The 72,089-nt window shown below is 38.5% G+C and overlaps 1 protein-coding gene across 1 annotated transcript; it reads left to right on the top strand.

Moving 5' to 3' along the window:
* Positions 1–47,861: 47,861 nt before the first annotated feature.
* RPS15 (ribosomal protein S15) lies at positions 47,862–71,311 on the top strand. Its single transcript, XM_044053998.1, has 4 exons — positions 47,862–47,949; positions 58,031–58,116; positions 65,404–65,638; positions 71,149–71,311. The coding sequence occupies exons 1-4, from the start codon at positions 47,947–47,949 to the stop codon at positions 71,260–71,262; spliced, it is 438 nt and encodes a 145-aa protein (XP_043909933.1). The 5' UTR covers positions 47,862–47,946; the 3' UTR covers positions 71,263–71,311.
* Positions 71,312–72,089: the final 778 nt, after the last annotated feature.

Below are 72,089 nucleotides of genomic sequence, written 5' to 3'. Positions count from 1 at the left end.
TGTGATTACCAGAGCTAGGATATTTGTTCCCTTACTTGGGAGTGCAGACTAGCTGCTCCAGGGCATTTGACTTTGCAAAGTCAAGAAAGTTTTGGGCCTGCATTTTAGTAGTCATGTATGCCTCCCAATTAATGGAAGGGTAGTTAAAATCACCCATGAGAATGGTATTGGGGTTGATAGCTAGTGATTCTAGTAACTTCAGGTATGACATATGGGTTTCCTGATTCATAGTGGGGGACCTGTAGCTAGCAAGAATATGGCAAAGGATTTTTTTCCACAGTTAGTTGGACATGGAGTAGCTCAAGCATGTCATATTTTTACCAGCCTTGAAGTGTGGCTTATCCTTTATGTAGATAGATACACCTCCATCTTTTGCTCTTTCATGTTCAGTGGGTGGTCAGAATGTATGAAAGGCATTGTAGCCATGCACTGCCAGAATACTTTCCATGGCTTTGAACCATGTTTCAGTAACTGTACAGATGTCAGCATTCCCAGGGTGAGGAGAGCTTCTAGGGAGTACAGTTTCTTGTTGAGGCTCCTAGCACTGAGCAGTAACACCTTTAGCTTGTCCTCAGTAGCTTTTGTTATGTTGGAAGGTTTGTCTCTTGGCAATGCCTAAAAAAGACACTGTAGGGGTCGATAATGTTTTGTCCAGTATCTAAAAGTCTAGAGGTGACAGGTGAAGACCATGCCTCACAAAGCAGCATGGCCTATCAACCAAGTCCTCCAAGGCTGACAAGTATTGGACCTCTTTGAATGACACCAGTAACTAAGACAATTGTTAAAGTCGATCATTTTCTGCTGGTATTGTGGAATCATCCTTTGGGATGGTAGAATGTTGCTCAGTGCTAGGCTCATATCATACTGCCTGTGACACACATTCTGAAAGTTCAATCATCTCTCTCTCTGTATAGTCCAAGGAGGTACATCTCAGGTCATTCACACCCATGTGGACTATGATTGAGTCATACTGGGACTTAGGGTAAGTGATCTGAATGCTTGTGTGATCTGGTGAATCCTGGCCCTTGACAGGCAACTAACTGTAACCATCCTGTTATCCAGTCTGATAAGACAGACATAAGTGTGTCTCAAACTGGAGTCTCCTAATACACAGAATATTGGGTCATGGAGTGTTTTGCCTTATGGGCTTGGTAGCTGAGGCACAATGCGATGTGATGGGAATTGTATTGATTGTGTACATGCGGAGTTTCTGAGGACTGCACCTGATAGGTCTTTGAGGTTTGGGTAAGTTACATGTGAGTACTTCCACATATGTGTTCTATGTATGTGGTCTCTTGTGGGTGCAGTGAATGAAGTGTGTGAGTTGCTGACAACCTGTTTGCTGCTTTTTGTGTCTGTATGTGAGAGTCTAGCCTCCAATGTCAATGTGTAACTACATCTCTCACATACTGTATTTGTTTGTTTGAGAATTAAGTCGTTGTCAGTGTACATAAGGCAATTGTTACATTGCCTCAGGATACCCATATCCACCAAGCTGCATGGAGAGATAGCAGGAAAGTGCCCATCCATGGTTGCAGGTCCTAATGTGTACTTGAAAGGACAGGATTGGAGGGTGCTTGTAACTAGATGAAGGAAGTGTGCTTATGTAGTGTAATCTGCAGCTAACCTAACCAGCAATGCTGCCTAGTGCCAAATCAGATGCTCCCGGAGCAGCAATAGTCCTGGGTGCTATAATAAGGTAACTAGTACAGTAAACTTTCACAATGTAATGAAAATAAGCAATGTTTCCAGATGTTTCTGTCTGTACAGGGCACTGGCAAAGCAAAAAGCTCCATGCAAATCAGCCAAATTTATACCAGCACTGGAAATACAGAAAACTGACTAAGCCCTCTGGCCAATACAATAACTACACTTAGAGCTCTTTTGTGGGCTTCCCAGCTCACACAGACCAGGTAAATGACTACTGCCGCTAGATGAATAATAGCAGTCTTCCTAATGTAAAACTACAGCAAAGGAGTGTCCAGAGTGAAATGCTACCACAAACAAACTTAAAGATACAGATACAGCAGTGTACTTTACACAACTTATAAAAGTGTGATTATTCAATAAAAGTGTTTTGCTTTGTAGAAATAAGTCAAGAACCACTCAGTTGAACAGAATTTATAAAGGCACTAAAAACAAGATAAAATGACCACATGCATATATCTCAAGTGTGATCCCCAACCTAAACAGACCAGGCTACCACCAAGTGCCACTAGATGGAAAATGCAGTGACCTCTTGTAAAAACACAGAAAAGTGCTTGCTAGAGTGTAAAAATACACTACTTTAATCAATAGCTAGCTAGCTAGATAATGAATTCAGAGTAAGTAAATCAGTAGAACAGACAATGAGAGGCAGAATGCACTTTTCTCCAAAGTAAGCACAAAGAAAGGCAAATAAATAATTTAAAGATAGCAGCACGTAGAAAGGGAGGAGCTTATAAAGCTCAATTTACAGTAAGAGTGGGCAGCTTAAAATTACCTGGTTTAAAAATCAGATCAAGGAATAGGTGGACATGTGGGAAAATAACTACCAGGGAGTCACCAGCAGAGCTTGTAGTCTATACAGACTTAGAGTCTTATCAGAAAAGAAAAAAAAACAGAAATTCACTGGGTATTTAAGTATCACTCACGAAACAAGTTTACCAGTGGAAAAAAATGTAAAATGTACAGCCTAGATAATTTACGTCTATCTCCAACATAGAAGAAAAACACCAGACCAAGCATATTTCTTAAAACAGAAAGCAAAATGGAGCAGGTAAAACAGAAAGCACTCTCAGTGAAACCGACAACAAAAACTGTACAAACTGGATAACCACAGACACCTCTGTACAAACTGGATAACCACAGACACCTCTGTACAAGCAACTCTATTAGTTTAAGCAACTCAGAGACAAAAAAGTATAAGTTTACTTTCCTCACCCAGCAGGGCATCTCCAGCAATGCTTGCAGTTTATGCAGGCTTGGAGTCTTATCAGAAAAGGCAAAGACCCAGAAATTTACTGTGTATTTAAATATCACTCAAGAAACAAGTTAACCAATGACAAAAACCTGAAATGTGTAGCCTAGATAATTTAAGTGTCTATCTCCCAAATAGACCAAAAACACCAGGCCCATCAGGATTCCCCCAGGACCAGAGGAGTTCCAGGCCTAGGCTGGCAAGATTCAGAGATCACTCTATAAAAATCTTGGATGAGAATTTCCATTGCAGGCCTTAAGGAAGAGAAACAAACATAAAACACAAACTAAAATGATGTAAGGGTGTTAGAGGAAAGAGCCTGAAGCTTAAAAACTCTTCTTGCAGATCTAATAGGTGCTAATAAAGCTGTTTTCCATGATGACAACTTAAAATCAGCTAAATCAACTGATTCAAACAGTCCTGGGCTGCCAATATTAACCTTTCATCTTCTGGCTTAAATGCACCTCTCCTTAACCATTCCTGCATCAGGTCCTGATCGACATGAAGTTGTTCCAGAAGTTTTCAGTACTTATGACTATGTTTATGCCTTTTCCAGATTTCTTCCCTTCTCATCTGTTCCTTCTTCTTATATTCTTTCTTTTGTTTTTTTGGCACATTTAGTTTCTGCCTGATTTTTTATCTACTTCTGGTTTGATTTCTATTCTACTTGACACAGATATGCTTCTGCTACACTAAGCAGGAAAGTCATCTTAGACTTGTTCTTCTCATGTTTTAAAACTTTCACTCTGGATATGGTGAGGTCAGCAGATATGTATGCCATCCTACAATTGCAGATCCATACATGCAATCAGTTTCAAAGAGGCTCATACCTCCAGAACAAGGAATATAAAATGTTGGTATACACTGATTTTTATATATCATTTGATAAGTGTGAAGCATTTTTCTTGTTTTCCCATCCAACTGATCCAATACATTTTGGGGCTGGACAATCACTCTAAAATTGTAAGTTAGAACAGGAAGAGCAAATTGGTTTATAGCTTGGACTTTGTTCCTAGATGTTGGGGCTGATTTGAGTATGTTTAATCTTCTAAAATGTTTCTTACTGAGTTTTGTTTGCATTTGTTCATGTTTTATTATCAGGCATTCATCAATTCCCAAATATTTATACACTCCCTCTTGCTCAAGTCCCTTTATATCACATTTCTGTCCCAGACTGATATTTTTGCACATTTATGAAGACCAAATGACATTCTTATATCATCTGAGAAATTTTTGACCACTTGAAGTTGTGCTTTCAGCTCCTCATCTGATGAACTATACAGTTTTAAATCATTCACAAAAAGAAGATAAGTATTTCCACTTTGTTGTTTTCTGGGAGCCAAATTGTAACCATGACATAATCTGTTAAATAGCTTAATGGGTTAATAGCAAGACAAAAGAGCAGCAGTGACACAGTCACCCTGAAATATCTCCTTTGAATATTTATCTCTGGGATAATAATTTGTCATTTATCATTTAACTGCAAAGTGGTTTGCCACTATTTCATGGTCACTGTAATGTAATTGATCAATGTAGGATGTATCGTATACATTTACAAGCACTCTTTATCCATGAATGTGGGATGCTGTCAAAAGCTTTTTTGTAATCTCTCCATTCCATATGGCTTTAACAACAAATGATCCCTTGTCCCATGTGTCTTTTTTTTTTGCTACCCTTCTGTTTATATTGCCATGATTCAGTTTTCTTCTAAGTGACTATAAAATATGTTGGCATCAATTCCAGTATAGAGTTTATACATCATCAGATTGCAAGTTACTGACCTATAGATTTAGGAGAGCTTGCAGGTTCTTTCTTAAGGAGGAGTACCATTTTCTTCTGTTGTTAACCAGGCTGGAGTCTGTTCAGGGTGTGCATATAAGTAGTTCTTACTGAGGGCTAAATCTTCATGTAAAGATGTTAATACTTTTAGGCAGAAGTTAGGTACTGCATCTGGGTGTGAGGTTTTCCAGTTAAGAGCTTTTCTTAATTATGTTTCAGTTTCTCTGGCCGTTACTTCATCCCATTTCAAATTCTGTACATTTTAACTTTTTACTTCAGCTTTGGTACAAGAGAAGGCTTCCAGTAATTCAGAGGGAAAAAGTCAAATGTACTCAGGGGCGATTAAAATAAATGAAACACTGATTGAATATATCAGTTAAATAAAAGACTAGAACAATATAAGAAACGTTAGGTATTTAAATGAATGGATAAATCTACAAAAATCAGGGGGTGAAATGAAGAAGCTGGCTGAGCATGAGGCTTCTCAAGGAGAGCTGTTTCAAAAAAAGTAGAGTTAGAAGACAGAGCACACATAAAAAAGAGATTTTATTCTGTACTAAGGAAATGGGAAGGAACATTCTGTATTTATTTTATGAAAGCACAAATAAGCAACTTGACTAATGTTCTACAGCAGGATTTGTTAATTCTATGGGTAGATTGAGTGTATAATCCAAACCTGGTCAAGAGAAAGCAGATAAGACATGTATTTGCAAAGATACAATCATACCAGCAGAAACAGTTGATCTTCACAAAACTGTGGAAGAAAGGAAAAGTATTAAAAATTGGAGACAGCAGAGTGTTTGTGGAAAATTATTATTTACTATGCAGTAGATAGAAGACAAGTAAATGTATCCCAGCAATCAGGGACTGTCAACAGGCAGGTGTGAAATTTGAGCTACTTTATCCAGTTGTCTTCAGAATATTTCTTCCTGGAGGATCAAAGATTGTTTTTGTATGCAGAGCAGGTTTAGGAGGAAATAAAATAAAAAAGCTTATCCAATAAAAAGTGAGCCAGCAAGCAGGAAGGAATTCTGCTCCTCGTTCTTTTGACAATAAAGCTAATGGAGAGAATTTGCCAGTGATACCTTTTCCATTCTTCCAAAGGAAAATGCTTGAAAGACAGAAAAAAGCACAGGAGTTGACTAGAAGAATCAAGTGCATCTTGTACTTGAACCAGAGTCTGGTGATAGGTGATGGAGATGATCAGATGACCTGCAACACTGAAAGTGGTGAATAAATGGGAGACTATAAAGCATCAATCACATTTGTGAAATATGGCTTTTCAAAAAAATATGGTTGAAAAAGACTCGAATTTTGCTGACTTTGTTAAAGTTGTGAGTGGACTGCAAACCATATACTCCCACTTATTCATTAGCATTTACAAAGGCACTAAATAGAGTAAAGAAGTAACAGTCAGTAAAACAATTTTTTATTAGTATTTGTATAAAACATTTCATGACCCATAAACTACATGTTATATTGTAAAGAAGTTTTGTATAATGTGCAGTCAGGGGTATTTTAGATGTGTGTGTGTGTGTTGGGGAAGGAATTTTTGGTGACTGCTGTATGTTAAAAATAATAAAGGGACAGTCCCAGAGATTTTTTTTTTGTTTTGATTCTGTTCTTTGTTTTCATTTTCAGTCTGGCTTTCTGAGTGTATGCCAGCTCTGGCTGCAAGGGTTGGGGGAGCGGTTTGAAGTTTCAAATGTCTTAGTCAAATTCCATCTCACATTGCAGTTGTATTCACAACAGCTCTCACTGAGTCATTCATTAGTTTCACTTGTGCTTTTTATCCTCTCTGAAAAGTAGCATTTCAGGAATTTTATGTCCTCACATGCTACTTAATACCTTGCAGAAAAGCATATGAGCAATGCAAAGCCAAAACATTAGTAAAGAGAGTTTCCTGTTCATTTCATTTCATATTTTATTTTGTGCAGATTTCTGAATGCTAGATAAGTGCTATGATGTTATGCATGACTGCCACTTGCTCTGTAGAAAGCATCTAGCCAAGTGTAATGGTTTTGTGACCTTCTGTAAAAAAACGTGTGACACGAGCAATAGATTAATTTTAAATAATGAAGTCCAAAACATACTGTCACAATGGGGCTATACAGTACGGCAACCTGTGACAGTTTTATATACTAATTCTGAGACTGCTTTACTATGAAGTAAGGGGAATATGTCAATAGAGTGCTAAGATTTAGAATGAATTCACTGAACTGTACTGTTGACTATACTGCTCACAGTTACACTATGCAGAATAAATAAAGAGCTGCACAATTAAGATAAGCTTTTTGATGAATTCATAAAAAGTAAACCCTGAGAATCTTGCCTAACCACCCTCAACACAAACAACAATAATGTGATAATAACCTTATTCTTTTCCAGTGATTGGGACAGAAAGCATTGACAGTAACTGAATATTTTAATTATGTTCATCAGAGGGAATGAAAACAGGGCTACATAAGGTAAATTGAAACCAGGAGTAGGGTTGATGATGACCTGGTAAGTGGGTGGTGACAAGTGGGAGGTATCGGGACTAGTTTCTTTCAGTCAGAATGTTAGACTCTGGGATTAGTCCCTTTAAAATTAACAAGTACCTCTTAGAGGACTTGCAAGAAGGCTGCACACTAATTAACAGCTTAATTTCAGCTTTCCCAGTGTGAAAACAGAAAATAAGAAAACAGAGCCAGCGAACTTGTCTTTTAGTGTATATTTCAGTAACTGGCTAGTAAGTGCACTGCCTGGATGCCAGCAAAAGTTTGGAGAACCTGAAAGAAAATCAATCACAAAAGGTGAGGAGAAAACACCGGCTGGGAAGAATTCTGCAGCTGTTCAATAAAATTAGTGCAAGTGCCAACTCTGGTGCAAAACATGACTTCTAGTAATCTAGAGGAAAATAAGTCAAATATACTCGGTTATGATTAAAATAAATGAAACACTGAAGGAATATATCAACTGAAATAACAAAAGGCTGGAAAATAGAAGAAGCTTTAAACAGATATTCAGATGATGTGATAAAAGTTTAAAAATCAGAGTTCAAAATGAAAAAAAGGCTGGCTGAGTATGAAACTGCCCAGGAAGAGATGTTTCAAAAAATAATATAATCAGAGGCTAGAGTACATGTGGAAAACTTGAGATTTTTCTGCTTTACTAGATAAGCTAGAAGGAACAGAGTGTATTAATTGTATCAAAGCACAAATTAGTAATTGGACTGGTATTCCACAACATCGGTTTTTAATTGAAAGGGCACATTGTGTGCATGCTCCAAAACCTGGGCATGAGAAAGCAACCTAGATCTTTATTAGTAAAAATGGAATCCTAACAGCAGAAAGTGTTTATTCTGACAAAATTGTGGCAGAATGAAAAGTAGTAAAAGTGGGAGACTGTAGAGTGTGAACAATTGTTACTCACTGTACACCAGGCAGAAGAAGAATAAATGTATTCCAATAATCAGGGAATAACAAGTAGCAGGCATGAGATTCAAGCTGCTGTATCCAGTATTTTCAGTATATTCTTTCCTGAAGGGTCAAAATCATTTTTTGATGCAAAACATGCTGAGGAGAAAATACAAACATTTTTACAAGAAAAAGTGACCTGTCAAACAGGAGATTCTGCTTCCTGTTCTTCTTGTAATAAAGCCCATAGATATACTGTGCTAGTGAAACCTTTGCCAATATTTCAGAAGAAAATGCTTGATAGATAGAAAATAAAACATATAAGCTGACTAGAAGAACCAGGAGTACACTGGAAATCAGCATAAAGGAAGCCACCGGCAACTCACAAATTGACAAATAAATTTTGGATTACAAAGAATTAATTACATTTGTGAAACATGACAGAATGAGAAAACCTGGAAATATCAGACATCTTCAACTCCAAGCATATACCATACTTTGTCATTAATATTTGAAAGAACATTTAGGAGAGTTGAAGAGGATGGAGATTATGAATTGTAAGTAGAACAAATTTTTTGTCTTAACAGTAGTATTTTTATAATGCATGACATAACCTGCTTGCTATAAATTAAAGCTTTCTCTGTGATTTTCGAGTGTAATATGGACACTAAATTACACAGGTGCCCCTGTTTTTTTTCCTTCTTCTTTATTTCTCCTTGTTCTGTTTTAAGAAATATAAAAAGAGAACAAGAGTCTGGATAAAAGAACATGATACAAGAATATTTTATATGCTTTTTCATACATAGGAGTATGACTGGATTAAGGCCCTTGGCTTGACTAGTAACAAGTTTTATGGGGAAGCAGATAAATAAAAAAAAACACTAAATATAATAAAATGTTTTCCTCATGCAAAAAAATTAGACACAACTGTGGCAGAAGGACAAAGTACTAAAAGTGAGAGACAGTAGAATGTTTGTGGAAAATGAGTACTTACTGTATACCAGGCAAAAGAAGAGTAAAATAGAGGGAACTGTATATCTGGTTCTGATGTCTCTATGGAGACAATCTGATAAGGGGCAATACAAACAGAATGCTTTTTTCGTTTGATGGCTAGATCATCAAGTTTTTTTGTAAGCATTCAAGTGTTTTTTTCTAATCTGGTAGAGGAATAAAGATAAGACAAAGCAGGCAACACTTAGTGAAAGTAGAAGCACAGGCTGTACAAGCAGCTTACCATGGAAAACCTTCCCTATATGTTAATCCAATTATGTGAGTGTAGCTATCGGTCTGGGGCAATTGTTCCTATTAGGAGGGTTGAGCTTCATTATTGAAGATGTGCATAGTTTTTGTGTGTTAATATTAAGTTAATAGGTTATAGAAGTGTTCTGAAGGTGTGCTTTTTTTGTTTGAGGGTGTCACTAAAACAAAAAGTTTTGTAAGATAAGACATAAGTTCAAATGGATATGACAAGAAATAACTATATAAAAAGATCAGCATCTCAAATATTAGTTTATGCATGTAACACAAAAGCTGAAACTAGACATTTAAAAATCTGTTACACATAACAGGTGGGAATAATAACTTCTAAACATAACACTTTCTATATTATCTTTAAATGTAAATGGTCTCATGGATATATACAAAAAAGGCAGTGTATTGAAATATTTTAAAAATGCAGAGTGCAAATAGCTATGCTATAGGAGACACATTTGGAAATAACAGAGCATGTGAATTTGATAAAGAAAGGATTTCAGGATGGATATTCAGTGGAATATCTGGGACAAAGGGAAAGGGGAGTACTTATATTAATTGCAAGAGGAGCTCCAGTAGTGATAGAAAAGGGAAAAAGATAATAATGATCTCAATTCCAGTTGTTTTATCTCTGTTACTATATTCAGTACTTCTTCAGTTGGTATAAACTTTGATTTCATTTCCTAGTAATTGTTTTTTGGCAGTCACCATAATTAGACTCAGCAGGGCCTTACTATGTCTTGGCAATTCTCATTCTGTATCATAGGTCAAAAAAATAATTTCCTTAGTTAAACCAATTTGCTCACCCAGATTCTCTGACAAAGTAGTCTGCAGGGAATCTTTAAAGTCTGCCAACCCATTATACTTCCAGGAAAATATGTTTCCAATTAACTTTTTCTTCCTCATCACACCTCCAACATTTGCTGTCTTATTGAAGAAAAATTCATTCAAGTCCACTTAGGGTATAAAAATACTTATGTAAACCCTTCCAAGCAAATATCCTAAATCTTCTAGACTTTGTTGCATGTTTGGGAGACATACCTATATCATCCCATGGTTTCTTTGTGAATTGCTTATATAATCTTTTTTTCCCCAATCCTTTCTAAACTCCTCTGATTGAGTCTTTGATGCCCCTGCACAGGCCCAGCAACCAAGGAGCCTCAATCCTCACCACTAACACCAGTGTGGGATGTGCACATTGGGAGGATGATAAGTACACACACAGTAAAGTACAATTTCCCTTAAAAGCACACACAGATCACAGTCAGTCTGGGGCTGGTTTCTCTCCCTTTCTCCAAATCCTCAATAAGACTCCCCACTTGGCACAGCTATAGGGTTCAAATCTCAGCCGAGTTGTCAAGCCAAAATCTCCAGCACCCTCTCTGTCCAACAAGTGCTTTGTGTCCCTGCCCAAGTAGCTCACACACACACACACACACACACACACACACACACACTGAAATTTGATTTATATACAAACACACAGACTCCTGGGTAAGGCTGGCACAGGTACACTAGCTATGCCCCCTTCTGCCAAGGCTATGCGGTAGTACGAGCTGCCACCAACTACTCTTATCAGCTACTATAAGGCCTTTCCCAAAGGGTGACCAATTCTACTGTGCAATGCTACTATTATCCAAATGGCAAGTGTGTCCAAGACTTGAAGACTATTTAGGAGTGGTCGGTACAGTGTTACTAAATACATATGCAAGTACTCTAAGAGCTTAAATATCTTTAAGCAAAATCAGCCACAATTAAATGGTTTAAACATATTTAATAATAAATAATAAAAGCAGAAGACAATACTCATTAACTCAACACAGTGACAGCAGAGTTCAGAATCACAGGAAACATTTTAAAACAACATTGCAGGACAGTCTCACATAAATACAGAAACCATCTAGACTGATCTTACTATATTCCTATCTATCTCAAAGAGAAATACTATGAGCTAAGTCTTACAGAGCAAAGCAAATACAGATGAGAAGTGCTGAACATGAGATAGTTCTTAAATTACTATCAAACATTTCTGCTGGGTTATCTCAGATTATATAATTCTTGTCACTTCTGCCCTTAGTTCCCGGGCTAACAGGAACCAACAGAATTTAACATATCTCTGTCAAAAATACTTATCTCTCAGATGTTCAGCTGCTAGAAAGTCACAGAGCAATACAAAAACACTTTATATTTGAAACCTAGTAATTATCTCTTTTCAAGACAATTGAAAGAAACCCCTAGTACTAGACATCCTGTCTCTTAGCTGAGATAAACTAACTTTATAGCCCATCGTAAAACTCTTTGCTTATTTTCTCAGAGTTTGCAAGTTAACTCTGTATATTCCAGCCTTTACCATTAACACATACATTTGCATAGGCATGTAGTTTATACACATTTCTGCCCTTTTCCAGCAGGGTGCATTGTGGTTACATTCTTGAAGCTCAGTACAGAACATATAGTTTTCTTACATTTGTAAGATAAGCATACAAATCATATTACTATTCACAAATGACAGAATTATTTACAAAATTCTATCTGGCTGGGCTGGCAGCCTTCACAGAGTCTTATAATTATCGTAATGTTTTGTATACTCTACAAATTATTCTTTTTTTAACAGCAGTTTATGTTCTAGATTCTATTAAAAATGCTACCAGTGCTGGTGTTTTGCTTAGGATCCCTCTATTTCTTTCTGTTTGTCTATACTCTGATATCAATCCTTGATAGGGAAGGCAATCTCTAGCCTGCAGTCCAAATACATTTTGGCCTCTTCCCATTCTATTACCTTTCCCTCTCTAATTATTTGCTCCCACTTCCTTTGTTCTTTTGCCAGTTTTCCCCAATAAATTCCTTCCCCCTCTAGCCTATTGTCTGTATCCCTAATAGCAGACACCATTTTCAGGAAAATCTTTTTCTCTATTCCTTTGTTGGTTTAGTTCTTAGAATACTTTCTGCTACTTTATAAATTATTTATTTATTTTACATTTGTTGACCGGGCTAGTCTAACTGGATATATGTCCATTTTCAGTAGAGGCCCGGGAAGAAAAGCTCCAAGATAAACTAAGTGAAAAAAAACTTAAAAATAATTTTAACATAGGACTAGAAGAAGAATAAAACATATTGAGATATACATTGCAAATTACAAAATAAAACCTTGGAAGGATAAAAAGTAAATAAATATATTTTATATTGTTATGATTATTCTCCTTAAGGATCTACATACAAAATCCCAGTCTCTCCTTGTTTCTTGAGCTTTCCACTTTGAATTATTGGTTTCTGCTTGTACCATGTTTAGGAGCCTTAACAGTATAACTCCAAAATATCCCTTTAAATTGGGTAATTCCAAATCTCCTTGTTTTATTAGAAGAATCAGCTTAACTCACTTGATTCTTCCCATCTTCCTTCAGCTCTTTATTAATAGCTATCCCCAACTTCTCCTCTGATTGATTAAAATATGCCTGACCTGTGTATAAAACTAAAGGGACTAAAATTTTGATAAAAATATGTTTGACCTGTGTATAAAACTAAAGGGACTAAAAGCATTTTAATTGATCATATCTTGCTATTCATAGCCATATAAAACAGCTTCCAATTTCTAAGTTTTTGTATTATCTTTTATTTGCTCTCTTCTTACATATCCTTAGCTGCCACACCAGAATCATTTTTAATCCTAAGTGTTTAATTGTATAATTTCCCTGTGAATATGGATATTGCTGAACCAATTTCTTTGTCAGTGGTTCTAAATATGATGCAAATAACAAAGGGTAAAGAGGATATCCCTGTCTAGTTCCTCTGCTCAAACAGAAATTATCAGAGAGGAACCTTCCTATTTTTTTCACCTCCATTCCCTCATATATCCTCCTAATCAACCCTATAATTTTATCAGGGAATGCAGATGCTTCCATTGCCCTGCTCATAAACTCAGCTTACTCTGTCAAATGCTTTCTCTGCATCAAGAGCCACCAACAACAGTGGTGTTTTCTTTCATTCTGCTTCCCTCTGAATCATAAATGTTCTGATAATGTTGTCAAATGTTTTCCTCCCTTCCACAAAACCACACTGATCTATAGCTGCCAATTTTGGCATCACCTTTGACATTATTTTAGACATAAACACTTTATAATCATGGTTTAGAATTGAAATGAAGCTGGATCTGATGGGTCTTTAACCTCTTTAGGTATTACATCCACCACCACTTTCTTCTAGGATGTTGGTGCTTCTGCTCCTCTATCTGTTAAACAAAACCTTCTAGATCTTTATAATTTTTTCTCTCCTGGCTTCCAAACTTCCACAGAAGTACCATAGACTTTCCTGTGGATTGGTTATACATCACCATTTTTATCTCATCTCCTCCTATTCTGTTAGAAATTGTGCCTCATCTAGCTCTAACCTTGGCATAATTAATTTTTCCAAAAACATTTCCATTTGTAACTTTTCTTGATTTCCATATTTCTCTGCTTTATACAGACTTTCATAAAATTCCCAAAATATTTCTACTACCTCTACAGGATCCCACATTATCTTCCTTGTTCTTCTTCTTCTTTTGGCTTTTTCCCGGTTAGGGGTTGCCACAGTGGATCACCTGTCCACTTATGATTGGCAGTGGAGTTTTACGGTATCGAGTTGCCAGCCTGGCACCCAACCTTCCACAGAAGACACACACATGCATGCACTCATGCCTAGGGATAATTTAGAATGCCCAATCCACATACAGCATGTCTTTGGGATGTGAGAGGAAACCCATACGACCACAGGGAGGACATGCAGACTCCACACAGAAGGCAGTCCAGCCAAGGATTGAACCAGAGAAGCTCTTGCTGTGAGGAGCCAATGCTAACCGCTGCACTACCATGGCCACCCATGTTATATTCCTTGTTACAGGGTCCCTAAGGTTGGTGACAACCCTTTCTACTTTCTTTTGCTTAACTTGCGTGCTAAAACTTTTTGCGTTCTGGAGTTATCAAAAACAGTTGCTTAACAGCAGTCTTTCTAAACTCATGTATATTACCAGACTAATCCCTTATTTTCAAATTAGTATTCTGTAAATTACTCCTCTTCTTGTTCTGTGAGAGTCCCCCATATTCTGCAATACTTAAACATTTGTTAGTCCCTCTAAATAATTTGTGTTGCTTCTTAACTCTCTCTCTCTCTTTTATTTCCACCCTATTTTTCAACTCAAGTTTCATTTTATCTCACTCTCTAGCTATATTTTCAGTAGAAATTTCTATTTTGTCTAATATCTCCTAAATAATTTCCACTACCCATTCTTTAAATTCCTCTTTCTTCAATGGATAGGTGGGAAAGTAGCCATGTCTCATTTTTATTTCATTACTCTGTGTTTTTATTTTATTTATTATTGACATGTGATCTGAAATAGTTATTGGATGCCTATTGAACTTTTCAATTAAAGGTACATGTTCCTGTGACATGTAAGTTCTGTCTAGCCTAGCCCAATGTTTGTATCTTGGGAAATAATATATACATTCACCCTGAACTCCTACTACTGAATTTATATCCTCCATGCCAAATATTTTCATAAATGTCTTTATAAATCTACCCTCCTTTGTTATACCTTCTGGGCTCCCCAGATATATCTTCATTGCTACAAATCAAATTCGAGTTCCCACATATAAGTAATATTACCTGCTGAAAGCTGATTATTTCTCCCAGAATTTTGTTAAGCTCTGTTATAGTAGTTTTAGGTGGAATATAAATTCATGCCAGTGTAATCTTCCTCCCTTGCCAGTAGCTCCTTAGTACTACAAATCTACCATTATCTTTTTTATCCTCTTCTATCACTGTTGGACCTCCTCTTGTAAGTAATATAAGTACTCATCTTTTCCTTTGTCCCAGGTATTCCACTGAATAAGTATTCTGAAAACCTTTCCTTATCAAATTCATATGTCCAGTTCTTTCCAAATATGCCTCCTGTACCATAGCTATTTGCAATCTACATTTTTTAATATTGTTCACTACTGTTTCTTTTTTTTGTATATATCTGTGAGACCATTAACATTTAAAGATAATATAGAAAGCATCATTATATTAAGTTATTATTCCCACATTTTACGTGTAGCAGCTTTTTTTTGTTAAGTATCTACTTACACCTTTTCTGTTACATGCATACACTAATGTTTGGCAGGTTGATATTTTATACAGTTGTTTCTTGTTGTATTCATTTAAGTCTATATCAGATGTTACAAAACATTTTGTTTTACCAAAACTCTCATACAAAAAAAAAACAAAAACCAAATACACCCCTAACTTACTACTAACACACAAAATGATGTACCTCTTCAAATATTGAAGTGTTACCCCCTCCTAACAGGAACAAATGTCCCAAACTAACAACCACACTCACAGACTTGGTTAACCTAAAAAGAATGTTATCCATGCTAAGACGCATGGCACAGTCTGTGCTTCTACTAAGTGTGGTCTAATTTTGTGTTATCTTTATTGTTCTCCCAGATAGGGAGAATAGTTGAATGCATTCAGAAAACATTATTTCCTAGCCATTGAAAGAAAAAATATTTTGTTTTTGTTGCTCTTTATCAGATTGTCTCCATGGAAACATGATAACCAGATACACAGTTGCTTCTAGAAGCAGATATTTATTTGCTAAAGGAAAGCTTTATTATAGTTAATGTTCTTTTTTATTTATTTACTTTCTCTTAAATCTTGTTACTAGATCAAGCCAAACACCTTAACCCTGTCATTCCCCTTTGCAAGAAGGAGAAAAAATACATCATTTTTTGTATAATGCTCTTTTGACCAAACTTTTCTTCTTTTTTAACATTGCATTACCTATATTTCTTAAAACTGAATAAGGAAAAATAAAAAAGAAGGAAAAAGACAGGGGCATCTGTTTATTTTAGCATCCCCATTACACTTGAAAATAACTGAGGAAACTGTACTTTAAATCATGCAAATTGCATCATGCATTGTAAAAGTACTACTGTTAAGAACAAAATTTTGTATTATTTATAGTTAACTCTCTCCCTCCTGTTCCTCTCTCCTAAGTGTTCTTCAAAGCATTAATGGCATGACATAAGGCATATACGTTAGAGTCCCCTACAGGTTTAATAAAGTCAAAAAAGTCCAATATTTCCAGGTTTTTATGTTCTGTCATGTTTCACAAATATAATTAATGCTTTGTAATCCCACATTTATTTGTCAGTTTCTGAGTTGCTGGTTTTATTCCTGTTTATCTCCGTCTCTCAAATCTAGTCTATGTTTCATTACCAAAGTACTCTTGGTTCTTCTAGTCAACTTTTTCTGTCTCTCAAGCATTTTCGGTTGAAATATTGGAAAAGGTTTAACTGACACAGTCTCTCTGTGGTCTTTATTACCAGAACAAGAAGCAGAATCTTCTTCTGTTTCACAGCTCACTTTTTGTCAGACATTTTTTGTATTTTTTCCTTAGCATGTTCTGTATCAAAACTGATTTTGTCCCTTCAGGAAAGAATGTTCTGAAGATAGATGGGTATAGCAGTTTGAATCTCACACCTGCTTCTCAACATTCTCTGATTAGTTGAATACAATTATTCCTCTTCTGCCTAGTGTACAATAAGTAATGATTTTCCAAAAATACTCTTCTGTCCACCATTTTAGTACTTTGTCCTTCAGCCACAGTTTTGTCAGAATCAACTTCTGGTAGCTGGTAGGGTGGATCTTTACTATTAAAGGTCTATGTTGCTTTCTCATGGCCAATTTTGGAGCATACATATGATGTGCTCTTTCAATTAACAACTCATGCTGTGGAATACCTGTCCAGTTGCTTATTTGTGCTTTCATAAAATAATAATACAATCTGTTCCATCCAGCTTCTCTGGTACAACAGAAAATCTCAGGTTTTCCGTATGTGCTCTGACTTCTAATTCTATTATTTTTTAAACATCTCTTCTTGAGCAGTCACATATTCAACAGCCTTTTCTTCATTTTGACCTCTGATTTCTGCAGTTGTATCACCTCATCTGAATACATATGTTTAAAACTGCTTCCATATTTTCCAGCCTTTTGTTATTTGAATTTATCTACTCCTTCAGTATTTCAGTTATTTAATCAGCTCTGAGTAAATTTGACTTATTTTCCTCTAGGTTATTGAAAACCTTGTCTTGCACCAAAGCTGGAGCATGCACTGCTTTTTGTTGAACAGCTGCAGAATTCTTCCAAGTCAACATTTTTTCCTCACCTTTTGTGATTAATTTTCTATCAGGTTCTCTGAATTTCTTTTTTGCTGGCATCCAGACAGGGCACTTACTAGCCAGTTACTAAAATTTACCCCAAAATATGAGTTTACTGGCTCTCTCTTCTGATTTTCTGTTTTCATACTGAGAGAGGTGAAAATAAGCTGTTACTCAATGTGTAGCCATCTTGGAAGTCCTTTGATTTTAATTTTTATGTTGGAGAAAGTAACTTTTTACCTTTCTTACCTTAATACAGATAAAGTACCTTATTTTGTTTTTATAAAGCATTTTTCTTAGGTGCTATTACATGTTAAGAATTTTTAATTTCACAGGTGCAAGCTCTCATATGTAAATCACTTTACTCTGTATTCAATAATAAAAGGGTTATCACTCAGGACTGACCCATACAAAATCTGTATCAGTAAGATCTCTGTCAGTCTTCACAAATGCTGGTGGTTTACCAAATCTACCACAATAATAGAGGACACTAGGTGTTGGTGACAGAGATTACTGCTACAGTACCACTCATCAATAATAAGAATTTTCAGCTGACAAGCAATTGCCCATCTAACTTGACTTCCAGAACTGTGTCTGGCTTCCCTTTACTGGAGATTGACATTGGGTAGAAAAAGAAGAGGAGTCTGTGCAATGTTCATTTTTTTTTTTTTTTTTTTTTTTGTTTGAGCTTGGAGCCTTCCTCAGTCTATAGCCCCTCATGAAGACATGCCCTAGAAGACCACCTCTTCAGATCCACTGTCATTACCCAAGAGTTGAAGCTGGATCCAGGAACCATGAAAAGCTTTATACAATGCTGAGCTTCCCTTTCATGGACCTTATTGCATCCTTCCAGAAACTCCAAATTAGGAGATTTTGTTCAACTTTTCCTTTCATAAAATCCTGGATGACTAACATATTCTCCCTCAGTTACAAAAAAATGGCTTTTGTATGGCTTCCTACCCATCCTCCTGATATTCAGTGTTCTTATGACAAAGAGGAATGGGCAAACCTAAATCTATTCACCATTTTATGGCCAAATCCTTCTTGGTTGCCCCTACTACTGCAGCTGAACAAGGGAGACCTCCATCTTGCTGATAAATTGCACCTTGTTCTGAATTAGTGAAAGTTTTTTTCTAGAGGTTATTTTCTTTTCTCAAGGAAGCTTATAAGCCTACTATCAGGAAAAAACAATCTGGATGAATGGAATAGGTCTTTTTTCTGGCTATTGGAATTCTCATTTGCAGAAACCTGACAGTCATCCTGATTTCCAGAGCTCTTCATTCTTCCCTCTACAGATCCAACAGACTTCCTGCCACACCATCAGGATGTCAGTGGTATAAAGGGGAATTATACAGTACCGTCTTTAGAACTTTCTTGCTGCAGTTCATTGAGCATGTTGAGTCTGTGACCGCATCGTTAGTCACTTGAATTGGCCTGAATCCAGAGTTCTCAGATAAGTACCTTACTAGAGAATTTGTTTTGTACCTGTTTACTGCTATATATTTTTCCAGATTAAATAGTAGATGTCAGATACTAAGGTAAATAACTGACTCATGTGCATTAAGAAATCTGAATATTTGCATAACTTGTGGCTTTTTTTTTTTTTTTACCTGGGTCCAGTGTATGAAGTGCCCAGTTTTCCCTAGTATATTTTATTAAACCAAAGGACCATAAAGCACAATCCAGAATCTGTCCAGGACTTTTCATCACAGAAGAGGATGCTCATCTGGTCCAAGTCTATTTCTTCCTCCAACTCTCTACAAAGAAAAATGAAATCTTTGAAGAAGCTCCCAAAGGTGAAGAATTTTTTTTTTTGGGGGGGGGGTGCGGAGAGAATTATATCAGAGTCCAACAGCCCTTCAGGCACAAGGTCCCCAGCCTGCATATCTGGCACCCATTTCTACTGAGGCTTCTGGCACAACCCCTTAAAAGGCCTACAAGCCTTCAGTCTCTACCATGTCCTTGCAAATGAAACTTCTATGCTTGTCAGTCAGTGGGGCCACATCACAGGCTTTGGGAGCAAACACATACAAATTTATCAGTGCCAGAGAGGGTGGCATCTCCCCACATTATACAAGAGGAGAATAAAGTCTCTAATGTATGCCTATATAATGAGGCAACCAAAGTGGACCACACAACAACTAAAGTCATTGACCAGCTTCTCTCAGCTTGTGCTGAGTTGGCCTCAACCTCCCTTTCTCATCGAGGCTCACTCAGAGTACTGCTTTAAGCTGGTTCAGTACTTTATTGATTTTCAGAAATTCAGACAAACTCTGAAAAATTTACAATATAAAAGTATTCTCTGTTAAAAGAAAAAACAAACTCTATCCAAAAAAGAACTAGGATACCTTGGAATCAGGGGTTGAAGAATTGCCCTAAGTTAATTAAATGTGTTCAACCTTTTAATTGCAATCTAACCCTGAGGATGTTTCATTCTGAGGATACAATTCAGAGAATGGGGGAATCTTCAAATGTGCAGCTAAGGGGTCCTCTCAGGCAGATATCTGATCAGATCAGATACAGAAAATTTCTGAGCCTGCTAGAACTACAGCCTCTAGCAATTCATCCAGTTGTAGAAGTCCTAGATAATGCATGTTACTTTTTTAAAGCTTGACTTTCAGCCTACTGTTTCAAGGAAGCCGGACTACTTCTGTAGGGTCCATGACAATCACAAACTCCTGTACAAGAACCCAGTTGCTGATCGAGCAATGGTGTTCATGTATACCATCAAGGCTGTATCCAGGAATTCTGTTCCTAATGACAGGGAGAGTAGAATGCTTAATCATTTTGGAAAAAAAAATATCTACAGCTTAGCTACCATGGCTATTAGGGCCCTAAAGTGACAGTTTCACATTTAAAGTTCCAGGAATTTTTCATATATCATTTGAGACTGAACAGATGGGCTGAGTGTTGGAAGTGGTGCCATTAGTAGAGGTTTGGAGGAAGAAGAGACAGAGATGTAGAGAAAAAAAGGAACTTGGAGACCTATTTTAGAATTCTGTAGACTGAACAAGTTCCTGATAGTTTCAAAGTTTAAAATGCTGTCATTCCAGAACCTTTTATCCTTGCTCCTACCATAGGCATACATGTGACCTTGGATTTAAAGGGCACCTAAATTCACTTCCCCATAGCAAAGGTAAACAGTAAGTTCAATTGCTTTTGCAGGACAATGGGCAATTCACATATACCCTTATCTTGTATGACTTGGAGGGTATATCCCAGAAGGAGATGCAGGAGGCTGTACAAACTGCAGCCAAGTCTTTCCACTCCCTGGTGCTATCTTTAAATAATGTCTGTCAAGGCAAGTTTATTTCTGGGGATTCTGCTGGATACAGAAGAACAGAAAGACATTCTCCCAGAGGAGAATACCTTGTTCCTGACACAATACTTTTGAAAGATTGTCAATATGAACCAAATCTTTCCCAGGGAGTTCTCGAGAGTTCTAGGGTAATTAGGCTGTTGTATAGTGATGGGTCTCCTAGCAAGACTTCATATCAGAAAACAGCGATACCTCAGAAACAGGTATTGCCAATATGCTCTGTCGAAGTGGCACATTCCACTCTTACATCTCATCAAGGAAGAATAATCTTGCTGGAATAAAACAAGTCCCCCTAAACGTGGAGGATTTCATTAGAATAGTATCAAGGTCTCGTGCCTTTTCATCAGATTCCTGAGAGATGGACTGGAGAGAGCTCCTGAGGAGGATCTGCAAGTGTAAGAGACTTGAAAAAGGGCATTCAGAAAGAAACATATCAACATAAAATAAATAATTGGCAGTGATAATGGTCATAAAAGCCTTCAAACTTATCTGGCAACAGAGAACTTTGTAAATCCGGACAATACCACAATAATGTATATTAACAAGCAAAGGGTGACACATACTTACTGTGGAAACTAGGAATGTAGGTATTGGGGTTAGCCCAGGATTTGAACCTCAGAGCCCTGTACATTCCATCCCAGGACAGTGTTTTGGCAGAGCAACTGAGCAGAACACAAATTGACCCCAGTGAATGGATGTTAAATCAGGGAGTATTCTTGGACACAGCACACATTTGAAGTCTGCCAAAAGTAAATATTGTTGCATCTCCAGAAAACAGGCAACTGAGCAAACACTGCACCACAGTATCAACAGAAGAGGCCTGGGCAGGTCTGTTTCTGTATGCTTTTCCCATTATATCCTTAATGCCCAGGGTACTATAAATAAGGGAGGACATGCCAGGAATAGTACTGACAGCATCATTTTGGCCTAGGCAACACTGGATGGTCATCATTAGATCAATGCTGTAGTAGCTTAGGCTATATGTATCCTGCTTGTGGCATAGCCAGCAAGCTACCAATGCTTAAGGGCATATTCCATGCATCCAGACTGTTGAAAGCTCAGGCAGAGGAGGGAGAAAACCATCACTCTGGAACTCAAGCCCTTCAGAGTCTTCATGCCACTGAAGAGGGGAGGCTAGTGCACTAAAACTGGTTAGTGCTAGGTATCTAAATTCAATGTCCTTATCCTAGCAAAGAAAGTCATGCAAAAATAAGGGGGTGGAGGGAGCAGCTACTGAAGCAGTGATCATTCAAACATCTACTGTTATGTTAAGTTTACTTGCACAACTGTACTATGCTAACCATTAGATCACTGCTGCAGTAGTCTAAGATATATGGGTTGACTTCCAAAACTCAGAAAGTTTGGTAGGAGGAAGGATAAGGGTGCAGGAACCCCCTGAAGAATAGTCATAGCATACCCTGCTCTAGACCTCAAAAAGGAGTTTAATTTGTGGCGGTTTGAGAACGTATGTGCTGAGTACTGAGATACTGCCTCTAAAATATTTCTAGAATACATCCCTTTCCAAAAAGATACTAAAGAAACCAAGACGTTAGTAGAATGTGCCTTGACCCTGCTTGAAAATGACTTATTATGAGGGAGTAACAAAAGAAAATAACGTGATAACCATTTGGAAATTGTCTTCTTTGACACTTTTTCTTGCCTTCATACGAAATTACTAACTGATTTGAGTTTCTGAAGGTTTTAGGTCTATCAAGATAACATGAGATATCTGTGGACATCCAGAGTATGAAAAAATGCTTTCTTTCTTTATTTTTTGTTTCTGGAAAAAAGACAGGGAGATTGAGCCAAGCTGTCCAAGTAAATTCAGATATCACATTATGCAAACATGAAGGACACATTAGCAAAGAAGCCCTATCTTTCTGGAAAATGAGATAAGGCTGACCCATCATAAGAGCTTGCACTCTGACACTCTTCTTGCAAAAGTCAGTGCAATCAGCAACATTGTTTTCCAGGTTAAGAATCTCCTTTTTTAAACAACCTTTCCCAAGTCTAATGAGATCTTATTCTACCACAGTCACAGCTACAACTACAGCCTTCTTAAGGGGGTTACTACTCAGGCCACCTTGAAAGCAGTTACCTGGTCCTCTGTGCATACCTATGCCAAACATTATAACCTGGCCAGTAATTTCAGGGCAATTCTGCACAGTATTTCCTGCTCCTCCAACAAGCTCGCAAATTGCTAATTTTTAAACTCTAGGATTCATCCCAAGAATCATTACTACATCAGTTAATTGTGAAGGCCATAGTACAGTTTTGTTAGGCACTTATTAAAATTGTCGGTGTTGAAGTAGTTGCATTACAAGTACCCTCCCTCTTTTGCACTGTCTCTGAGATACCTCTGTGTTGGATGATTTCTTAGTCTAACCATTTGCTCCTTCTCTCTTTCTCTTCCACATTTTCAGTCATCCTTCTTTTCAGAGTTCAGCAGCAACAGTGGCCACCTGGAAAACTATGTTAGGGTGCCTCTGGTTGTGATCTCTCACCAGGGATAGGTCATCCCTGCGTGGGTCATACTCTGGATGCAGGGAGTAAACCTGCAATTACTAGGGCAAGATACAGTCAAAGATAGCTTTGACTGATACCTCTTTATACTATCAACATTCTGACATCAGTGTTAGAAGGAGTCTGCTGTGCCTGCAGGAGGAAAGATTATGGCAAGTTCTTTACACAGCTAAACTTTATGTATGTTATGCATCTTGCTGTATTTCATCTAAAAAAAAGCTTCTGTCTGCCATCTCACTACATATCTAAAGACTTTAATTCAGACCTTGCCTGTGCATCAATAAAAGTCCATCTCTCTGCCATTTCACTATGTTTGCTTACGGACTATCCATTTTTCTTTTTCCATATATTTAATTTTTTTTCTTACTGCGAGTTCTGCACCTTAAGATTTCAAGCAAGTTGATGGTCCATCAGAAGATATAAATTTTGTCCAGTGAAAGATTTTGAACCATCTATAATGAGTGTGCCTTTAGGTTTCTGACACGGAAAACACTTTCTTGGTGGTCTTTACATTTCCTTGCAGGGTCTTGGAGTTGCAACACCTTGTAGCTAGGCAGGCCTAAAATTATTTTTCAGAATTTGCTTAGGAATTAATTAATCTTTAATGAGCAAGATGGTATCAGTTATTGTTTTAACACCTTTATTCATTTCAGATATGAACACACATATATTAATGGAACACAAACTATATTAAAAATTTTCATGAAATATACATTACATGTATGTTTTCTTTCTTTATACCAACTATCATTCATGCCAACATTACAGTTCCTAACTTCTCTTAAACCTCATACATCCTTCTGAACATTATTCTGCTTGTTCCCATAAATTCCATTTATTTCTATGTAATTTGCTCCTTCCCTTTTCCAAAGAGCACACTTCCAGATCATTTATCTCTTTAAAAATATTCAGTATTCAATTACAGTTGGTTTAGATTTTGAGTTCTATGTTTAGTAATTGCTTTTTGGCAGCCAGTAGCATTGAACTTAAGTCTAGGCAATTCAGTTTCTATGTCCCAGCTCAAAAGAATAATGTTCCTAGTTACAGCCATTTGCCTCCCCACTCAATATTTCTGTAAGTAAGTACTCTGTAAGAATTTTTTTAAATCTGCCAATTCATTACAATTCCAAAAAAAGGAAATTTCCTAGTTACCTTTCTTTCCCATTACACCTCCAACATTTGTTACCTGATTGAGGAAAAATTCTTTGAACTCTGCTTGGGGTATACAAATACCTGTGCAAACACTTCCAAACAAAAATCCTAAACCTTCTGGATTTTGTTACATACTTGGGAGCCATACACATCATTCCATTGTTCTTTTGTAAACTGATTTTCCAATCTCTCTTCCCAATCTTTTCTAACATCCTCCGATTGATAAAGTTATCATGCAATATTTTATATGCTAAACTAATTATCCATTTTGTAACAGCAGCTTCTATTCTAGACTCTGCTGAAAACTTTAAAAGAGATGGCCTTTCATTTAGGACTCCATATCCCTTTCTATTTTCCTATACTTGGATATCAACCCTTGATAGGGAAGGTAATCTCTAACCAGCAGTAAAGACTTATTCTTGGCCTTATCCCACTCTATTACCTTTCCCTCTCTAGTTATTTGTTCCAAATACCTTGGTTCCTTTGCCAGTTTTCACCAGTAAATTCCAGTACCCCTTTACCTATTTTCTGTACTCCTACTTGAAGTCATCCTATTTGCAAAATCTCCCTTCTCCATTCCCATATTGACTTAGTTCTTAGAATACTTTTTGCAACTTTATATATATAATATTTTGTATGATTGGTGTTATTCTCCTTAAGGATCTGTATCCAAACTTTTTCTACCTCCTTATTTCCTGAACCCCTCTGCTTCATCATTGTCTCTTTCCACTATGATTTATAACCCTCTGTTTATGTTATATATATCAGCTTTAACTGCAAAGATCTAAAATATCCATACAAATCAGGTAATCCTAAACCACCCTGTTCATGAGAAGGACCAACTTTCCCCACTTAACTCTTGCCCTCTTCCCCTCCCAAACAAACTCCTTCCTTTATTAACTAATTTCTGAATTTGTACTCTGGCTAATAAAAATATGTTTGAGCTGTACATGAAAACATTTTCACTGCTTACATCTTACTATCCATATTCATAATTGACAGCTTCCAGTTTCTCAGTTTTTATAGTATATTTAGTTTAGTCTCTTCCCACATAGCCTTAGCTGACGTGACAAAATCTTTTTTAAACTATGAACCTAAATAATTCATCCTATTGTGTCCCCATAAATATGGGAATTGCTGAACCAATTCATGTGTTAGTACATAATTTACAGCTATAGCTTTTGCTTCATCTTCATTAATTTTATATCCAAAAAAGACATGAAACTGTCTCAAAATGTTCCACAAGACTGAAAGCTCTCAGCCCTCAACCATCCATAACCTATCTATTCTAAGTCTCTTTCTACTCAAATTTACATTGTTACCCCTGCAAACATTTTCTCTAGTCAAAACAACTACTTTATCTCTGTTTCCTCTATCCACCCTCACCCTTTCATCTATCCACACCTTTCTTTCCATTCTTCTGCCTATAACACCAGAACACCTTCAGTATATATATATATATATTTTATTTGCAGTTGGTTTACCAGGATAATCCACTGGGCCAAGATGAACCCATTTTCAATGGAGTCCTGGGGAGAAAAGCTCCAGACAATTGATGTTACAGTAGGTTATTAGAGATGATTATACATTGTAACAATTCAAGCAGGAACTACATATTATAAACAAACATTACAATTAAGTTGACAATTGATGAAACTTGTATCATATACACATTATAAGGGGTGTTACAAAGTTAAAATGAGAAGTCAGTACAAGTTAAGAGTCAGTATTCTTGTAGATACCCTGAGAGTCAGTATTCTTGCAGATACCCTAAAATTAATGAGAGTGCAAGAGTTAGGAGAAATGATAAAGTGAAATTGCAGGAGAAGGAAAGGAACTTGAAAATTCTAGTGTTAGTTATATGGGGTGGAAGCAAGAGCATTCCCACTGTGATACTAGGTATGAATGAAGAGATTTTTTGAAATTTAAATGGTTAGAGGTGGTATGAATGGATGGAGGTAGGGAGTTCCAGAGGTGTGCAAGGCCATACGATAGAAGATTTTTGCCTGGGGGACGAGTAGGTTTATACACTTCTAGTAGATTTTGGTTGTTGGACCTTAATACTCTATCAGGTAGGTGCAGTTTAAAGACAGAGGACAGGGAGGGACAGAGGGAGGGGTTGAAAATGAGCTTATGTGCGAGGGATAGTTGAGTATAGGTGAGATGTTTGGGTAGTTCTAGTCATTTTAATTGTTGGAAAGAGGAACAATGGTGGGTAGAGGACTTTTGGCTGGTAGCAAACTTGGCAATTTTGTTGTAACAAGAGGAGAGCTGTGTTTTCAAAGATGTTTGCAGATTAGTTAGAAGGGAGCTCCATAGAGAAGGGAAGGAATAAGAAAGGAAGTGGAGAGAGTGATTTTAGTGGCAGTTGTAAGGTAGTACTTTTGCCGATAGAGCATACCTAGTTTTTGATGGGTTTTATTGATATTTAATTGTAGATGGGAGTTGAATTTTAGTTGGTTATCAATTTGGACTCCAAGTAATTTGGTCTCTGACATCAGCTCCAGTGGAATGCTATTTTAACTAGTAATAGAGAATGTGTTTATATTGATAGAGTTGACTTTAGAGGGGGTGAATACCATTAATTTGGTTTTAGAGGCGTTCAGTGCCAGGTGATTACTATTCATCCATTGCTCAGTGGTTGAAAAGGCATCCTGGGTTAGTTTTAGGAGGGTAGGGATAGATGTGGCAGAGCAGATAATGGTTGAATCATCTGCATATTGGATGATGTTGGAGAGAGGGATAGCGTTACAGAAATCATTTATAAATATGTTGAAGAGGAGGGGTCCTAATATGGAGCCTTGGGGAACTCCGGTTGGGGTATTAAGAAATGAGGAGGTTGCCTTTTTCCATTTTACTGCTTGATATCTATTGGTTAAGTAGCTGGAGAACCAGTTCAGTGATGAGAGAGATAGGTTAAGTTTTGCAAGTTTGGTTAAAAGCAGCCTATGTGAGATGGTATCAAAGGCTTTAGAGAGGTCAAGTAGAAGGGTAGAGACAATAAGGCCCGAGTCCCGGGCTTTATTTACAGTTTCAAGGAAGGAGAGGAGTGATGTCATAGTGCTATGATTAGGTCTGAATCCATGTTGTGTGGGAGTTAGCAGGTGGTTATCTAAAAGATATGGAAGTAGTTGTAGTTGAATACATTTTTCGAGGAGTTTAGCGATGGGGGAGAGGATATCGATGGGGCGAAAGTTATTAACATTGTTATTGTTGCCACCCTTATGTAAAGGTATGATGAAGGCTTTTTTCCAGATTTGGGGAACTATGCATTCTTGGATAGAGCTGTTGATTAGTATGCTAATGGGGTAGGCAGTTGCTTCAGCAGATATGTTAAGAAAATAGGAAGGGATGTTATCAGGAGCGTTAGTGCTAGGTTTTAGTTTCTGAAGGAGTTTTTGTATAGCAGAAGTGGGTATACGTTTTAGTGTGAATGGTGGGGAGTGTGGAGAGGGGGTATTAGGGGGTGAAGAAGATGAGGAGGAAGTGAGAGTAAGAGAAGAAGTAGAGGGTACAGAGTTAGTAGATGTGAGTGGGGGAGTGGTAGTAGTGCAGGGTGGGGTGTTGTTGGGGAGGATGGGGGTGAGTTGGAGAAAGTGTTGTTAGAGAAAGAAGAGGTTAATTTTAAAATAGAATCAATGAAAAAAGAGTTGAATTGAGTAGCTAAGTCTGCATCTGGGGCATTATAGTCTGGGGTGGGGGTGACAGGTTTACTAGGATTAAGTAGAGTGGAGACACCTTTCCAGAATTTCTGAGGATTTGTTTTGTTATTGTTTTGGAGTATGGAGAAGTAATTTTGTCGATCATAGATGATGAGCTTTTTTACCCTGTTTCTAAGTGTTTTGTATTCATTATGGATGAGGGGGGACTTATTTTTCTGGTAGTGTGCCCAGATTTTATCTATTTGCCGCATTGTTGCTAGTGTGTTTTTGGTAAGCCAAGGGGCAGTTTTAATTTTTATTCTCTTTGTTCTTAGTGGAGCAAGGAAGTCTAGTATTTTTAAGAAAGTTGTATTAAAGTGGGCAACTGCATTATCTAAAGGTAATGTTTTTAGACAGTTCCAGTTTATTGCTTTTAGGGAGTTAACAAAGGTTGATTGGTTGAAGTTTTTTTGGTTACGTAAGGTAATATAGTTGTGGGTGTGATCTAGTAGTAAGGGGAGTCGGTGGGTGAAGATGGGTAGGTGGTCACTAAGGGGATCGGGGAGAGTACCATTGTCTGAGAAATAATGGGGATGAGAGACTAAGATCCAGTCCAGGATACTGCCGCTGGAGAGTTTTTTTGAGGGGTGTGTTATAGAGGTGATTAGTTGCGAAAAATTAGATAGGTTGATGTTGAGTGGGTGTGTGGGACACTGAATTGAGGCTCAATTAATATTCACATCACCTAAGATTATTGTTTCATTGCTAATGTTGTTGGTGAGCCAGGAGAGGATGTCTTTGAGTGTGGAAATATTATCCCCTGGGGGAAACTATACATATGTGTTTGTGTTTGTTAATTTGAAGTAGTGTTATGAGTAGTTCAGCATTATTAAATTGAGGAGTAGGTTTGTTATAGGGTGTAACGACAAGGAGGATGAGTAGAGGAGAGCTACTCTGCCACCTTTTTTGTGGGACCTGTCTTTTCTAATGATAGAATAGTTTGGTGGAATTATTTCAGAGTCTTTTATATGGGGCTTTAACCATGTTTCTGAGATGGATAGGATGTCAGGTTTATTGTGTGTCAACCAGGCATGGAGGTTTGGGATTTTGTTAACTACACTTTGGGAGTTTAAGGAGGTGAGAAGTAAGGATTTGTCTGTACTGGCTGAGGAGGTAGGACCTGGGTTAGGATGGATATCACCAGATAGGAGGTTGGTAATAAAATATAGGAATAGGTTGGAGAAGTAATTGGATAGTTTAGAGAATAGATTTGGTTCTATTATGATTTTGTAGGATTTGGAAACAACTATGTGGGTAGAGCATTTTTGAGAGGTGATAAGTTTGTTAGGAAAGAGCAGATTTTTTGTATAGGGTATAGGTGTGGAGAAATTGGGATGTTTGAGTGTGAGAGAGAGGAGGTAAGATGGTTAGTTACATGGAAGTGTTGGGAGTGGTAGGAATAACTGGGCTGGGTGAGGGAGTAAAGATAGGTTAAGGTAAGGAGTAGAGTTAGTAAGAATGATGGTTTTGAAAGCATGATGAAGAGGGGCTATTAAAGCTATTTAGTTGTAAAATTAAATGTGGCAGTAAGAGAAGTGTATGTAAATGAGTTATTTAGTGACTAAATAGAGGTAAATGAGTGGTGAGTTGTGAAGGATTGGAGGGTATGTGGTTTGTGGGTGGGAGCTGAGATGGTGAATGAGTTGTGGTTGGCTAGGTGATTGGTCAATGAGAGGTAGATGAAGTTAATTAGGTGGGAAAGGAATGGGAGTTTCAGAGTTGTGGTTATTGATTGGTCAGTAATCAAGGTGGGTGTGGTTATGGGGCGATAAAGGTAGAGCTGCTGGGGCAGGTGGGAATTGGGGGCAGGGTAGGGGAGCGGAGTGAGTGAGTATACTGGAAAGATACCTTTTTATTCAGTGTACTACCCTTAGAGTACTGTAATTTAATCACTTTACTAGTTTGTGACGCTTACCCACTAGAAATCTGTACATGTCGGCTATTTGCACATTTTGACTTTGTACATCACTGTCTGTTTTGTAATATTGCTTGTATATTCTAATTGTTTTATTTTTTGCTTTTATATATTACTGTCTGTTTTGTAATATTGATTGTTTTTTTTATTTATTTTATGTATTGTTATACTGTGGAGCTTTTCTCCCTGGGCCTCTACAGAAAATGGGTTATTTTGGTTCAGTGGACTTTCCCAGTAAACAAATACCAATAAATAAATAATATAATTTTTCTGAATTTATCAAGTACAAAATAATATCATCTGCAAATAAAGCCAACCTTTCTTGATTAGCATACTAATTATATCTTTAAATTTCTGGATATCCTATTTTCTTTGCCAATGTCTCTAACTATACAGCAAATAACAAAGGGGTACAATAACACTCTTGTCTGGTTTCTCTGTTCAAACACAACTTATCAGAGAAGAACCCTAAGATCTTCCTTCTTGGCTCTGATCCTTCTAATTAACCCTGTTATTGTATAAAGAAATGCAAATGCTTTCATTAACTTACTCATAAAATCCCACCTTATTCTGTTGAATGCTTTCTCTGCATCAAGACCCACAATCAGCAGTAGTATTTTCTCACATTCCGCTGGTTCTACCGATGTTGCCAAATCTTTACATTTTCTCCACAAAACCACATTTATCCATATCTATCAATTTTGGCAACACATTTGACATTCCCTTAGCTAGTGTAGACATAATTACTTTATAATCATAGTTTAAAATTGAAATGAATATATATGTAGCTGAGTCTCTCAGGTCTTTACCCCCTTTGGGTAATACAGCCACCACAGCTTTCTTACAATATGCTGGTGCTTCCTCGCATTATAAAACACTATTAAATAAAACCTTTCAGATCTTTATCACTCTGTTCACTCCTAACTTACAAACTTCCACAGGTTGCCATCTGTTTTGGAGACTTCCCTGCGGATTGGTTATACATCACTATTTTTATCTTATGTCATGATATCTTGACTATTAGTTGTTAAGTCTCATCTTCCTCTAACCTTGGTATAATTAAGTCTTCCATAAATATTTAAATTTGAAGTCTTTCTTGTGGTACATGTTCCTTTGCTTTATACAAATGTTTATAATATTTCTGAAATATATTAAATACTGCTATCAGATCTCTAATTATTTTTCTTGCCATAAGCCCCCTAAGTTTGACAACAACCCTTTATAATTTCAGTTGCCTAAGTCATTGGGCTAAACCTGTTTGTGTTCTGGAGTTGTTTTCAAAAATACTTGCTTAACAGCAGTCTTCCTAAACTCATGCATATTATCCAAATACTCCCTTATTTCTCTTTAGCACTGTGCAGTTGCTCCTCTTCTTATTCTGTGAGATTCATCTTACTGTGCAGTACTTTAACTTTTGTCAGACCTACTATATCATTGTCTCTTTTATTTCTACCCTATTTTTTCAACTCCATTTTCATTGTATCCCACTCATTAGCTATCCCTTCCAAAGACATGTTGGTCTTCTCTATTAACTCTTCAATAATTTCCACTACCCATTCTTTGAAATCCTATCTTTTTAACATGTAGATGGGAAAGCACCATTCTCTCATTTTCACTTCATTACTCTGCATTTTATCAGTGTGTGATCAGAAATAGTTATTGGATGTGTGCCAAAGTGTTCAATTAAATAAACATTTCCCTTCAAAATATAAATGCTATCCGGTCTAGTCCAGTTATTGTACACTGGTGAATAATATATACATTCAGAATTAGTTCCTAAGTTATTGTACACTGGTGAATAATATATACATTCAGAATGAGTTCATAATACTAAATACATGTCTTCCATGGCAAATATGTTCATATATTTCTTCAGAAAAGTACCCTCTTTTGTAATATTTATCTTTTAGGTTCCTCTTGATACATCCTCATTATTTGAAAATCAAGTTTTGATCCTCACTTATAAGATAATATACCCTGTTGAAAGCTGATTGATTATTTCTGCCAAAATGTTCTTATACTCCATAATAGCAGTTTTTTTGTGGAGTGCAATTACATGCCAGCATAATCCACCTTACCTGCCATTAGCCTCTTACTTCCACAAATCTACCATTATTGTCTTTTCCCTCTTCTATCACTATTCCAGCCCCACTAGCAATCATTATTACTCCCATTTTCCTTTGTCCATGATATTCTACTGAATGTCCATCCTGAAATCCTTTCTTTGTGAAACTCACATACCTGTTTCTTTCAAAATGCATCTTATGTGGCATTGCTATTTGAACTCTGCACTTCTTAATATAATTCAATACTTTTTCAGTTTTGTATGTACCTGTAAGATCATTTACATTCCAAGATAGTATGGCTACAGTATTCATTATATTAAAAGATACTGTTTTTACCTATTACACATAAAAGATTTTTTGAATATGTATGTCCAGCTTTTGTCTTACATGCAAACACTGTTTGGCAGGCTGCTCTTTTATACAGTTGTTTCTTCTCATCTCCATTTGAACCTATGTTATACTTTTCAAGACTTTTTGCTTTAATGAAAACCTACAAAAAGCACAACACATTGTAAGAACAACCCTATCCACTATTAACTTAGCACAAACACACAAAATTATGTACATTTTCAACACATGAAGTTTAACTTTCCAGACAGGAGCAATTGCATCAAATCAACAACTGCTCCACAGACATTACCTAATCTAAAATTAAAGTTACTCAAGGTAATGTGCATGTTACAGCCTGTGTTCCCACCTACACTGATTGTAGTTTGTTCTTTATTTAGCTCTATTCTCCTCCCAGATATTAAAAAACACACAGTTTGCATGCTTTCGTAAATATTAACTTCTGGTCCTAAGAAAAAGTGCACTATTTACTTTTAAATAAAAAAAAATGTGTGCTGTTATATTAAATACATTAATCAGGCTGCTGAAGGAGGATACTATATCTTATTCACTTCCCAAAATTTCAGACTGTACTTTTTTTTTTTTTTTTTTTTTTTTTTTTTTTTTTACTGAACTGTTTGCCATTGTACCTTAAATGTTGCATTTCCCTCAGCAAAGAAGAATAATTGCTTGCACCTGCAGACAGCTCAACTGCATGCAAAAGTAGTTAGCAATAAGAAAAATGCAACTAACAACTTTGCAGATGCATGAATTGATATTTGAAATTTCACTCAGTACATAATGCACAACATTCACCTAGCCAACTGCCCTCAGCATCAGACTTCATGTCTCCCACACTAAGCAATGTGACACTGGAATGTATACACACATTTTTTCTGTGTAATTAGTCTGAACTGTTTTATTATCATTTATATCTCTGTATTTTTTGTTTGTGAAATGTTCTGTATTTCATGTGGGCTGAGCCTGAAATTCATCGATATAGATCAGTGAACTACCCTGGTAAACAAAAATAAATAAATAAATAAATAAATAAAAAGAACATTTGCTAATGGAAAGAAAAGGACAAGCTGATATATTTGCATAAGCAAGAAATTTAGCATTTTTATCCCTTTCATCACTTTATCTTATTTTTCAAACCTATTTGCTTACATAAACCTTGTTTATAGGTTAAGTCAAGGATAATAATCTAGACAGCCACCTTGTAAAGACAACAGAAATGATTAACTTAATTGTACATGTGATATAATCTTTATACTCTTAAACCACACCTTTAGTACAGAAGTCCAAGGTCACAGCATTATATTAGCTTAAACTTGCTTATGTCCTGCCTTATCTTGTTATAAGTAAAGTCTGTATTTCTTACAACTTAGAAAAAACAATATTGTTTGCTTTAACATATAAACAGTAACTGAAAAGATCCCACACATGTAAGATACCCTTGACTGCACCCTGTGCAAAGCTGCTTTGCAATATAACATGCAGTTAGTTTACATATCTTAAAATGTTCTATACAAGTACAAATAAGCAAAATGATTTTGCTTACAGTTACTTCTTTATTTCACTTTAGTATCCTTCTAAGCATTAATGACATACATTAGAGCATATGTTTTACAGTCCACCCACAAGTGTAACAAAGTCAACAAAGCTCCAATGTTTCTCAGCCACTTTTTCTTGCAATGCCATATTTCACAAACATGATTGATTCTTACAGTGGTGCAGTAGATAGTGCTATCAACTCAAAGCAAGAGGTTCTGTGGTTCAGTTCTTGGCTGAGGTGCCTTCTATGCAGAATCTGTATGTCCTCCTTGTGCTGGCTTGGGTTTTGTCTGAGTGTTCTGGTTTCCTCCCCCATTCCAAAGACATTCAGTCAGTGGATTGGATACTACAAACTGGCCATAGATGTGTGTGTGTGTGTGTGTGTGTGTGTGTGTGTGTGTGTGTGTGTGTGTGTGTGTGTGTGTGTGTGTGTGTGTGTGTGTGTGTGTGTGTGCAAGAGTGTGTGTTATGGAAGAACAGCCATGGCAGAGCTAGCCACCTGGTGGGGTGAACCTTGGCTCTAGACAATTGTCACTGTTTAAGTGACACCTTGATCCCATGTAGAAAAAAATGAGAAAATGGGTTGTGGATGGATGGGTGATTGGGAGATTATAAAGAATCATGTATTTACTAATTTCAGTGTTGATGGTCTTCTACCTGATCATATTCATCTCCCAACACCAGATTGTAATTATGCGATTCCTCCATCACCTGGTGGTAATTCTCACTGCTGAGAACACTGGAGCATACACTCACAGGAGGGCATTGAGAGTCCCTGCATTGGTGCAGGTGGCCTCTCTTCCCACCTAGGAAGAGGGAATTAGGGACTTAAGCAAATGTTTTCATTGCCAGGATGCCAGCAACAGCATGAACTGTCCACTGCCTGCCTGAATGATGTCCCCTTCAGGTGGCTCTTGTTCTAGTGGATCTGAGGATTCTCCACTTCTATGGAATGAATGGGCTGGAGTTAGATGGGGCAGGCTTGATGGCTTGCAGGGAGAGGAGGAAAAGACACCTAAGACAAAAGTCCTTTCTCCAGCTCTATTGCAAAAAGTACATTGTTTCAGGTAACAAACAAGGTCATTCTTATTCCCTACAGCATTCTTACTCAGATTTATTAGTGTCCAGAGTCATTCCTGCAAATAGAATATAGTCATATTCTTCAAAAGCCAATTAGAACATATTTCCTGAAATGCAGTCTTGTTTTCCCTTATAGTCAATCAAGCTTGCTTTAAAAAAATTAAAGTACAGTCCTCTGGAAGAAAAAAATAGGACCTTGGCTAGAAGGACTAGTCCTTTTAGCCAGTGGTATCTAATGTGTTCACTGGTTGTGATTTAGAATCTATTCCCTGAAAGATTGTTACTAAATGTAGCCCTTGTTTTCAGACCAGGGAAGATTCCACTGGCTGAAAGAGCTTTGTAGTGTGCTTAGTAAAAGTGCAATAGACTCTATTTAATCAAGTATAGCCCTTTTACTCTCTGGACTTCCTTCTTCTTAATGGTTAGGTCCTTTCAGCAAAGGGAAAGTACTACATTTATAAAATTCAAATAACAATCTATAACTGAAAAGCCTGTCCTTTTCTCCACTACATTCTAGTCTGCTTAAGGAAAAAAATGTTTAAGATTCCAGGTACGGAAAGGACATTTTTACTTCCTACAGCTGCTTGCAGTATAGATTTAAATAACCAGGACCCGTCCCACAAATAGAATATACTCTTTGTTTCCAATTATTTTCCAACCCTCTTCCTCCACTATGATCAATGCAATTGAATTTTTAAAAAGAATACTAAATTCCCCAGGTTCTTTTAGCTAACAAAAACTACTGTATTCACTGCATGCATGTTAGAATCTGTTGCCTGAAAGATGGTCCCTTCACCATAGTAATTTATAAAAAAATGTGGTGGTTTGCAGTCAGTAAATACTAGTAATAATCATTCAGCACTTATCATTACTGTTCAGACTTTTATTTACATGGTAATTCACACCCTCCTTTTCTAAAAATGTTCTAAGCTAATGGTATCAGCAAATGTTATTGTAGTTAGCCATACTCACTTACCGAAATGTATACATTTTTCTTGAGCATCTCATAGGAACTTTACAACTCATTGAGCATAACATGTTTAGAACTGTCTAAGCTGGTGTCTTCTACTGTGTAGAGTTATGTAATATGTGCTTATATGTTAGGAATACATCAGTAAAAGTCACATTTTAATGTCTATAAGCTGTAACACCTAAAGATAATACACCCTTTTCCAATATATACAAGATCGGTCTTTCAAAGTTTTAAAATGATAGATGAATGGTATAGCAACAATATCAAGTCTTCCTATAAAGCATATATTTATACCTACACCCCTTGTTGCAGTAAGATATTTCATTTCCCATACAATACTTCTTACAGTAGGCAAACGTGTAGTGCTACTTAAGGAAGCTCTTTATTTCCCTACATCTAATCCTGACCCTGCCCAACAGCCACTTATCACCACATCACTTTCACCTTCAAACCTGTACCCACATTCTACATAAAATTACTCTTAAGCAAACTCAAACCATACTCTACTTCAGCTGATGACCTTCCAAGTGAGTACCTTAAAATAGCAGCTGATCTCATTGTCTCCTCTGTCTTAATCCTTATAACTAGCTCAGTCCAGGAATCCCATGTCCCCCCCCCCCTCTCTCTCTATCTGGAAAAAAAGTCACACAGTATCCCTCTGCACAAAGGAGGAAATACAACAGACATTAAGAACTTTAGACCTATAGCAATCTTATCCCCTCCTTCCAAAATACTTGAAAAATGTATTCAAAAACAATTGCTAAACTATCTCCTGCAGGAAGAACTCTTATCTCCCACACAAAATGGCTTCTGTCCTTCCCATAGTACTAACCCTGCACTTCTAACCTATATAGATACTGTCAATTAAGCTAGAGATAATGACAAACTAATCTCTGCCTTATTTCTAGACTTGTGTAAACCTTTGACAGTTTGTCACAGCAAACTTCTACTTCAAATGTCTTAATTAGGTCTCCTCTCAGCCCACCGTTGTGTGGTTCAAAAGCTACCTATCCAATAGGTATCAGTCAAACAAAAATGGCACTCTGACCTCTCTCCATACCTCTCAGTCACCACTGTTGTATCACAAGACTCTGTCCTTGGTCCCCTCCTCTTTCACATTCTCACCAACACCCTCCAGATATCCACACAACAGGCCTCCCTAATACAGTACGCAGATGACTCTATACTCATTTGCATATCTGTCAACATGGTACACCTTCAAAATATTACTCAGGAAGCCTTAACAGCAACTGAAGCATGGCTTTGTAACTCACAACTCATGCTCAATCGTAAAAAAAAAAAAAAAAAAACAACACTACTACTTTTTCCCAAAAAGTCTCTCCCCTATGTAAAAACAAAAGTTAAAATCCTGTGACCAAAAAGTGTGTGTCAAAATGTGGAAAAAACACTGGAACCAAAAATACAAAATCCTGAGGAAGTCCAGTATGAGAAGAAAATGCTCAGCTTGGTATTTTTTATCTTGGTGTGATCAATAAACTTGGATTTGTTCCCCTACTTGCTTTCTGGGCTGACGTGGATTTTGTACTTTTGGTCCTAAAATTTAAAATCCTCTTTCTTGATAGTACAACCACTGAAGTCACTTATCATGACAAATTATTATGGATGATAATCTTAAATTCAACCTGTGTATACAAAACTGCAATAAGAAAAATTCACCAAAAACGTCGGATGCTTTTTAGAGCCAAAAACTTTTTCACCAACACAACTAAAACTATAATTACTCCTACTTATCTCCTCAACTGAACTAAAGCTACACTTGCCCCTACTTAAGTTCTCACCACACTTCCTTATGGTACTCCCATCCTTATTAACCTTCAGGCATCACAAAATCACAACGTGAACAATGCTATAACAAAATTGCTAAATTTACAGCAAATACCACTTTCAGAACCTACCACTGTATAGCACTAAAAAGCCTAAACTGGTTGGAACTACCCCATCAACCAACACATACACAGCTTCTTGCCACCTATAAAGTTATCTAGAATTCATCTGGTTGTCCAGCACTAAATAACATTCTACACAACTTTGTTGTTGGATGGTTTTAAGATCCAGTGACCAAAAACTCCTGCCTGTCCACAAATAGGGTAGCCACCTTCGCAAACTTTAATTTCCTGACAAATAACCACATCCCTGCATAATTAAAACACATCCCTGGCTACATCCCTTTTAGCAAGCCACACCCAGAGCACCAGTTTTCAAATGCCATATACAGTGACTGCATGGACAGCATTAGATGATATGGATCCAAGGCAAAGTGTTCCATGGCAATTACCACCCCCTGCTGTCTACTGTCAGCCTGGCATACAACCCATTTGCTTCATGTTTTCTCTCCCAATGCTTCCCTCCTTATACTATCCAGACTAGTCTTGTTTTGTTTTATTGGACTTTGTCTTGTCAGCTTTTTCTTACATCCTTGCAATGCATCCTAAATTACCAAGACTCTACTGTAATAACTACCTAAAAAATAATTTAATTATGCTGAGGATCAAGGGACCACTAAGCCCTGGAAGCTATGGGGTTCTAAATGTTCTGAGCTGCATTTTATAGCCCCCACCACCACAATCTATGGTCCAATGATGGCCTGAACCCAGAAAAAAATTATTAAGGAAAGAAACTGATTTTTTTTCTTATAAGGAAGAAATAGATTATGTCCAAGGCTTAAGGTTCAAGGTTGATGACCTAGTAGTTACCACAAAACTAAGAAGTTGTTATCAATAATCTTGAGAATAAAATGCTTGTGAAGTCACATAAATCATATCTGGAATGACTTGCCTTCTTCCCGCTCCTCCATAACATGTTAAATTGAGATGGAGGTGAAAGGACAAATGAACATAGTCATACATTTAAGTAGCTGCTGTCATAAATTCATACAATATGCCTCCTTAGTCCTAACCCCAAAAGACAGACACCTTCTGTGTACCTTTCTGAAGTCAAACTAGGAAGAAAGTGAAAGAACAAACAGAGCACATCATATTTCAACCTATTAGTGTCATATATCTACCTTTATATACATCTGATTTCAATTGTGGAGAAAGTAAAAAATAACACACTAATTCATTCCAACTTGTTATTCCTACACAGCAGACTGGCCCTAGATAGGGTATAATGACCTTCTGTGCACACCTCTGAAGTTTTTAAGGAAAATTAAGGAAATAATGACTACAGTATCCTCAAACATAACACAACCTACAGCCATTTCTGTGCCCAGTTCTGAGTAAGGTCAGATTTAGACTAGTTTGGGCCACACAGCTGAAGACCCTACCAAGACACTTATGTAGCTAGGAATGATAACCCCCAGAATATGTAAGTATCTAGATGCTCTAGGATGCATTTTATATCTTATTTTTTTACTACACAAGAGAGGTATGTAGGCACCCACCAGTATTATGTTTACACACATACACACATGCACACGCACGCACACACACACACACAAACACACACTCTCTAGCACTGCCCATGAAGAGCCAACTCTCTCACACACACACACACACACACACACAGCATACCTTCTATGCAAACTGAAAGGTCATCAGTTCATCTATGACGTGTCTTTGAGATGTTGGATAAAACAAAAGCACCTGAATAAGACCCACACAAAGACGGGTAAGACATGCAAACTCCATGCAGATGGAGTCATAACCATGAACTCAGGGAGATAAGCATTGTGAGATGGCAACACTATTCACTTTGCCAGTGTACCAGTGATGTGTTCCTTTCATACACATCTTGCCCAAACTACCAAAAACAGCCACTTATTGTTTTATTTTACATTTGTTTACCGGGCGGGAAAGTCCAACTGGAATGAGGCCCATTTACAGCGGAGGCCCGGGAAGAAAAGCTCCATAACAACACAATTTCAACAAACAAAAAACAATCCTATACAGTGGTGTATATATACAGTGAAAGAGATATATCATACATTTGTTTGTTCTAAGCAAGCTTGGCTTATACATAGTAGACCCTGGATGTGAGTATTGGTAGAACAAAGTACACATTGAATGATGCAATCAAAAACTGATGCCATTAAGGAGACATCTCACAGGATAAAAATTATTTTCAATGTAATAGGCCCTGAAAGGGAATATTAGAGTACCGTATATTAATGATGGTAAGCAGTGAAGAGAGGAGGGTAGCAAGATTTGGAAGAGAGCAGGAAAGCCTTTATGTGATACAAGGACAGAGCCATGACTGCAAGAGGTGTGACTTCAGTGACTTCTTGAAAAGTGAGATGGATGGTGCTGAGGAGATATTTTGGGGGAGGTTACACACACACACACACACACACACACACACACACACACACACACACACACACACACAGACACACACACACACACACACACACACACACACACACACACACAGTGTGTATGTATATATACATACACACGCAAGGATAAGCCACGGCAATGATTTTTACACTACGTGTGAATCTAAAAAACCCTTTTCACATAGGAATGGGGTATCACATCGGGTCTATATTATATTTTTGAAAGTTTCAAACATCGAACACCATATGGTCGACATCATATGAGCGATGTTTGAAAATATAATAAAAAAATAAATAACTATACTTACCTAAACGCTGTAGGCAGGGGGGCAAGTCCACCCCCGCTACTTAAATATTCCTACTCCGAGATCGCACTGCATTGAAGTAAAGGGAAAATATTCCCTACAGCAATTTCCGTGTTACACGTGCAATGTTTCGACCAATGCTCATAACTTTGGCCAATTTAAAGTGTCCAGTCTACCTATTGCATGTCTTTGGAATGTGGAAGGAAATACCACCAACAGAAAACCCACACGAACACTTAGAGGACTGTGAAGACTTTGCACAGAAGGCACCCCAGATGATAACTGAACTTGAATCATCATCTTCTTTCGGCTGTTCCCATTAGGGGTCACACCAAACACCTGCATGTCCTCTCTCACCACATCCATAAACCTTATCTTAGGCCTTCCTCTTTTCCTGTTACCTGGTAGCTTCATCCTTAGCATCTTTTTCCCAATATACTCTGCATCCCTTCTCAGCACATGTCCAAACCAACGTAATCTTGCTTCTATGGCTTTGTCTCCAAACCTTCCAACCTGGGCTGACTCTCTAATATACTTATTCCTAATCCTGTCCACCCTCATCACACCCAGTGCAAATTTTAATATCTTTAACTCTGCAACATCCAGCTCAAACTCCTGTCTTTTGTCAATGCCACTGTCTCCAACCCATATAACATAGCTGGCCTCACTACTGTCTTGTAGACCTTCCCTTTCACTCTTACATGTACTCGTCTGTCACAAATCACTCCTGACACTCTTCTCCACCCACTCCATCCTACCTGTACTCTCTTCTTCACCTCTCTTCCACACTCACCGTTACTCTGAACTATTGACCCCAAGTATTTAAACTCATCCACCTTCGCCACTTCTACTCCTTGCATCCTCACCATTCCTCTATCCTCCCTCTCATTCACACACAAATATTGTCTTAATCCTGCTGACCTTCATTCCTCTTCTCTCTAGAGCATATCTCTATATCTCCAGGGTCTCCTCCACCTGTTCCCTACTCTCACTACAGATAACAATGTCATCTGCAAAGATCATAGTCCATGGGGACTCCTGTCTGATCTCGTCTGTCAACCTGTCCATCACCATTGCAAATAAGAAAGGGCTCACAGCTGATCCTTGATGTAACCCCACCTTCACCTTAAACGCATCCATCACTCCCACCTCAGACCTCACCGCTGTCACACTACCCTCGTACATATCCTGTACCACTCTTACATACTTCTCTGACACTCCTGGCTTCCTCATACAATACCACAACTCCTCTCTAGGCACCCTGTCATATGCTTTCTCCAAGTCTACAAAAACACAATGCAACTCCTTCTGACATTCTCTGTACTTCTCCATCAACACTCAGAGCAAATATCGCATCTGTAGTGCTCTTTCTCGGCATTAAACCATACTGCTGTTCACTAATTATCACATCCCTTCTTAACCTAGTTTCCACTACTCTTTCCCATAACTTCATGTTGAGACTGATCAATTTAATCCCTCTGTAGTTACTACAGCTCTGCACATCACCCTTATTCTTAAAAATCGGTACCAAAACACTTTTTCTTCATTCCTCAGGCATCCTCTCACTTTCCAAGATTTCATTAAACAATCTGGTTAAAAATACCACTGCCATTTCACCTAAACACCTCCATGCTTCCACAGGTATGTCATCTGGGCCAACAGCCTTTCCATTCTTCATTCTCTTCATAGCTATCCTTACTTCCTCCTTGTTAATACATTGTACTTCATGATTCACTATCCTTACATCATCCAACCTTCTCTCCCTCTCATTCTCTTCATTCATCAACCCCTCTAAGTACTTGAATGCAGACAGGAAAGCCAAGTGAATCAGTAAATGTTTTAAGACCCGTTCTTCAGAAATGTATTGGCTCTCAGAATGGTCCAAAATACCTTTCCTGTATTCACCATAACTGGATTTCCTGACAGAGACCCCAATTTCCAGATTTCTTGACTGTCAGATTCATAGGTTCATAGGTGTGTACTAGGCTAATGGCCCTGGAGCCTTTACAAGCCTAGCCATAGGATTACCCTGGCATAGTGCCACCTGACCTTAGTTCCCAGTGACTCTGTCGAGTAGAGCCACTGGAGTTATCCCCGGGGTGAATTCTCTGTTTCCCATCCACTCATCAAGATTTCTCTTGAAGAGGGTCAGCGAGGTGCTCTGCTTGACATGTATGAGAAGTCTGTTCCATAGCATGGGCAGTCTCTGGGTTATGAACCTGTCCCTCCAGCATGTTCTGTTAATTGTAGTAATGAGGTTGAGGTCTCTGGAGTGTGAGGGATTGGGATTTCTTTAGATGTAGCATTTCTGACGGAGCTGGGTCAGACATGGCTTTGTAAGTAGGCAATATGAGATGGAGAATAGTTGGAGTTTTTTGAATCTGTCCATATAGGACAAGTGTTTAAGGCCTATTTGTTGCTCTTGTATTACACTTGCATACAGTTCAACCTCCTCACACACATGTATATGTGAGTATATATATATATATATATATATATATATATATATATATATACATTTATTTATTTTTATTTATTTTTTATTTTACATTTGTTTACCGGGAAAGTCCAACTGGAATGAGGTACTTTTCTGGCCTCTCCAGTTGTTGCAGGTGTCCAGTAAGGTACATGCCAAATGGGGCATTGTACTCGATGACTGGCCTAATGAGGGAAGAGTATAGGGAGACAATGACCTCTTTCTTCCTGGATGCAAAACCCTTAGTAATGAGATGTGCCACATAGAAGGACTTTCTGACCACAGTGGCAATGTGGTGGTCAAAAGAGAGGTTGCTGTCAACCTGTGTTCCCAGATCTGTTATAAAGCCTTCTGTATTCAGTGGACTACCATCAATGTGGTAATTCATGGGAACCGGGTTTTTCCCAAAGGGGATGATGACACATTTTTTGGCATTGATCTTAAAGCTATGGTTCTGACACCAGTCGTTGGTCTCAGTGAGGCCATTCTGTAGGCTGTCAACATCACTTGGGGAGTTAATAATAGCTCCCAACTTGCAATCATCTGCGAACTTTGTCAGCCAGAGTCCCTTTATGTTGGCCTGGACTTCAGAGAAGTAGATACCAAACAGGAGAGGACCCAGGACCGAACCCTGTGGGACTCCACTCATGACTAGTCAGCAGTCTGACTTGGAGTCAGCTACTTTCACACTGTGGGTTCTATCTGTGAGCCAGTTTGCAACCCACCTAGTGATATAGGGGTTAATGCCAAGCTTAGTGAGTTTTTCTTTGATTCCTGAGTGGGGAGTGGTATCAAAGCCTTGGCCAGATCAAGGTAGGCTGTATGAACCACCTTGCCTTCATCCACAGCTCTGGTGACTGACTCGAAGAAGTCAACCAAGTTGAGCAGACATGATCTATCCTTCACAAAACCAAACTGTGTGGGATTCAGAGTTTGGAGATTCCCTATATCCTTGTTTATTAGGTCCATGATGATGCATTCCATAGCTTTGCATATCAGACATGTCAGGCTAATGGGGTGATAGTTCCCAGGGTCTTTAGTCGCTCCTCCTTTGTGGAGAGGGGTGACTGTAGCAATGCATCATTTGGTAGGGACAAAGCCTGACGTAAGGTGCCAGTTCACTCTGTGGTCCATGTAGAACACAACCAGGGGTACTGTCAGGTCCCATAGAAACTGCATTCTTGGCCTTGGACAGTTTTAACCTGTGCAGCAGTAATACTGGGTGCCTGGCTATCTACTGGTATTGTGATTTGTCCTTTGGGGGGGAGAGGGGTGAAGTTGGCACTGAAGCTGTCAGCCAGTATACTGGCAATATCTGTTGGCTCAGTATAGGAGGTACCATAGCACAGTAGCTCAGAGCAAATCTGGGTATTGCTGTGGAGATTCTTTACATAACTATAGAAGGCATTGTGGTTGTCTTTACTGCCTGCTGCAATTCTGTTTTCATAGCTAGCTTTAGAGGATTTGATGAAGGGATCTCAACTTTTTGTTGAGGCTGATAAGGGAGTTTTTCCAGTCTTCAGACTTCACCTTATTCTGCATCAGTTTCCTCCATCTGTTGTAGAGTTTGTTTATGGCAGGGGACCACAGATTGGCTTTCTTTTTTTGGAGGGGAACCTCTTGGTTCTATTGGGTATGGCGAGATCCATGCATTTGTGTACGTGTTCGTATAGTGCATTGGTGTATGACTCTGTGGTCACACAACTATTCTCCATTTGCATGGGTGCCGTGAAGTTAGCCACCTCTATTTTTAGGAGCCCAAAGTTAGCTTTGGAGAAGTTTTTCATGGTGGTTACCTTTGCGGGGTGGGGTGGGAGGGATGTGGATTTACAGGGTGATTAGTTTGTGGTTGAATTCAATCAGGGAGGACCTGACTATTGGTGTAGAGCAACGGTCACCCATGTTAGTAATGACCAGGTCAAGGATGTTGCTACCTCTAGTGGGGCTAAGAACGAGCTGGTCCAGGACATTGGAATTAATGAACTCCAGGAAACGTTGGGCAAGTGTATTGGCACGTGAGTAGTTTACCCAGTTAATGAAGGGGTAGTTGAAGTCGCCTAGTAAGAGAGTGTTAGGTTGGACCCTAATATTCTCCAGGGTGCTTAGGAATGTGGAGTGCGAGTCTTGGGACATGGTTGGGCACCTATAGCAGGCTACAACCTGAATCGCTGTCTTACACAATGTTAGCAACACCTGAAGTATCTCTGATGCGTTATGTTGGTCTACCAGTCTGGAGGTGTGCACATCCTTTATGAATATGAAAACACCACCGCCTTTGGAGCTTCGGTCCAAGTTCTGGGGCCGAAAGGTGTGGAATGAGTTACAGCCTGGTAGTGCAGGGGTTCTTCCTGCTGCCTTGAACCAGGTCTCTGTTACAGCAAAAATGATGATGTTCTCCATTTTAAGAAGTGCTTTGAGTGAATGCATTTTGAGATTTAGACTTCTAGTGTTGAGCAGCATGACCCTCAGACTGCATTTGTTTGTAGCTGCTACGGTGGTAATTTGGTCTTTGGAACAACACCTAAAAAAGGAACTATAGGGGTGGCAAGAGCCTTGGCCAGTATCCGGAAGCTCAGGGCTGACAGATGCAGGCCACCTCTGGCAAAGCATCAAGGTCTGTCAATCATGTCATCCCAGGCAGACAGATAATGGATCCCCTTAGAATGACAACAGAAACTTAGCCAATTGTTGAAATCAATCATTTTCTGCTTGTACTGCAGTATCATACTGGGTGATGGTAGGATGCTGCTCAGGGTCGTACCCACTTGGGCTACATAATCCGAGAGCTCCTCCATGTTTCTTTTCATGTAGTCATATTTGTACCTGTTGAGGGACCTGAGTGTGTGCATTATGTGGCGGATCCTAGCTCGTGACAGGCAGCTGACTGTTACTGTCTCCTTATTCAGCCTAGTGAGTGGGACATCAGTGTGCCTCACCTATGACTAGTGTGTTGGGCATGATGTTTTGCCTTAGGGGCTTTGGTTGAGTGGCACACCCTAGGAGAGTTGTGTGTCTCGTGATTAGTGTTGTGTTGTGGTGGTCGAGTGCGTTTCTGTCTTGGAGGTCTCTGCTTCTTGGGTAGATTTTAATTGAGAGCCTCCACGAAGGTGGGTGTGTGGTTTGTGCTTTTATGTGAAGGCAATGCTGGTGTGTCTTTTGAAGGGCTATGTGTTCCATGTGGTGTGGTGCAAGTGTTGGCCTTCTCCTCTTGACCAGCTGTTCCAGTCTTGGCTGGAGAGTGCGTGGCTTCCAATTTGGATATATAAGTGCATCTCTATCAAGTCTGAGTGTTAGAAGGTAATAGGAGAGAGTTGTCGGTGTACATGAGGCAGTTGCTACATTGCCTCAGGATGCCCAAGTTCACCAGATTAATAGGAGAAAGCACAGGGAACTGACCTTTAGACATGCCTGGAGTGGTGGGCATTGATAATAAGTACTGGATCTGTTTCCTTGTATAACGTTTAGTGCTGGTAGCACTTTTGTGTGCTACAATAATTGGTACAAGAAGTCTGGTAAAGTGCTAGACTAATAAGCTAGTATAAGTGCAGGAGAGGAGAGAACTAGTAGATCTAAGGGAAAAATTGAACAGCATTGTCTGTACTCATACCATATTGCTAATGCCTGGAAATCCTTATCTCTATCCATCAAGTCAACATCCTCCTTCCCACCCTTCAAAACCATTCTGAAAGACTTCCTAGACAAAAGCTGGCACAGTTCTTGGTCAATCCCTGGATAAATTATATCCCTTACTGCAAACAAATACCTATTGCTAACTTACATCTCCTTACCATCCCTTCTTCACTCTCTTCCTTACTTGTATCCTGTTTGCGATATACTAACTTACTTTTACTTTTCTATTAAATCATTGTCATATAACTTGATTGTCACTGTTGTGACAACCCGACCCCATGTGCAAAAATGGGAAAAGGGACTGAGGATGGATGTAACGTGTATCCATTCTTCACTAGTGTTTTCATATTATGTCTAACTTGATATAATTGTTTAAACTGTTTTTCTTCTATTATTTTAAATAATGTAAATTATTGCTCGTAAATGTTTCATAATACTTAGGAGCTTTTCTTCCCAGGCCTTCGCAAAACACGGGCTCCTATCCAGTCGGACTTTCCCGGAAAGCAAATGTCAATAAAATAAAACAAAACGCTGGTAACTTGTTGTAACTGTGCGATAAAACATAGCTCTCAAACTCTTGGTACAAGAAATCTGGACAAAGCCAAAATAATGGTGGGGCAAAGCCTCAAAAATAGGGGCAAACTTTAAATAGTGCTCTTATAAACTTGTTAGAATGTTTGTTTACTATGCACTTTTTGAAGTATACAAAGTTTGAAACTTAAATGACTGTTATTATTTAGTGATTTCAGACCTCACTGATTCGCCACAGAAATCCAGAAAATCACAAATTTAATGAGGGACAGACTAAAATTGTGAGGCAAAAGTCTGTACAGTTGAGAGATTTACTGATAAGTAATTGCTTGGAAAGCAGATGAAAATACAGAATCCAATGGCAGTGGTACGCAATAAACGAAGCGATACATATCGTCCAAAACTGCTACCCATCAGCCAACGGAACTCAATCAACGTGTGACTCTACTAGCAGCGGAAGTATTCATATAACCCGCGATATCTGTATGAAACGGAACGAGATTTGCCCTTTTTGACGGGACCCTTGCAAAATGGTGGGTATTGGTATTTACCTTATGTAATTTCTATCTGCTCTAATCTTTTTTTGACTTGGTTCTTTTACTATTCTAAACTGTGTTCCCTTGATTTGTGTATTCCTGTTTTTTCTGGTTTATGGGAAATTTGAGTGTATGATGTGTTTAAGCTAGTTATTTAAGTTCTATTTTGATATTGGTTCTAACGCTCCGTAATTTTTTTTGTTTTGGTTGTGTGGCAGCAATTGTGAGTGCATTATCTACGGTATTTGAGGAAGAACTGTTTTGCTGAGGTGCCTGCATGGGAAGGTTTGTTCACTTTTTAAGTGCGCATACGTTATGATGCGTTTTAATATTTTTTAATATCTTTGCTTCGTTTTCTCATCGATGGCTGTAGAAATTTTATCTTCGTTCTTAGTACATAGCGCCATTCTAGCCCGTGTGTATATGTTTCGATGTGTTTTATTAGAGTGCACACCTTTTTGATGTTTAATTTGCTTGCAGTAAGATGTGTAATCTTTTAAGGATCGAGTTGTTGACAGTAGCGTAGTATAAAATTACTTCTAAGTAGTATGTGTCGTATTTATTGATGGTGGTGTTTGGAGCATTTATATCGGCTGTGGCTGTATCTTGTGATTGTGCAAGGGGGTGATAATCTACACAATGGTAAAACTCAAGTTACACTCGCTAGCAGTTGTAGTCAGTGTAACTAAATGTTGCTGGAATGATGCTGTTCATTTTACTGGCTTAGGCGGTGGTGTGGTGTGATGTGTTTGCAAGTAGCTTATCACGTTAAAAATCGGTGGTGTTGAAATCCAAGTAATTTTAAAGGATATAATCTGTTGTGTGTACTGTGGCTGTTATGGTTAGTCCACGTATGTGAATCCTGATGATATTTATACATAAAGTTAATATATTTAAGCAGCTAACTGGGGTGGTGCACTGAGATTTCATTAGATCATTTCCAGTCTGTTTCAAATGCGAGTACACATCGTGGAAGGCATTTGTATACTGTAAAATAAAGGAATAATGTACAGTAGTAAAAAAAAAAAAAAAAAAAACGTTTTGAAAAGATAGTAGAAACCAGTATGTATAATATACTTTGTGGAGCAGGGTTATGTTGGGAGTTAAAGATTAACTGCTGTTTGTGAAAATGACAGGCAATGTCTGCCAGATTAGGGAGGCTAAGTTATGTGACATGAAGTTGAGCATTTACAAGCAATTTGTGTTGCGCGATGTTCAAGTTGTGCCTGAAAGGAGGATTAGTTGGGAGAGAACTTTTAAGATTTATTTATTGGCATTTGCTTACTGGGAAAGTCCACTGGACCAAACAAGCTCATTTTCAGTGGACGCCTGAGTAGAAAAGCTCCAGGTAGTGTTTTTTTTTTTTTTTTTTATACACTAACAAAAAGATCTAGTCCCAGATTGACAGCAAGTACAATAGCAATTGACATAGAAGTTCAAAATGTATACAAAAATTTTATGAAAGTTTTTATATAGAATTAAATAAACCCGATTCGAGGTGGAGCCTCCAAAGCTTGGGTCCAAGGGTAGAAAGGCAGTGGTTGGTGTACTGAAATCTAATTTTGGGTGCTTACAGGTCCTTAAATGGCTGCGAGGTCTAAGGTTGTATAGCAGAGGCTGTGCAAGTAAGGTAGAGAAGAGACAAACAGTTTTCTTTCGGGAGCTAGAAAAGTTGGGAGCCAAGAAGTAGATTGGCTTGCTGCTGAACCAGCAGCCTGTTGGATTTGGCTAGTGAAAGGCAATGGCGTTTATACTGTAATGAAGCAGCAGATGGAGGTGGTGTTTCCGTACTTTTCCGTTAAACTCCTACCAGGAGAGATAGTGGTATTCATATGGTATTTTGCCGGTATGTCGGCTTCAGTGTTTTCTCTGCGAGTCCTACACTACACTACACTGGTCTACATTTCTTGTCTTGCTGACAATTACTTCTGAGAAGTAGATGTGTAAAATGAAAATCCACTTTCACTATAAAACATTATATGTGCAGAACTGCCTTGTCATGTCAGTAATACTTGGACTCCACAGTTGCACACCTACCACATGCTGAACGATGTGTTTAAGCATAATTTGCATATAAGCAGTAAAGGTTTTCTTAGAGTAGTTAAAACATACGAGTTCCCTCTTTTTCTTACGATATACAAGCACGAAAAACAGTAATGACCAATTGTGTTTTCTGTCATAGAATGTGAAGTACAATGGCTGCCATGGATGTTGCATTGTGGGGTTTGCCCCCAAATGAAGAAACTGCTATTACATTTCTTCACTGTTACATGAATGATTACACAGAGCAGCGCCAGCAGAGCGAAGACGTGTATATACAAAACTTTTTTTTTTCTTCCTCTGCATCACTTCACAAATATGTTACTTCTACATGTATGATTACATATAAGCAAAACAGGGCAGCGTGAGAAGAATAAAGACATTGTACAGTTTTAACATTAAAATTCCTGCTTTCTTGTAAAACACAGCAGTACCAGCAGTGGGAAAATGCGGTACGGCTTTGAATGTGTTATTACAAACATAACATTCTTTTTTTTTTCTCTGCTTATTTGAGTTACTTTAACAATAACCATGTCTTAGTCCTGCATAAATGACTGCCATAATAAGAAGACAGCAGCACCAGTGGCGCGAAGACATGGTAGGGGTATAACAAAAAAGTACCTTAATTTCTATTGGAGACGGTTGCTAAAAGAGTTAGGTAGCACTCGGGTTGGGCTAGAAGAATCCCTTTGCCAGTAGTATCTCTTATTGGATGGGAAAGGAAGGAGGAGATTGTTGGTTCAGAAGTGTATGGAGAATGTTTCTCTGCATTTTCTAGTTGGGCAAGACTCCTGTGTATCTAAAGGTATCAACCTGCCTAATACCATTGTAAAGTGGTCAGAAATAAGCGAGAATGGGGCCTTTTTTTTTTTTTTTTTTTTCCCAATGAGGGGAAAAGATAACATTCCCTAACTTCCAATCTTACTACGTGCTGATGAAATGGTTAGGTTTATTTATAAAACTTAAAACAAAAAAAAGGGAGGGACCACTATGGTGCCTTGATGAATTCCTTTAAGTAAAGGCATTGTTGCTGATGTACTGTTTATTACGGCAAAACAATGGTTTGGTAGATAATTTTGGAGTCGGGGAATAGCAGCAGGACTAATCTCGATGTCAGTGAGGTGATTAAAATTAGATTGGTTATCAGTCCTATTAAAGGTTCTGATAAGATCTGTAATTTGCTTAGTATGTCTAAGAAAGCAGTCAGTGTTGAAGATGTTGTTAACTGAAAATATTGATTTGGTGTAATATCCAGCTTTGAGAAGGCTTGGGATCTCCACGAAAGTAAAGTATAGGAATTAAAATGCCTGTATGCTTGCAGTTTACTAAACAAGGTATGTAGCTAATTGGCAGTTTGGCTGAACATGAATGTCTAGCTGAGTGTTCAGGTGTTTCTTTTGCTCTAATTAGATTTGGCTTGTATGAAAGTAAGTAAATATGCATTCTATGTGGGCAAAACTGAAAGATCTCGCAAGAGAAGAATTTATAAACATTTTTATGAGATACAGAAGGAAAATGCTAACAATGCCCTCTATCGACATCTTTCAGTTTGCACTAGGGCAAGATATTAATTCTATGTCCTAGAAACGATGGTTAGAGACCATCGTGGTGGTCCCTGGGAGACCAAGTTGGAATATAGGGAAATATACTGGCAGATTTTATTAGAAGCAAATAAGGTTCCAGGCTTGAATGATACCATATATATTATGCTTCTGCTTAAATTAAAAGCTGGCAGGGTATAATTGATCTTTTCTTCTGTGTTTTATAATAATTTTCATTAGACAATTACATTGGTATTTTAGTGTATTTTTAAATATATTAGTATTTTAATGTTCTATATATTTTCAATTGTGCTATGTGAATATTATTAAATTTTGATATATTTAGTGTTATTTAATGCTGTTTCTTTAAGAGATTTAAATTAATTATTGAATGATTGTGTGTATGTATATATATATATATATATATATATATATATATATATATTATATATATTATATATATATATATATATATATATGTGTGTGTATATGACGGGTCTACTTTGTATAACTGAACTTCCGATTCACCGACACACAACACCGACAAACACCAACAACTCAAAAAAAAGTACACCATTACACAGACACAAAAACGTAAACTACACATTGCACACAATAACATATCCACTAACCTTAACCTAAACCCTAACCCTAACGTCCGACACTACCGCACACTTACCCAACCCGCACCCTAACCCACCCCTAAACCTCAACACCGTCACTATCGCACACTTACCCTACCTGGACCCTAACCCTAACTCACTTAACCCACCCTAAAACATTAAGCCCGTCACTATCACACACTCACTCCACCCGCATACTAACCCTAACACACTCAACCCTTCCCTACACTACACTACGTCACTATCACACACTTACCTTACCGGAACCCTATGTCCGACACTACTGCACACTCACCTTTCCCACACCCTAACCTAAAATCCCTCACTATCGTACACTTACCAGTCCGCTCCCCAATCCTAAATCCGTCACTATCGCACACTTACCGGATCGCGCTCACACGTTGCCGTTGTCGGTCTTTCGGCTGTCGGAATATCGCCTTTTCGATCGCCTACCTGTTCGGTCGTTCCGTCTCAATCTTCTGGGTGTCGGTGAAGTGGCGGTTCGGTTATTCGAAGTAGACCCATATAGCCACCTTGTGGTTTTAATGTGTATCTGATAAAGTCCAAATTTGGTTTGATGAAAACGTTTCATTGCAGTTTGCTTACGTTAATAAACTGGTGGTTGCGGTCTTCCCTTACTGATATTTTGATTTTTTTGGCTGTTTTATATCAGTTGAGTCTCCCGTTTTTGTTTTTTGGTTGTTTTAAGTAAATATGGATACTACAAGTCTCAAGTTTAAATGTTCCGAGTTGGTCAGCGGTTTGGATTCAGAGTAAATTCAGTGTGAAGTCGTATTTCAAGACAATGGGATATTTGTTCTGTAAGCCTTATTTGTGTCCACTAATTGCTCAGTGGGAATGTTCTTGTATATTAGTGTCTTACGGGTGTGCAAGGTAATTTGCCTTTGCAGGCCATTTTTAAGTCTGGCCAAATTTCCCAACCTGTATGCTTTTGATTACTTTTGCTTCTTTGTGGACTAGATTTCATATTACACACACTGATAACTGGGATGGTGGTGCAGTGGTTAGCGTTGTTGCTTCACGGCAAGAGGTTCTCCGGTTTGATCCTCGGCTGGGGTGCCTTCTGTGCGGAGTCTGCATGTCCTCCCTGTGGTCGCATGGGTTTCCTCCGGTTTCCTTCCGCATCCCAAAGACATGCTGTAGGTGGATTGGACACTCTAAATTGGCCCTAGTTGTGTCTGCCTTTTGTGGAAGATTGGGTGCTGGGCTGGCAACTCGAACCATAAAACTCCACTGCCAATCATGAGCAGACGGGTGATCCACTGTGGCGACCCCTAACCGGGAAAAGCTGAAAGAAAAAGAAAACTGGGATGATGCCATGTTTATAAAGTCCCAAGTTTAGTATGTCGTCTAGTAGATGCCTCTGTTCATTGGTGTAGTACGGGGCAGCCCTGTGGGTAAATTTCTTATTTTCCATCCATAGATTCAAATTGTGTTTTTAAGTACAGTGGATGGGTAGACTGTTCCAAGGCGGTGGTATCTGATGGGTAGACTGTTCCAAGGCGGTGGTATCTGCGAGAGATACTATCTCTATCCTTAATAATGCAGAGGGTGTTTTGATCATTGGACCAAGTATTTGTATTGTTGCTTGATTTGTTGATATGTGCAGTAGGTTTATCAGGGTTTGGTCAATGGGTGCCTTGTATGGTAGACATGGGTCACATCATCTTGGTGGTATGAATTTTAGCAGAGTTTCTAATTTCTCTGGATGTTACAGCTGCTGTTTGTGGTTGGATAGATAACCTGCAAAAGAAAGATTTTATACCCAAATGATTGGACTTGTGATGGCTATGTAGATGGCTTTTATACTCACGATTGGACTTGTGGCTGAGTAGAGGGGAAAAGTGACATCAGCTGTATCTACAAACAGTTTCCTTGTAAGCTGTGTAATATAAAAACTTCACCACACTGTACGCATCTTGGTCAGAAGTTAGGTTGCTGTTCATGTTTGTTCCCAAATCCTGAATGACTGGGTAAACTCTGGGGCTGTTTCTCAAAAGTGGTAGTCCCCTAGGGAGCCATCATAAAGGATATGAGGATGCATTTTTTCGAGTTTTAGCGTATTATTCTGACGTCAGTTACTTGGATCAGTCCTTGCAGGTTAGTTGTCTTTTGGAGATTCTGTAACTGCAGCCAGCTTGCAGTCATCCACATACTTAATTGGCCAGGGTCCTTTAGTATTGGCTTTAACTTGGCGAAGGGGATGCTAAACAGAAGTAGTCCTAACACCAAGCCTTGTGGGCTCTGCTGGTTTGTTTGGAGTAGCTTCTGTCAGGCAGTTTGTGATTTAGCTGGTGAGTTAAGGACTTATTCCTAATTTGTTCAATGTCCTCCGCCAGGCTGGATAAGCATGACCTGCCTCTGACTAATCCGACCTGGTGTTTAGAGGTTCCTGGGGTCCTTGTTGATTTAGCTCCATGATGAGCATTTCTATGGCTTCACTTGTGGGGCTGGTCAGGGTTAAGGGTCTGTATTTTCCATTGTGCAGAGGATGACTCGCTATTCACTACTTGCTTGGTACAAAGCCTGAAGTTGAACAGATATTGTTAGATACCATCAGTACTGTATTTTTATCTTTTGAAAGTGCTTTTAAGACTTGGTCATGTGTGACGCTGAGGTAGGTTCAGTTTCAATAAGCAGAAGAATTTTCAGGGTTTGGCGAGCTTTAAATCCTCAAAGTATCATTTAGGAGTACATGGTTGGCCTTGGTGAAGTTTCTAAAGGTAACATGGGAGGAGGCCGCCTCTGGTTTAAATCTTATTTAAGACCTATGCTCCCTGATCAGATCTAACAAGGGACAACAATGCGCAAGGGATGGTGTAATATGCAGCCATATTGGCAAGGATAAGGTCTAAAAGGTGTTTTTTTTTTTTCTCTCTAGTGGGTACTCTTAACTGTTCATGGGCATTAATGTTGACAAAGACCAAAAATTGTTGCACTTGAGCATTATTTGTGGTGTAAATTTCCCAGTTGATGTGTAGTTAAAATCAAATGGTATTGGTTATGATACTTCAGCTATTGTGGATGGGTGGGGTTGAGCTTGGTGTAATGGTTAAGGTCTTCACTGCATAGACACAAGGTAAAGGGTTGGATTCTGACCGGTTGTCTGCTGGGCTTAAAATGACCCTTAAAGGCATTTAGGATCATAGGAAGTTACTAGGCTATTGGCCCAGAGGTCCTTGTAAATCTAGCCAAGAGTTTAGCCCATGTTTAGACAAGATGGCACCCGATGCCTCTGTCTAAAAGGGACATGAGTGGAAGTCCAGGGGTGTATTTTCTGTTTCCTATCTAGTTATCCAGGTTGCGTTTTCAAAGGGGTAAAGAGGTACTTTACTTGATGTGGAGAGGGAGTCTATTCCACAGATTGGTGGGGGGGGGGTCTCTGGGAGATGCATCTGTCCTGCTAGCAAGTCCTGTTGATGTCACCAGGTTGAGGCCACGCATGTGGGCTACTTGAGTGGAGCTTGACTTGCGGATATGCAGCAGTCCCATCAAGGAGAGGTCCGACATCATTCTTGTATGCCAGACCAGAGCTGGAGAATCTTTATGAAGCTGAGTAATGGGATAGGGCTTTTAGCCTGTCTTTGTATGGTAGATGTTTGAGGCTCTGGACTCTCTTGGTGAGGAACCTCTGTGGTCTCCAGCTGGTACATGCCGAAAGGGGCGTTCTACTCAGTAGTGGGCCTTATAAGGGAAGAATACTGTTATAACCTCATTGTCCCTGGATGAGCTGCTACTACTTATGAGGTAGGCCATGAACTGCTAGAAAGTTTTATTCTGTAGTCTTAACGTTTGATTCCCTTTGTTTTTTGTCATTCTAAACTAGTTCTCTGTGTGTGTGTGTATTGATTCTCATCCCTTTTAGTATGTTTGCTTTCTGTGTGATTCTGTACAAACCATTTAACAGGGCAGAGTTCCAGGTTAATGTCTAATAAGTGTTTGTGTCCTAAACATCTATACAGTTAAGTAAAAGTTGACACAATTTCTGAAATGTGTGACAGCTGCCACCCCCACCCCAATCTTGATTTCTTTACTCTGAAGTTACGTAATTAGAAAGTTTTCAGTTGTAATTTTTATGTTGGATTCACACCTATAAGTGGACAACACAATAGGAGCAAGATTTTTCTGGGAGTTAAAAATGAGGAAATTAAAAAGTTGGGTAAGGATGTAAAGGTATTTTATGGAATGTGTACTGTAGTCTTGGCCAAACCTGTTATGATTACTGTTACCTGAAAATCTATTTAAACGTGGATATCAGATTAATTTTTTTTTGGCCTGTTTGTCAGAGTCCCGGTATCCTTTTTGGGGTGGGGGTGTGTGGTCATAGCTTAGTTCCATTTACTTACGAGATCTTTGGAGAGGAAGATTTTCTGGTATCCAACTTCTTTTGTCTCATTAGGTATACTTAGGGGAGAGGTTATTGTGTTCTGTGGTAATGGCAAACATTAAAAAAAAAAATATATATCACTGCATCTTTTGTACCGGATGGCTTTATTCATCTGCATTGTTTTTAAGGGTATTAGTCTTTGTATCTTATCAAAAGGGATATACCTACAATGAGACTTAGTTCGTCTTGCTATGTGTGTGCATTGTAACAATTGTGTTTGAACGTTCTTTCTTGTGTATTATACATGGTATGTTAGATCTTATTCATAGAAATGAGTGCTTCTAGTCTTGAGTACTGGTTTGGGCATGTGCCAGGATGGTACTGCTCCAGCAAGAGTGAGTTTGTGCGGCTCCTGCCATCTCTTATGTTTGCGTAGTTAAATTTTTTATTGTAACTGAGTGGAAACTGTTGAATGTACCGAATAATTCTTTCAAGGGCAAGTCCTATGCTAATGAAACCCTTGTGAGCTTGTGTAAGATGTTGCTTGTCCTTTTCTGTGAGCTTTCTTTAGCTACATTGTGCACCTGTCTGTAACTTCAAAAGGTATGTCACAGATGTCATTTGTTACAGTGGTGATTTCCAAGACAGTTTACTTCTAACTGCACTAAAAGTATTTGCTTTTCAGATAGTTTGAAGTTCTAATAAGTCCTCTCTTATTTTCTTGTACATTGGTAATCTGTATAACCAGCACTTGTTGGAACAGTACACTCCAAAAATCCAAATTCTGCCTGCATTTAATTTAGAACTCTTGACAGGATGTTGCCAACTTAACAGAATGCTTCTGACAACGGAAGCAGTAACTTGTAAAAGTGTCTTCAGCAAACTACGTTTTCATTATTCCAGAGTTGGTGCTAACACAGATGTGTTGCTTATTTTTTCGTGTTTAGAAGTGTACATAATACTGGTGCTATCTGTACGCTGAACAGGTTGCGTGTGTCTGAAGCCCTCAGTGAAAATGTACACCATAAATGTCAGCAAAAAAACTGAAGAAATAATATTGCTGCTGCCACTACTGGGCTGTTTCCCATTAATGTAATTTTTTTGCCTTTAGGATTACTTCCATCTTTATTCTTTTCAGATTTGCTAGTTGTACTCAGCACAAGCATTATTTTGCCATTGGGACAGTTTTTCTCAAATTGTATCCTTTAATTGTCACCTGGCTTCTGCTCTTAAGTCATGGAGAAGTCTTTTGACAGTGGTTAAACCACAGGTTACCAAGGATTCTAAACTTTGTAATCTTTTACATTTTTGGTTAGTTGTACTTCAGAAGATGGTAGTTTTTCCCGTTTTATCTTTGGTTAAAATAAAGTACAGGCAACAAGGTTTTTCTACGGAGTTTGCATCATGGCTAAGAACAGTCTGCGGGCTGTTATGCAGCTAGGGGGATTTTAGTCTTTGATTTGATTTTAGTGGGATTGATTGTTTGAGTCTTCACCACTTTAATTGTGCATTTTCACCCATTTTAGGCGGAAGCTGAACAGAAAAAGAAGAGAACTTTCAGAAAGTTTACCTACAGAGGTGTTGATTTGGATCAACTTCTTGACATGTCTAAGTAAGGAAACTTGTTTTATTTTTTTAAGTATTTTTATTGCTCTTTTTATTTGAATGTTACTGAAATGTTAGTATTCACTTGAGAACTGCCTTATCACATGTCACATCAGCTGCTTTGGAATACATGTGTATTAACTGGTGCACCTGTTTTTAAGTTCTTAAGATATGTAATTTCCTTAATGTCCTGCAGTGGTTATCTTCTAAGTTAATGTTAAATTTCTTTCATAATTTTGAGGGTTTGAAGTAGGAGTATGATGGAATATCTCTCTACAGTTAACCAGCCAAAACAAAGTGCACAGTCCAAACAAAAGCCAACTCTGGTCGATCCACAGTAAAATTACAATTTATTGAACTTTAATAAACACAAAATGAAGATTAGCGCTTTTGTTCACTTCTTATGAACTTCAGATAATCCTGTACATGTTTTCCTTGATTAAATACATTCAAAAGCAATCACGCGTGCCCTTCCTTAAGCAGCGCATTCCTTTTTAGCCAATATTCAGCATACAAAAATATCTAAATATAAATGCAGCATATAAAATAACACCAATATAACACATGACCTGTATCATAAAAACAGGCCTGAAAATCCAAAATAGATTAAAAAGGGCAACAGAAATACTTCTTTTTATAAAGAACTTGAATGTTTAAAATGTTAAATATTTAAGCCTGCAACAAATATCAAAGTGCTAACCAGCCCCGACCCTGCTTAGCTTCCAAGATGAAATGTGATCAAATACAGCCAGGTTAGGAGTTGCATGAAATACATAAATGTACATGGAATTTTGTTCAATTTTTATCGGTTTAGTGCTGTAAGCTTTAAAATACAAAATAAATATTTTCATTGAGCCCAAGTCATCTACAAGCATCCAGTACTGTTTGCCACAACGTTTCCTCTTCCAGTAGTAGGATACTAGGTCCACCCCTGTAGCCTAAACTGACCTAGGCAATAACTGCATACTTAAAAATGGTGTCCTGAAAAATCACATACCTGTTTAGCCAAGGGCATTTGTCATAATGAATTTTTTTGACATTGTACTGATGTTCTTAAATACTTCTAACTTGCGGTCTGTCCTCCCACACACAAACGAGGGCACACTTCGCATTGAGCTAACTAGACTACCCCCTTAGATTCACAATTAAAATTTTCGAGTTTCTTGGTTACCAAGTGCCATAGTCTTTCCCTTCCTTGACACATTTACAAAAATGGCACCTACCGAATTTGATTGCGCCTTTACAAAATTACTTGCAGCATATTTTTTCCTTTCCAAGATAACATTTCAAATGTTTCCTTCTGCGATAAACTTCAATTAAATGTCCCAGTTCTTAAGAATCCATTCCAAGGTCTGGATACCACTAATATGCAGTAATAACACTGGGTTTGTAACTGTTCTTAACACTACTTGCCCCTGCGTCAGTAGTACCCCCAACACTTGTACCAGATGGAGGTAGTCCCATACTACTGGATTCAATATTTGGAGGGAATATCCACTTCTAGGATAGGTTTAAAATGCCCACGTTCCCTCTTAATTTCCGTTCATTATTCGTTTAAGATCTCCCTTGGATAGCCTGACATTCCACCAGAAAATCCTCCTTTAATGATGACATTCTAGCCTCCCAGACTAATTGCCCTTTGATCACAGCTTTTTTTTTTTCTAATGGGGGTGGGAACTAGAGAAGTGAATTAAAGTAGGTACTTTTCCGATGGATTCAGGAAACATACCCCTTGTTAAGGCATCCTTAACTAATAGAACATCTAAGTCAGCTATTTCTCTGTCGATTTTCATGGAAGAACCTCAAATTCAGTTCTGTTAATATACAGTGGATATAAAGTGTAAACACCCCCGTTTAAAATGCCAGGTTTTTGTGATGTAAAAGAGGCCACAGTAAATCATGTCAAAACTTTTCCCATCTTTAATGTGGCCTACAACTTGAACAATTCAATGAAAAACTAAAGTAAAAAATGTACAGTAAGCTGGTTGCATAAGTGTGCACATCCTTAAACTAATACTTTGTTGAAGCACCTTTTACTTTAATTACACCATTCAGTCTTCTTGGGTACACACCTGCCATCAATTAGACTCTGATTAACCCCAAATAAAGTTTAGCTGTCCTAGTAGGATTTTCCTGACAATTTACTCAGTTGCCTGCTACAGCAAAAGCCATGGTTCGGGGAGATCTTACAAAGCATCAAAGGGATATCATTGTTGAAAGGTATCTGGAGAAAGGTACAAAAGCACTTCTACAGCATTGGCTGTACCATGGAACGCAATGAAGACAAGTCATCAAAAAGTGGAGGAAAAATGGGACAACAGTGACTTTAAAAAGAACTAGACGTCTCTCCAAAATTGATAAAAAGGCGAGACGAAAACTGGTTAGGGAGGCTGCCAAGAGATTACCGCTACACTGAAGGAGCTGCAGGTATTTCTGGCAAGTACTGGTTGTGTACTGCTGCACAGTCTTCGTATTCTCCATATGTCTGGACTATGGGGTAGGGTTGCAAGACGGAAGCCTTTTCTTAGAGAAAAACATCCATGCCTAGCTAAAATTTACAAAACAATAAATCACGTCTCACAAAAGCATGTGGGAAAATGTGTAGTCTGAGACCAAGGTTGAGCTTTTGGGCCACTATTCCAAAAGGTACGTTTGGTGCAAAAACAACACTTTGTATCACCAAAAGAATGCCATCTCCACGGTAAAGCATGGTGGTGGCAGTGTCATGCTTTGGGGGTTGCTTTTCTTCAGCTGGAACTGGGACTTTAGTCAATGTGGAGGGAATTGTGAACAGTTCCAAACAACAAGTCACACTTTTGGCCCAAATCCTTCAGGTGTCTTGCTAGAAAGCTGAAGAGGAATCTCACCTTTCAACACAATGACCCCCCAAGCATACATCCATATCAACAAAAGAATGGCGTCACCAGAAGGAAAGGCCTAGCCAGAGCCCAGACCTAAAGTCCAATAGAAAATCTGTGGGGTGACCTGACGAGGGCTGTGCACAAGAGATGCCTTCGCAATCTGGCAGATTTGGAGTGCTTTTGCAAGGAAGAGTGGGCAAATATTGGCAAATCGAGGTGTCCTTCATTTGTGGGGGGTTTTTCCACTTTAAATCCACAACTGATGTAAACAGTACCTCATGATTGTTTAGAATTGACCTACTTGGAACTAATCCTGAAATGAGTCTTTTAGCCACACCAGCTTTTGCAGGTGTGTAATGTGGCCTGCTGCTCTAACCATAATGTGTGCTAGGACCCATGGTTGAGTATTGGTCATATTTTTGATACCTGAGTGAGGGGAGTGCCGAAGTCTTTCCACAGTGATGAGGCTCAGAGCTGAAAGCTAGACTAATGAGATGAGTTGCAGGATCTAAGCTTTCAATGTGGCTGTGGAGCACATTCTCTCTCTTCCTCCCTGCCCAAAGTAGATTTTAGCGGAAAAGGTGCTCTGGTCTCTGGTTTTTGATCAGAGCTTACATGGGAGTAGGCCTTAAGGTGTTTAGGGAGGATCTTTCCCCTTAACTGAAGCTTATTAGAGGTTGGCTAACTTCATGGATTTTCCAGGCTGCAGCATTTTCTTGAGCATTATCTGCAAAGCTGGGATAATCCAAAGCTCCTTTCTGTGGTAGTCCGTTTTAGAAAAGTTTGAGAAATGCAAGGGGTTTGCAAGTATGTGGATTCTCCAGAGATGGTGCAGCCTTCATGTCTTGGAGAGTCTCCCAGATAAACTTTTGTCTCCTTCCCGGTAGATGAGGGGGAGAATCCACTTTGAGTGCATATCTGTAGTTTTATTCCTTTTTGTCTGTCCCACAATGTGCATCCTGCCTCCTTTGTTGGGCACTTCATCTCGAGCTTCCTTTGCTGCTCAAATTTTTGTACCATGCAAAGGCACTGGTCAAGTCACTATTTTGTCCCTCACTTTCAGCTTCTTTGTCATTCTTTTATACAGTGCTCCTGTTTTGTGCCTTTTAGCTCCTCATCCAGACTTCTCCTCTCCATGGCTGTTACTCTATATTTGAAACTGATTTCACTAAAGTCTTATTTTTCAGTTTAATCTCATTTGCTGCCACGATAACTGTCTGTATCGTTTGAGGCTGAAATTACAGCAGACGTTTTGTAGACAAGGATGGTAGTGGGCCAGTAGGAAATGGTAAGAATAAGGTAGGTGCCAGATCAGGTATGTTTATCTAAGAAGTGGGCTTCACTTTGCACTTTCTGTAGCTGCAGCACTTTGAGAGCACGAAGGCAAGGTTGCAGAAGAGCAATGGTTGTGTTTTGTTTTTTTTTTTTTTTTTTTTGTGTGCAACTTACTGTGTGTGGGTCATTTTCTGTGATTGGGTAATTTGAAGTTGATGATTTTTGCATTCTAATAACTATGTACAGACATCTTGAGACACTTGCCATTCTAAGTGTGAGATGTCTGTTGCTAAAATGTCTGCTGCAGAAGTTGCATACTTCTCTAGGTTGTAGAGAAGAGTGACTTCCCCCAAACTCTGCATGGTGTGGTGGGTGCTTTGAAGAGCCCATTTGGACCCCCCTTTATGCAGGCAAGTGGAAATCCCAAAAATTACTTCCTGCATGCCATTCAAGTTGGTTTCTGTGCACCTCCTTTCTTTGTGGGGAGGTGGAGTGTTTGACAGCTGGAGTCCTTCAAAACATCATCCTCTCCCTTGTTTGCATCTGTGTGGTGGTGAGTGTCTTGGCAAACTGAAATTTCCAATCCTGTTCTGGAACCGTGATTAATGAAGGCTTACTTTGAAAAATGTTTATTGTAGTGGGGCACCCTTGAGTCTGAGGTCAAATACCTGGAAGGTGGGGGGGGTATCCCAGACAAAAAGTATGTACACCCTTAAAGGACGATTACAATTTCACCACTAGACCTGAATACTTTCAGATCAGATTGTCTGATATTAACATAACATTTTGGAGTTTGAAATAAAATCTGCTAGAAGGTCATATTTAACTCATTACCCCTGAGTTAATGCATCCAGGTGCACCTGCAGTTAACTTCTACAGGCGCCTATAGGTGTCAAATTTTCGTTCACATTTACATCAGTAATTCCAAAACCATGGTTTTAAGATTTCAGCTCGGTGGCATTTAATATTTAATCTGTGTAGTGCAGGTTTATATTAATTTAAATGGATACATTTTCAGATTTTTCTTTCAACAACCAAGAAACTAACTCCTTACCCTCGTGAAAGCTCTTAGCTCGAAGAATAAAATGCTGCTGACAGTATGTAACTAGAGTGGTTGCGATATTGAAAGTTGTTTACAAAACATTACAAATGTAATAGTTACTGTTTATTGTTGCTCTTAAAATTCAATTTAAGACCTAGAACCTAAAGAATACTACCAGTATAAAAATAGTCTGTGTTGGAAGTGTTTGTCATTTTATACTTGATCTCTCTGGTTCCAGGGATATGAACATTTGTTTGGAAGTTAGTGCAAACTTCCTGAGCTCCGTTTTGAATTAGTTAAATGACCACTGTAGGCAGAAACAGATGCAGTTATCTTCCCAAGAAGTTTTACACCATCCAAGCTTGCTTACAGCACAAACTACTTATTAATTTTAATGGCCCGTGAGATGGGAAGTTTAAACTGCGGCCCCATCTGCCGAGGTTGGTGGTAGCTTGGGTGGATGTAAAAGATCCCGGGGCACCTGTCAGAATAGGGGAAGTACCATGATGCCCTATTCAAATTTTCCCTGGTAGTATAAATACTACTGAGTCTTTGGAAAAAGAATGCTAGCCTAGTGGGACTAACCTGCCCAACAGAGGATAAATAAAGCCCTTGTGGAGAACTGATATGATCTTGATCCTTGGAAAGCTATTTGCCCGTAATACAGACAGCAGAGCTGCTGGAATTGTGTAATCCCCTAATCTGTCTTGGCGGATTGGTTCCATTCGCTTAGAATGCAAGAAGTGAGATGTATTCAGATGTAAGAATTCTCTCTCAAAGTACTACTGGATGTAGTGACTTATTTTTCTGTATATGTGTTGCACATATTTTCACTGTGGAATTTATTGGTAGTTTAGGTTTATTCTCTTGGCCACCCTTGAAATACAAACAGTTCGAGTTTATGGGCCTAAGAAAAGAAATGTGCTAAGTTTGTACGACTGCACAAAGGTGGATATTACTGGCTGTGGTGAAATTCCCTCCATAAGATGTGATACAGTAGTTGATTTTAGTAAGTAAATGGATTTTGATGCCAGAGCTCCCAAAGTCTGTGGTCACTTCTGAAGTAGAGCTGGTTTAAAGACCTTCAGTGGCAGTAAAACAAATGTGGGTTGGATTAAAACGTGTCCTTTTTGTGTGCAAGTGAAAGTAAGGGATTCCTTTATGAAGGAAAATGTACTCAGAAAAAGGAAGTGTTGAATTTAGGCATAGTTTGTTGAAAGTCAGAATGAAGACCCCCACCATTTTAAAGAAAATGTAAAGATGAGACCCTCTCTGCAGTAGTTCGCACTGGCATTGCTGCTAGTAAGCTTATAGCAACTAAGTTTTGCATAATGTGAATGAGTCTGCATTGCCATGCCATGTAGCTGCGGGTTAATTGTTGCTTGAACAATTGAATAAAATCTCAAGTGATGCATGATGTATGCCACCGTTTATTCTTTTGGAAGTATATTTACCTGTGTTGACCATTGAAGAGTTAACTCCCATATGGAAAGCTGACCGGAAGCTTGGAACTTAGCCCCACATTACTTACCCTGATGTCACAATATGGTAGGAAATGAGATTATCACTACATCCGTGCATCCAGGGATCTTGCATTTTGCTGAATGTTGCCAATTTCAATAGTGTTTCATTACACAATGCACATTTATAGCGGATATGTCAAAAAACTGTAAGGTAAATAGATTTTGTAGGCGAACTTTAACATATTGATTAGGGTTAAATTCCAAATTTGTTGTAGATGGGATACTGTGGAAGGAATTTTGGGAATGCCTAAAAGCAGTCTTGTGAATCCGTTTACTTTGCAGTCTTGTGAATCCGTTTACTTTGCCTTTCAGTTCTCTGAGTAGGCCGTTTAAGAGACCCTTTTTCAACAACCCATTTAGGTGATTGGCATGGCATATGTTTACTACTTAAAAAAATTCATAGTTTCTAAAGTACTTTAAAATGAAGTGGTTTAATATGGTAATTAAAAGGCTTTGTGATACCAAGAGTATCTGGGGTTCTTGATATCCTTACACCTGTTTATTTTCAAGTTTTTGAGACCAGATATTGTGGATGGGTTAACTACAAATTAGTCTGATTTTTTTTTTTTTTTTTTTTTTTTTTCCCCCCACAGTGAACAGCTAATGCAGCTTTATGGAGCACGTCAACGCAGACGTCTGAATCGTGGCCTCCGCCGAAAACAGCAGTCTCTGTTGAAACGTCTGCGTAAAGCAAAGAAAGAGGCTCCTCCAATGGAAAAACCAGAGGTTGTAAAAACCCATTTGCGTGACATGATCATTCTTCCAGAGATGGTGGGCAGCATGGTTGGTGTCTACAATGGCAAGGCCTTCAACCAGGTTGAAATCAAGGTAACAAATGTTTAAGTGGGGCAGGTGCTGGCTTTTTCAAGTGAACCTTATGCTTTGCAGATGCTTGTGGAAGTGTCCCATGAACGGCCACAACCTGCAGATATCTTAACAGTAGCAAGATACTGCCCTCGTGAAATATGAAATGCAGTGCTAGGTAATCCCTTTCTAAAACATATACAGTAGATATAAAAAGTTTACACACCCCTGTTAAAATGCCAGATTTTTGTAATATAAAGAAATGAGACCAGTACATTTCAAAACTTTTCCCACCTTTAATGTGACCTATAACCTGTACAATTCAGTTGAAAAACAAATGTTAGGGGAAGAATTGTACAAAATAAAAAAATGTACAATAACCTGGTTGCATAAGTGTGCACACCCTGAAACTATTACTTTGTTGAAGTACCTTTTGATTTAATTACAACATTCAGTCTTCTTGGGTACATTGCTGTCCGAGACTGATTAATCCCAAATAAAGTTCAGCTGTCCCAGTAGGATTTTCCTTACATGTTACCCATTTGCCTACTATAGCAAAAGCCATGGTTCGCAGTAAGTTTACAAAGCATCAAAGGGATCTTATTGTTGAAAGGCATCATTCTGGAAAAGGGTACAAAAAAATTTCCACAGCATTGGATATACCATGGAACGCAGTGAAAACTGTCATCAAAAAGTGGATAAAATATGGGACAACAGTGATGTTGCAAAGAACTGGACATCCCTCCAAAATTGGAAAAGACCAGAGGAAAACTGGTCAGGGAGGCTGCCAAGAGACCTACAGCAACACTGAAGGAGCTGCAGGAATTTCTGGCAAGTACTGGTTGTGTACGAATTTCTGGCAAGTACTGGCTGTATACTACATGTGACAGTCTCACATATTCTCCATATGTCTGGGCAATGGGGTAGATTTGCAAGATGGAAGCCTTTCCTTGCACAGAAAAACACCCAGGCTCAGCTAAAATTTGCAAAACAATGGATCAAGTCTCCCAAAAGCATGTGGGGGAAAATGTGTTATGGTCTGAGACCAAGGTTGAACTTTTTGGCCACAATTCCAAAAAGTATGTGTGGCACAAAAACAACACTTCACAGTATCATGCTTTGGGGTTGCTTTTCTTTAGCTGGAACTGGGGCTTTAGTCAAGGTGGGGGGGATTATGAACAGTTCAAATACCAATCACTTTTGGCCCAAAGCCTTCAGGCATCTGTTAGAATGCTGAAGGTGAAGAGGAATTTCACCTTTCAACATGAGTGACCCCAGGCATACGTCCATATCAACAAAAGAATGGCTTCGCCAGAAAAAAATTAGTTTTGGAATGGCCCAGCCAGAGCCCAGACCCAAATCCAATAGAAAATTTGTGGGGTGACCTGAAGAGGGCTGTGCACAAGAGATGCCCTCACAATCTGACAGATTTGGAGTGCTTTTGCAAGGAAGTGTGGGTAGTTTGCCAAGTCCAGATTTGCCATGCTGATACTCCTACCCAAGAAGACTGAATGTTGAAGCATATACCTTTCGATTTTAATTACAGCAAAGTATTAAAGTGTGCACCCGCTTATTGTATGTTTTTTATTTCTTTTTTTCCCCTAACAATTTGTTTTTCAATTGAATTGTACAGGTTATAGGTCACATTAAAGGTGGGAAAAGTTTTGAAATTTATTGGTCTCGTTTCTTTATATTACGAAAATCTGGCATTTTAACAGTGGTGTGTAAACTTTACATACCACTGTACATGTAAGATGGGTTGTTGAATCCGCTTTGGAATTTAAGTACATAAACTATGTGGTCTAGTCATTGTTGAAGCTGTCTCGTGTATTGATGTGAAGTTGCATGCTTCTCACGAAGGGGCATAAATTGAGTTTAATGCCTTTTAATATCTCCTTTTTTCGAGCAGTACTCTATCCCCAGTTTGAATGATCAAGAATTGTATCTGACAGCTTCTCCAAGAATAATTAATGGGCGCTTTAGCACAGCAGATTTTTTTGTATTTTAATACTGCTGCTTTTGGGAAGAAGGTACAGTTTTGGAAAGGTCAAAGTATAAGGAAAAACTGTAGTCCTCCCCAGAATAGTATGTAGGATAGTTTGATAAACCAGTTTCTAGTTAGAACCACACAAATGAGAAGCCAAACACAAAGCCCAAATGAAGGCTGCTGTTCAGTCCAGGAATTAGAACCGAAACCACACTGGAGTAGAAGGTTAAAATTTATTAACCATAAAATGTTCATCAGAATCATTCTGCACTTCCATTTTCCACATTTAAATACCCCACCCATAATCACACATCCAGTAAAAATCCCCAATCAATTAAACATTTAAATCAGAGTACATCAAAAAATAAACATATGTATCCAATATCATAGTAATTAAACTGGTTTATATGAAATATAATAAACCAGAGTGACGAAACTTTTGTACATTTAAACCTCACTGTGTAGTAAACGCCTCTTAAAATCTAAACCTCTACTATCTTCCTGTTAAAACTCAGGGGCCCCCTCTACACTGTGTGATTTTTAAAACACAGGTGATGGGACAAACTTTCATTAAGGCCAGGGGGGCTAGTGGCCTTGAGTCTTAAGTTACCAGCTTAGTTGTCTTGCCTCCAATAGATCTTCCCAAGGTCCACCCCTAATATCCTTTTGCACTCGTTCTAGGCCAAAAAAGCCAAAACTATGATCTCTATTTTCACTGACATGTTTGGTCAAGACCTTTCTTTATATCCAACCAGCGTTCATACAGACTCTCTCTAAACTTCCTCTTGATTTTTCCCACATAATGTTCACATTTTAGACACTTAGCAGTTGTAATTCTATTGGGGTCATTATGTAGCTATGGGCCTTTGACTGAATGTTATAATGGTTCACCTTCCACTGTGTGCAACTCCCACACTTGTACATTCCCCATTTTTTGTTGGTAACGTTAGGACCACAGCCCATGGTTGCATGTTCCAGGAAGTTTTTTTAAGGTTTTCCCTCTCCTAAAAACTATCTGGGGTCTGTCACCTGCTAATGCTGGCCATGTCCTTGTAAAGGGAAAAAATGTTCCAATACTTGAGTTAAATGTAGAAATGCTTCATTACAATACTGAGAGAGGCTCCCTGCAAATCAAACAACCCTTTTTTTTTTTCCTTTTGAATGTACCCCCACCAGGAGCCATAGGGGAACCAATAAGGGGAAGAATATCCCCACTTGCCCTCCTTGATTTGATGTCTTCAACCACTTGGGACACCAATCCTACTGGGTAACCCCTACAAAAACATAGTCCCAAGTTTTTCACACTCTTGCAAAAATTGCTCCCAATTGGACATCCTGTAGCCTAATAGAATATACTAACCCTTGACTATCCCAAACTTTTGATGAGAGGGATGGTTACTCTTAGTGTAGAATACTATTAGTATATGTGGGTTTTCGATAGATGGTACTAACCCAATTCTTATTGACTAGATAGTTAGAAATGGTGATTGTCCAAATAATTGATGGAAAAAGAATCGTATTGATGTGTAAACCTAAAGAAGGAAGTGGAAGAGTTCAAAAAATCCATAACCTTCCCCAATTTCACCAACGGTTCTATCCCACACTATCCAAAAACCTGAGAGAGTCTCCATGGTTTAACTTCAAAATGTGATTTTAACAAGATGGATAGCAAAGATGGGGGCACATGCAGCCCCCATCGCTACCCCTTTTCTTTGTCTAAAATACTGACCTTCAAGGTACGCACAATTATATTTCAGTACCAATTCCATGCACAAAACTGAAACGTTGACCATGTTGTTAATATTGTTAAATGCGGTACATTCATAGAAAATCATGGAACCACTCTAGTCCCAGCTCATGTGGAATAACATTAAACAATTCGACCAAGTCTGTGGTAATGAAACACACTATTCAGAGTATTCCACGTTTTTCATTTTCAATAAAAAGTCCCAGGAATCTTTGCATATGTGATTGAATAAAGTTCAAACAATTCTTTTAAAATATCTACATATTTCCCAAGGGGGTGGGTCTTAGACTTTCTAGCACTAGCAATCAGCATCATGGGTGGATTGGTGGGTTTTAGTTGGCTTTGAATTTGTCTCTTGTTGACAAATTAAGTTCAGAAAAGGAATGCAGTTTCAAATGTCTAACTTACCGTGAATTACCTTTCAGGCAGGCTTTTCCTATTACAGTATGCCTTTTTATGTTTCATTGTAGACTACTCCTGACAGTGTTGCTGGCAACGATGTAAACAAGGTACTTGCCGGGACTTGAGAGTCCCTCTTGCCAGTTCTAGCAGCAGGGAATAATAAAATAGGCTTGTCACTAAGGAGGTGATAAGTCTGTCTGGCTTTTAAGGGCCAGGTTCCTCCTGAGCATGTTTTGACTTTGACAGGAGGCCTCCCTGGACCCTGCTCAGACTTACAAGGTCACGGATGTGCTGTGCATTAAGGGACTATGCTCAAGTACCCCTGGGTGCAGCTGTTTCAAGTAAGTGTGTTAATCTGCTTAAAGGGACCATCCATCAGTATGCTGTTTGGGCCTTCTAGGCCAGTACATTTAAAGGTACCAGCCCACCACTGTGGTACTGTGTAAAAAGTGTATGTATTGTATAACGTGAAGCCCCTTGTAGTCGGGGGGGGGGTGGCAAGGCATCTCCCCTGTGATTCAATGGTTTTCATGGGTGGAAGACTGGCACTTTATGATCAAAGTTGCTAGCTGCGACTGCTTTAAAAATTGGAGAGGAGACACTGACTTAATCACAAATATAAGATGATCAGTTAATGTTTGCCACAATTAAAATGGACAAAAACTGCTAATGAGTGACAGTGACTTGGATTTTTTTTCCTTCCAGTCATAATGTGTTGTTAATGTTTTAGTCTCAACTGTTTTAGCAGTAGCCTGGCAGACTATCCTCCCACACTCTTGATTTAACCGTCTCTCTTCGGCAGGCCAGTGGTCTCATTGTTGCTTTTTTCATTTTTGGTCTTGCCTGAAATGCTTTATATTAGTTTTTTGTGGCAACTTTCTTGCCGTTTTTAGTTGTAGTGTAAATTGTACTGGAGAGGTTTGCTTGTGGTGACAACTGGCTTTCCACAAGTTCATTATTTGAAATGCTGAAGTGCTTCACTAACGTTTTAGTTCAGGTGTGTATTTACGGTTTACTATTATCTCAACATTTTAAATTAGCATCTTAATCATGTAATCTGCTTTGTGGTGCAGTGTATTTACAATTTGAGTTGATTAAATATTGAGGGTTGTTTTCCTTAAAAGTCACTTGGAAATGGGTTGGATCCAAAATAATTTTCACAAGTCTGAGCGAGTGGTACCAGATCTTTTGCTACCCATTGTATTGGGTAGTGGCTTGTAGTAGTCTTGGAGGGGAAGGAGATGAGTGAGCTGGTTGTCCTGTAGAATGCAAACTTCAGCTATAATTTGAAGTTGATTGGATTGAGTAGCCCCCCAAACTGTATTTTAATGTTTTGAAACTTGTCTGTTCCTTACTTGCTAAATCTTTTTTTTTTTTCTTCTTTCTGTCTTTCTGCAGCCGGAGATGATTGGCCACTACCTGGGCGAGTTCTCAATCACCTATAAGCCAGTCAAGCACGGCAGACCTGGTATTGGTGCCACCCACTCTTCCAGATTCATTCCTCTAAAGTAAACTGCATCTTTTGGGGCATGTGTTATGTAAATAAAAGCTTTTCTCTAAATTTTTGTTTTGTTGTCCTACCAGTTTCCTGAAAGAATGTTGCAGAGACACACACACATGCTGGTGGCTTATTCAGAAAAGTTTTGTAATAAGGGTATGGAGTAGTCCTGAACAATGGAGTACTTGCAAATGTGAGAGCTTTTGAGTGTCATGAAGCAAGAATTTAAAATATACTGGAAGAAAACTTGAAGTTGAGATTGGTATCATGGAATGGGGCAATAACAATATCACCTTTATTCATGAACCAACCCAGCACTGTGACCTAGAGGAGTGGTGTGGTGCAAGCAGTCATGGAAGGAGCAAGCCCCATACAATATAGGATGTGGTAGCACATCTTGGATGTAAATTATAAAAATTTGGGCCCTTTTTGATGTGGTGGAGATGTACAGTATAGCCTTTGGCAGCTTAGATGGTTTGGGGTGGATTTGGTTATGTTGGAGGTATGGATTGACAAGGGATGAAGTGAGCAGCTGACGCCAGCTCCCCTATCCTGGTGGAGTGGGTAGTCCTGCTGTCCTGATTTGGTAGCCACTCCCCCGACTAGATGTGTGCTGTCCACAGTGTGACATTTGAGTGTATGAGCCTGCCCAAGGCTCACAGTATAGTTCAACATAGTGTTCAAAATTGTCTTATGTATTGGGCCTAGAGAACTGATATTGCATCATGCTCATAGCTCAGTATAGCAGATTGCTTAGATTCAATTTGTTGGGAATGAGCAGCTTTCTGACTAATGCCTGCTATGATCCCAGGCTCTGGTTTTCCCTTCCCAGTATCTCTTG

The sequence above is a fragment of the Protopterus annectens genome, chromosome 13.part0, assembly GCF_019279795.1.
Source record: "Protopterus annectens isolate FY-2018-M chromosome 13.part0, PAN1.0, whole genome shotgun sequence".
Taxonomy (NCBI): domain Eukaryota; kingdom Metazoa; phylum Chordata; order Ceratodontiformes; family Protopteridae; genus Protopterus; species Protopterus annectens.
This window is presented reverse-complemented; position numbering and strand designations above follow the sequence as displayed.

Coding starts and splice junctions, on each gene's coding strand:
- RPS15 (XM_044053998.1), top strand. Junction 58,117..65,403: donor CAACTTCTTGACATGTCTAA/GTAAGGAAACTT, acceptor TTCCCCCCACAG/TGAACAGCTAATGCAGCTTT. Junction 65,639..71,148: donor TCAACCAGGTTGAAATCAAG/GTAACAAATGTT, acceptor GTCTTTCTGCAG/CCGGAGATGATTGGCCACTA.